The sequence below is a fragment of the Dryobates pubescens genome, chromosome 21 (genome assembly GCF_014839835.1).
Source record: "Dryobates pubescens isolate bDryPub1 chromosome 21, bDryPub1.pri, whole genome shotgun sequence".
Lineage (NCBI taxonomy): Eukaryota > Metazoa > Chordata > Aves > Piciformes > Picidae > Dryobates > Dryobates pubescens.
Window position 1 is genome coordinate 11,393,233 of NC_071632.1, and position 65,955 is coordinate 11,459,187.

General features: G+C 44.4%; 1 protein-coding gene across 4 annotated transcripts; it reads right to left on the reverse strand.

Moving 5' to 3' along the window:
* Positions 1–12,302: 12,302 nt before the first annotated feature.
* MKX (mohawk homeobox) lies at positions 12,303–58,671 on the reverse strand. 4 transcript variants are annotated; one of them, XM_054171413.1, is made up of 7 exons: positions 58,585–58,671; positions 58,057–58,299; positions 56,013–56,172; positions 49,172–49,325; positions 48,060–48,395; positions 14,688–14,721; positions 12,303–14,574 (listed from the first exon to the last, which is right to left on the reverse strand). In XM_054171413.1, exons 2-7 carry the CDS (start codon positions 58,236–58,238, stop codon positions 14,388–14,390), a joined length of 1,053 nt encoding a protein of 350 aa, XP_054027388.1. In that variant the 5' UTR covers positions 58,239–58,299; positions 58,585–58,671; the 3' UTR covers positions 12,303–14,387. The 4 variants fall into 4 exon arrangements, with proteins under 4 accessions (XP_054027388.1, XP_054027389.1, XP_009896873.2 ...); XM_054171414.1 differs by having other exon boundaries at positions 58,057–58,304; positions 58,585–58,597; XM_009898571.2 differs by lacking the exon at positions 58,585–58,671 and having other exon boundaries at positions 58,057–58,344.
* Between the last annotated feature and the right edge of the window lie 7,284 nt (positions 58,672–65,955).

Consider the following 65,955-nt stretch of genomic DNA (forward strand, 5'->3'; position numbering starts at 1 on the left):
AATATTTATGTACCAGCATGTGATTCAATTGTTTTATTGCAGAATAAAAGTGACACAGGAGAGAGAGGAGGAGGACAGAAACTCTGCAAGTCTGGTGGAAAAATACAGAGCATTCGAATGTTAGTGTTAAAGAATTTTAAGGCCTTTAATTAAACTACCTCAAAACTCACATGCTCATGAAAACTGAAAGAGAAAGAGAGCAATTGCTCTCCTGGGGCTTCCAGGGCTTTACTTCTACACATATTTTTCTAATTCTACATAGTGGAACAAAGAATGTGCTTTTCCCACCTGAGAAGTTGTTTGGTGATTCATGAAGCTTTCTCCCTTGTCTGAAGCTGAGATTTCTCAGCTACGTACCCCAGGGCTGCACCGTTGCAGAGCGGAAGAGAGCCGGCTGGGAGGGGGATTGCTGGTGGGGAGAGTGTGAGGCCTAGGGAGCATTTTGGATCAGCAGGATATTACTTAGTGTTGTGTGTGTATGTATTTATATGTTGGGAGTAAATGAATTGTTGCACTCAATGGCATGGAAGAGTAAATAAAAAGCCTCTCTTGGCTGGATCATGAATGCCGGTTGTGGGTTTGGCTTCATGTTTCAAGGCTCTATTCACTGCCGGTTCTTATACCTTCAGACTCTCTCTGCAGCTCCAGTGTCATCTTTTTGTCTACACAAATAGTCAGTAGCACTTCAATACAAATCATCTTAGCCATGTATTTATAGTCTTTTGCCTTTGAAGTCCCATCCCCACTGATCTCCATCATAAAAGATGGATTTCCCTCAGTGGTAATGTATGGCATGGCCAGTGCCTTGGTAAATCAAGGTCATTCTGTGCTTAAAACCTACGAGATTATTCTTATTTAGTACCTTATTCTTCTTTAGCAGTAAATGTCACAAAGAAGGCATCATTTAGTCCCGTGCCCTATTGAGACAGGCTCTGTAAAAGTCAACCTATCCTTGGAAAAGCTTCATCTACAAGGTGGCAAAAATTGGGAAATGTGAGGTGGGAGGCAGACAAGTCATAGATAAATGCAGTGTGATGTTTTAGAGCTTGACCTTTGCCTTGGTATAAAGGGCATAGTTAATTCCAGCCTGTAATTAACTGAGGAATGAAGACTGCACATTAAATCAGTAGCTCAAAGAACATAATTAAATAATAAGTGATAACAATAATTTTCAGGAACTGCTATGCTGCTTTTGTTGGTAATTTGAAAAGCAGGTGACCCAGCAGTTCTAAGAAATAAAGAAAACTCTTGTCATTGCATTATGCCCAGACTGTCATTTCTTAGAAGACCAGTTACATCCAGAAACCAGAAACATGATGTTTCATCCTGGTTTGTTCTGACTGTGGAAATAATACTATATTTTCCAGGCAGACCTTTCAAAAGCTACTTGATAAAATGTTGGTGCCAAGAGACAGACAACAGCATCAGTGTTACATCTTGCTCCTGTGTGGATCTCATGAGACCTTCCTGTCACTTCTACAAGTCAGTGTGTGCTCACACAGGGAGAGCAGAACCTCAGTGCCAGAGAATGAATATTGGCCAAAATAAAGCACTAGACTTGTAGTGTCACTGAAATATTGGCAGGTCACAATCAGGAACTTTATCATCCCTAGCACCAGGCGGAGGCAGAGAGAGGAATCCATGCTCTGATATTAATGTGTAGTGTCCCATGTTGATCAGATCTTTCAGATCTAGGCCATGTAACTGCTTACCATCCTCCAGTGATCAGTAGTTTAGTTTAATAACCATCTCCTATTAGCAGTATCTGTGATATTTGCCTTTCTAACCTTGAGAGTCAAAGCCTATTTCTATCATGCTGCACTTGGGTCTGTTTCAGTTTTCATCATCCTCCTGAAAATTTCTGACCTCTTGTGCAACTCTCTTGCATCAAGGCTAGCTCGTTCGGCACACACCAACAGCTGAGCTGTCAGTCCTTGCAGTGAACACCTTGTGAATCACGCAGCTGGCAGAGAAAGGGGACTGAATCTGCTATAGTCACTGGATCTGATACAACCCTAATAAAATCCTTGTCTTTTGTGTAGCAGAAGTGATTCTGTATCTCCTTGGCTGATGGAATTGCCAATGCTTGCAAAAACAATTATCGCAATGAATGTATGCAAGACCTCTAAATTCTGATTTACTTTCCCCCTTTTGACTTCTGGCTCAGTCTCCATCTTTGTGTGTAGCTGGACTTTGCTTGCTTCTGCTCTTGCCTCCCCATTTCCCCATCCTCTACTTTTTCTCAAGTGAGCTGCCTATACCTACAAGAAAATACCAAGTGTCCCTCTGAGTCAACGTAGCAAGTCTTTCCACTCCCAGCAGATTCTTCCTTCTGAATGATCCATCTTGTCACAGAAGGAACATTCCTGATGCTTTTTTACACATCCTTTCTGCCTGCTCCCTCTCCAAGAGCAGCTCTGGGGATTCTCCAGCAGCAGCTTTTCCTTGGCTTTGTGGTGAATCCCCACTTGGGCTACAGGCAGTTGTTTTCCTGTCAGTTAGCAGCATCGACCACAAACCAGCCTGTCAAAAAGGTGTTGGTTAACATGTTCAGCAACCGTTCTGAAGCTTGAGGCAGACTGGGAGATTATTTCCTCCCCAGTTGGTACCTTTTGTGAACCTAGAATTTCTCAGCATTCACCAGAGGCTCTGGAGCAAGTGTTACCTGAAGCAGCTTATAGGATCTGTTCCCATGATTTCCTTGTGGTCGGTCTGCCGGTGACAGGATCCAGGACATAGTGAAAATGTTCATTCTCCCATGACATTGAGTAGAGGGAATATAGGCTAACCCTGCCTTCAGAAAGATCAGAGCAGGAACTCCAGATTCTGTTCAAAACAAACATACCTTCTAGAGGGCTTCAGCAAAAGTATTTTCTATGGAGGCCAAAAGTATTTACAGATCCTTCAGGAGTTGTTCCATTGCACCTCACTGGAAATTTCTTTGCTTTCCCTTCTGGTAATTTTAACTTTCATGTTAAATGTAAGTCCCTCTCTGTCAGCTGCCATGTTTTTCAAGTCTGTTCTCTTCCATCTGGGAGCCACCTTTGCCCATTATGTTCGGTTCTGAAAGTCTGGGAAAGTTAAACAGCCTCCAGTGGATGGCTGCCCAGTCTCCTCCACTGGCTGGCTGGTGGGATCAGAACTCACTGTCCTTCCCCTCCACTCTTATGCCTGGAATGTAAACACACCTCCCAAAACCAGAGGAATAAACCAGCTGCTATTCGCTCTTTTAACCATCTATTGAGCAACAGACCTCCATGCCATGTTTATAAGGCAGACTGCTGAAATGGAAAATAAGGGTGGGGAGGTGACCTCGAGAGGCCATCCCGCCCCAAAGCAGTATCAATTACACCTATTTAATTCCTGATTAATACGTCTCTCACTTGTTCTTTAGAAAATCACCAGTGACGGAAAGTCTACCACCCACAGAGGCGATGAATTCCTTTTGCAGATAGGTGGCAGATAATTTGGAGAAGCAGTGGGCACTCTTGTACTGTCCAAACAACCAGATACAAGGCTGCTTGTCCTGCCCTACAGGATCAACAGCAGTTATGTCTCTTACTGCCCTGCTATTGCAAAGGTGTGGGCAGGATCTGTGTGCAGGTGAGCTTCAAGTATTTGTTCTGGTGGATTCCCGATTGCTTTGCAGGGACTGGGGAAGTGGGTGAAACATGGATGAAGAAAATTGGCTGCACCTGAGAGCACTTTTGCCTGTGATGTTCCCTTCTGTCCGGGTTGGTGCAGCAGAGCCTCAGTCTAGAGTGATGCTCTGTCACCATCACCCAAGGACTTGCTGCTCAGTGTGTCTCTGAGCTACAGCTTCTCTGATGTGTATTTCCTACTTAAGCAATGGGAACCACCAAAACAAGCCACTGAAAGAAAGCCATTGAAGTGCGTTGCCAGGACTCTCAGTAAGAGGTGAAATCGCTGGGATCTTTCATGCTCAAGAGGAAACCAATATCAAAGGTCCACTAATTCTGATGAAAGGAGAATTCATCCCAGGAGCTGTGACATTTAAGACTTCACAGATGAAAAAGTAACGAGTCCTCCTGGTTCTCCATGAGACTGTTTTTCTTTTCATTCTCACACAACAGGTTACAAAAATTACACTTGGCATTTGGTTTCCATGCTGCCATTTTTGTTGCTGTTGAGGGAATGCAGCAAGAAGTAGCTGAGTATTAGTTTACATAATAATGTTTCCACCTGGCTGTATTTAATTTCCAGTTGTAAATCCAGGTTCCACCAAATCCCGCTCTCGTGCTGGTATATGTCCTTGTGAAACAGATGCAGGGAGTACTTCATGGTATAAAGTTGCTATACAGTTCCCACCTCAGCTGCCTGTGAGGAAACTGCAGAAAGATTGCAACCTTCTTGTATGTTTGTTCCTGAAGGGAATCTGTTGGATGCCTCTTTAGAAGATACTTGATGCTGACTGCATTACACAGAGAGGCATATCCAGTTGTTTCCGTAGTAAGCACTTTGACTGCTAGCAGCCTTTGAGATTGTAACAGAAGCGTGTGGGTTTCTAGGAACAAAGATCATAAGGGAAAGTTTGTATTTAAAAGGTGAGAGATGGGTAAATATAACTTGTAACTTTGTAACACTTTACAAACTTCAAAGTGACAAAAGCACCAGACTTTCCAGCTGGATTCTACTCCAATTTGGCTGGGGCATGGCCTGATGGGATTATGCCAAGCCTGGGCAGGCTACTTTCAAGAAAACCTTTCTGCTGCCTACTTACAGACACCCTTCTTAGCAGGCATCAGCTTGAGGAGTGTGTTCAGGGGGGGTAAAGGACTGAAAATGCCTGACATTTTTTTTTGCTCCACATCTTGGAGCATGAAGAGACACTGTTTGCTGTTTGTATTTTGGTCACTTTTTTTGTGTGTCTGGTTTCACTGCCAGTGAAGTATTGCAGCAAATCTTGGACCAGGTGAGTTTGCTGGTTGCCATTATGCTGGTCACTGAGAAATTCATTTATTTATGGCTGTTGCAGTCTCTTTGTAATTAAGGAGGATGCCAGCTTAAGTCTGATGCTGATGCTTTCTTCATTATTTGCATTCAACAGGCATGAACTAACATCACAGAGGTTCTTCCATTACCACAGCAGGTGTCTGCACTCCAGAGATGAGGAGTAGCAGCAGCTGCTGTGCTTGCTGTCTTCATTTTGTGTCTGAATGCAAATTAAAACTCTTTTCATCGTCCCTGACAGCAGTGACAGACTCACAGATCCCCTTAAACCCTTTTTTTTTTAAGAAAAAAAAAAAGAAAAAGAAAAAGAAAAGAGGACACTAATACAAAGGTGACCAAGTTGGGAGCAGGTGCTGATCAGTTAGAGGGTAGAAGGGCTCTCCAGAGGGACCTTGACCGGCTGGACAGATGGGCAGAGTCCAACACGATGACATTTAATAAGTCCAAGTGCCGGGTGCTGCACTTTGGCCACAACAACCCCATGCAGTGCCTACAGGCTGGGGTCAGAGTGGCTGGAGAGCTGCCAAACAGCAAGGGACCTGGGAGTACTAATTGACAGCCAGCTGAACATGAGCCAGCAGTGTGCCCAGGTGGCCAAGAAGGCCAATGGCATCCTGGCCTGCATCAAGAATAGTGTGGCCAGCAGGAGCAGGGAAGTCATTGTGCCACTGTACTCAGCACTGGTTAGGCCACACCTTGAGTACTGTGTCCAGGTCTGGGGCCATCAATTTAAGAAGGATATTGAGACTCTTGAATGTGTCCAGAGAAGGGCAATGAGGCTGGGGAGAGGCCTTGAGCACAAGCTTTATGAGGAGAGGCTGAGGGAGCTGGGATTGTTTAGCCTGGAGAAGAGAAGGCTCAGGGGAGACCTTATTGCTGTCTACAACTACCTGAAGGGAGGTTGTAGCCAGGAGGGGGTTGGTCTCTTCTCCCAGGCAACCAGCACCAGAACAAGAGGACATAGTCTCAAGCTGTGCCAGGGGAAGTTTAGGCTCAAGGTGAGGTGAAAGTTCTTTACTGAGAGAGTTGTTAGCCATTGGAATGTGCTGCCCAGGGAGGTGGTGGAGTCACCATCCCTGGAGGCGTTCAAGAGGGGATTGGACGTGGCACTCGGTGCCATGGTCTAGTGGTCATGAGGTCTTGGGTGACAGGTTGGACTTGATGATCTTTGAGGTCTTTTCCAACCTTATTGATTCTATGATTCTATACAGCAAAAGCAGCACAAAGTCCTGAGATATAGACTTTTCTATCCACAGATCACCAACCAAAAATGCTCTCATTTTCAGAACACTGAGCATCAAAGTTTCTTCCAGGTAACTTTTGGAGATGCATTTTTCCATCCTGTGGAAATTTTTGAAATGTTAAAACTGTCTTGCTTTAAAATGGGTTGGAAAGTGTAAATATCTGAAGTAATATATATACAACTGAATATTAACAGCCAAAAGAATACGTTTCAGAAGTCAGTAAACCTAACTGTGTAACCTCAATATGTTGGTAAGTTTCAATTATTTCTATTTTGGCTTTGATTTCAATCTTTTTAACTATAATGGTCTTACATTTCACTGGGGGGGGGGAAAATAATCTGGAAAACTAGTCTTCTTCATTAAACTAAATAGAATAAAAAATGGAGGGTTTAATCATCTCCAAGCTTTCTTAAAAGAAACCCAAACACAGTTGTCCTGCTTCACACAATGTTTCTGTTTTGCTGACCTGGCATTAAATCTGCACAGATCCAGCTGAAATGCTGCTGACCACTTTTCACAACTGCACTGGCTGCCACTGAGCGCTTGGAACATTTTAAAAGCCAGCCACATATTTCATGGCTATTTCTCAAGATGCTCAAATTCAGAGTCACATTTTCAGCTGCTGCCCAAAGCGTTTAACCACAAATTTCAGTAATAGACCATCCACTCCTCCTTGTGAGTAGGGTGCTGGCCTCTTTCTCTGTATCTGAAGACAGCAAATGTGAATAGGGAATTTACCATTGAAGAGGAACCCATCCGAGCAGTGCAGGGAAGGCACTGACTCCCCTAGCCTGGCGTCTGTGGGTCTGCGGTCCTCTCCCGCCATGCCAGCACAGAGCAAGGTTGTCCTGCATGACTTCTAGATTTCTTCTGAATCTGATCAGTACATGCCACAGCTTTCAGGTCTGGCTGACAATTTCTTAAAAGGATGTGAAAAAAAAAAGAGATTTAAACTCCTTAGAGTGAAGATTCTCATCCTCACCCCAGTCATCATGAGGAAGAACAAACAGCTTTACTGAACGTTTCCCAAGTCTCAGGGATGGAGCTGATTGAAATATCTTATACGTGAACTTCTACATCCACAAATTCCTGGGCTGCAAGAAGCCTTTTTTAAGATTGAAGGACCATATTCCTTTCGTAGGATGAGGTTTTTCAGCTGCTTCAGTGTGCTCCTCAGTTGATATTGCAAATGAAGGTAGGTAATGGTGGCCTGAGCCCATCAGGTCTCTTGGTGTGGGACCTAATAAGAGTGTGTTTTGTCTTCCCTTACTTTATCTGTGTCAGGTTTGGATATCTGGTCTCAGTAGGTTATTGTCCAGCTGCAGTCAGTGAAGAGGTAGAAGAGCTGCAGAAGGTGATGCCTACTCTGGGACACGTGCCTGAGTTGCAGTTTTAAATTATGCTTAAGATCAGATACCTCCAGTTCCTTCAGTGCATCAAAATTAGTGTGTCACTTACTTACAGCACAGCACTGCTCTTTCCTACCTTTAGAGCCTCACAGCAGCAGGGTGAGCAGTGAGGAACCTCATCCCACATTCCCTGGTTCTTAGAGCACCCCCAAGGGAGACAGCCAGTTCCTCTGCATGGATCTGACTTGGAATGAGGCTTGTTGGGACTCTCATAGGAAGCCTGTGTCAGAAAAGGGTCATCATCCCAGTTCTTCACCAACAAACTACCTTTCTTGTGCTCAAGATAATGTGCCTTTACTGTAAAGAAAGAAATGTCCCTAATTTGTGGTTATTTACAGCACTGTAAATCAGGCACATGCCACAAAGTACCAATAAAAATTGTTTAAAATCAGCCTTAAATAGCTAAACTCTCAACAGCAGCTCATAAAATGAGACTTGGCAGTTCTTAGGTAGTTATGGTTAAATTGACAGTCCTTTGGGGAGTTAAGATAGCCAAAAGCAGTAGTAGTTAAGAGTGAAGTGATAGATGGTGGAGCTTGTTGGTTGAAGAGCCTCTGTTGCACACTCCTGAGACTTCATGTTCACTGGCCCTAGCCTGGAAGGTGGGAGATAGCAGACTTTGTTGCTGAACACCAGTTTGTTGAGTCATACATTCTTCATGAATATGGCCCTAGAAACTGCAAAACCAGATCCCATCGCTGTGTGCATGTAACAGGAGACTTTCCAGGCAGGCAGGAAGATAGAAGGAGAATCAAGTCCAAAACTGGCTAAAAGGTAAGTAAGAAAATCTGAAGAAGGAACCAACACCACAAGTGAGAAAAGCCCATCCATAAAGAAACCAGATCTCAGCTCCTTTAAAAAGTCAGGTGTGTGAGTTATATCAGCCTCGAGCCAGGTCTGACTTCCGCTGCCAGTAACCACTTCCACTGCCAATAACCCAAGCTGACATAACAGCAGCATTAAGGAGGTTTGGGATTATTTTTTTCCCCTGTTACTTAGGTATTCATGTCTCTTTTCCACTTCTTCTTTTCTTTCTTTCTTTTTTTTTCTGCACAAAGTACTTGTATTTTAGCCAACCTCCACCCCTCTTGTTAAACAAGAGGAGTTTCAAGATGGGGCCCAAAACTAAACACTCGCTTAGCCACGCAGCATTGTGAAAGCCACGGGTTTGGGTCTCAGTTCTGTTGCTGCTGGATATTGAACACACCCTGATGCTGGCAACTTGGTTCATACAACATGAACTCACATCCAGGCTGGATTCCTGTAGCCTCCTTTGCAGTGTGTCAAAGCGATGTTCTCATCCAGCCCTCTGCATCATGCTCCACCTCTCTTTCCTGCCCTAGCTATCTAGGCCAGGCAGGTATTTCACCCAAGCTGCTCCCAGCTATCAAAATCCTTCTAAACACAACAGCTCAGCTATGCAGAGCAGTAGTATTGTCCTCTTTGAAATGCTGCACCAGAGCACAGAGAAATTTGAGGACACTGCTGCGGGCAAGTGAAGGCATAGAACAAGCAATGGTCCAAAAGCTGCACAGATATAGTCACACCATGCCAAGTTCTGTCCATGCTCTGCTGGGGACTTTGATGTAGCAGCTCAGGCTTGATGCCAAACTTGATTACCCAGTTTCTGAACTAGGCCATATTCTCTCCAGCTGGCTCAGAGCAGGCATGCAACTGTCTGTACTTGACTGTGGAAACATGTCTTGGCCCTTAGACCTTCAGAAACGCTTGAATTTGTTAGGGTAGGAGCCAGAATCCCATTGAGGCTCTGATTCTCCAAGAGTTTCACAGATTGCTCACAGTAACACAGGGATAAAACAGAGGTCTTTCATGCTTGAAGCTGCCACTGTGACCATTGAATTAGTGTCTATTGGACTTGAGAGATGCTTGTGGAGTACTGGAGGGTCTGGTGTTCTCAGTCTGGGCTCCATTGTACTGAAAGTAACAGGCAAGAGTTTAAGAAAGTGTAGTCACACTAAGTACTGTGTGGAAACACAACTGGAGTTGAACTGGAGTTCATAACCAAATGTGAGATTTCACAGCAAGAAACACTGGCATGTGTGAGAAAGTCATCCATGACAGAAGATAGCTTCACCTTTCCCTTTGCCACAGAGCAAGTGGGCATCTGAGCCAGTACCCAGCCTAAACAGCAGAGACAAGCTTTGCTGTTGCAGCTGCTTTTTCTCCTGGCAGTACTGGGATCCCAGCTCTGCCAGGGCTGCCCTGAGGTCCTTAGTGCTGTTTTGAAAGCAGAAATTATTAGTAAGATTTGTACAGCCCTGGTGGAGCACAGTTTATTTACTTTGTTGCAGCTTTGGGAGGTTGGATGACTGGTCAGACTTACTCTCATCTTCCACTCCACATGGGATGTACCAGCAGACACACCCATCTCCGCCAGCTCTGGAAGCCATGCACAGGAAAAGGGCCCAAGGCTTTCTCAAGACCAAAAGAAACAGAAGCATCACCGAGTCTGAAAAACCTCTGAAGGATTCCTGAAGGAGGGTCTGAGCTTAGTGGCTGCAGTCTCTCTGCTTGGCAATGCTTTGGCAGGTAAGCTGTGGTGTGCCCTACTGGCAATGCTACTTGATAGCCCTGGCTGGCTCTGAGTGACTATTCACACCAGTATTAAGTCACTGTGGCAAAGCTGGGAAAGAGGGCAGAACACCCCCAGGGCAGCCATAATCCCCCTTCCTGTTGGAGCTCTCCTTTTGACTAATGCAGAATGGTTCCCATACTCTCCCACTGCTGGGCATGTGGCAGGAGGCACAAAGGACTTTCTGGGCATTAAGAGCACGAGTTCTGGAAGCTCATGCTTATTAGAGATCCCACTCATTTTACAATCAGTGCTGCTTCCTGCATCTCACATTTGGTGTTGTGTGCCTCCACTTGATGGATAGTTTAGGTGGATCAAAACATCACTTACCAAAGCCAGGGCACATAGTGAAGAACTTACTGAGTAAAGTGATAAATGAAGAAACATCTTTAAGGCCCCTACAGCTCTTCCCCTCGCCTCCCTTGCACAGTACAGAGGTACCATCAACCTGCCTTCCTCTTCTAACCCACAGGGCAGTGGTTACTTCATGCACTTGCATGTGGGCATCCAAGTCTAGCTGCTATCCTTTGCTAAACTCCAAGTTAAAACATAAGCCATCAAACTATTAAATGTGCTCAAAATGGCCCAAGTGTTATGCTGGGACTTGCTCTCAGTCCCCTGGTGGAACAGCTTCACCTGCCATACATATTTATACATTAGGTTGCCTGCTGAGAACATGAGGCCACAAACTGAGAAGTGGTGGTAGCTCAGTGGTTGTAGCTGTTCTATGATGGGAGACTGCAGTTCTGATCCCAGTGCAAACTGAACTATTGATCAACCTGGCAAAATAGGAGCTCCCCTTACTCTCAAGAGTTTATAAGAGTTTGGGAGTGTTTGGCTCTTTCCAATGATGTGACAGAAAATGTGTGAGCAGAACAAGTTAGTTTCTTCATGTCAGGCTTGGGTACAAAGTAGATGCCAAGTTCATCACCCTTAGGGTGTAGGTGTTTCTACACATTCCCAACAGCAAAGGTCAGGCTGTACATACTCCCTCAGAAATCTGCATATTGACTGAATAACCTAATCTCCACTGATATGTTGGATGGCCACAGGTGTTACAGTGGTATATACACATCACAGAGAAGCAGCACAAAAGCCCAAACCTGTGAGCTGCTCACTAAAACATGTGTTAGCTCCTCCCATGCAGCTGGAGGAACTTTGCTAAGGTGTAAGTTGTACTGGGCTCTGATTACTATGAGCCCTAAACTTCCAGATGGGCTGACTACATCTCCTCCTCCACAGCCAGAGAGTATCCACACATGCTTCTGTAGACAAGTGCATCCTGTACTGGTAAAAACCCATAAACAATTCAAGTCTTTCCCAGCTCATGGACCTTCTTCAGTGACTCAGCAGAAGGATGAGCTATGGCTTCCCTCTGCACTCTCCATTGTGGAGGATTTATAAGCATCATGCCATGTTGTCATTAGCAGTCCTTAGCCTAAACTTGCTGAACAGCCATTTTCATCAGGGATGTGCTAAACTGCTTCAGATAGCTGTTCACCACAAGGTGCATTAATCCACAGGCTGGCATTCCTGTCTTGTCTTTGCCCTATCACATGGCTGTATCCCAGTACTGGCTGTAACAGGAAGCCAGAAATGCAGATTACTAAGGACAGGCAAATGAATATTTAATTCAAACCAGCAAGGTGTTGTTTGCAGTTATTTATTTTACTAAAATGGTTACATATGTTGAAACAAAGAAGAGCAATAGTAATAGTGTTTTGTTTTTTTTCCCAATATCATAAATAATTATTGAGTCTTCATTAGCTGTTGGCTCAGCACTGATCATGTTTTTTGTTATTAAAAAACCAAAAGCCACACACACAATTCATTAGAATTTGTGTTTTCAGAGAACTCTAAAGCAGCAGTAGAAAAAAAAAAATAAATTAAAGGAAATGGTAACAAGAAATTATGCCAAGGATTGCTTAAATTTAAACCCCACTTGATGTGTTTTCCAGGTTGTTCTTTGTGCTTTGATCATTTGAAAAAGAAAGAACCATGAGCAGGTTGTTTATACAATGCTTGTCTTCTCCAGTCTTACTTCAGAGAAGTCCCCAGAAGTACCTTTCTTTTTGCCTTTTTCTTTTTTTTAAACATGACAAATTTTATTGTCCTTTATACAGACCAAAACACTCTGACTATTTCTAACAGAAAAGTTTGTCCAAACCGTCAATTTATTGTCACAAAATATTTAATACCAGAATAACTTATAATAGTATGAACAAAAGTGAAGTATCAGCTCTCTGCTATTAGTTATAAACTCACATTATTATGTCAAAAATCCAGTAAAGTATCAAAAATTAATGTTGTGGAATCTTGGGACACAGAATGATGCAAGTCAGTAAAAGGTATACTTCAACTGTTCATACAGTCATGACATACATTTCTTGCTTGGCACTTTTAAGTCAATGTAATCAGCAATTTAGAAAACAAAGTAAAAATATATATGTACAAAATATTTTCATATCAAATCATTTTCATTGTACACTAAATAAACTCAACAACATGTTATGTTACATCGAGAAGTTTCCTAAGAAGTCACACCAAGGCTGATACTTGCAATGTGTCTTGATTATTTTAGTGCAACTGGAACAGCCTCTACTTGCAAGTTAGTTTCGTCATTAGCACAGTCCTGCTTCCATTGAAGTGGGAGTTCTGCCATTAAACTTGGCGAGAGCAGGACTGAAGTCTTGTCTTGTTCATTGATGGCTCACCAAAAAGAGAAGCAAGGAAAGGAACAAGTAGGAAAAAACCCGACAGGATACCCACAGGAAAAAAAAAAAATATCCAAATCCTAGCAACAATCAGCTCTATTCCAGTTTTCTGTAACTGATTCTGTGTAAATTGGGTTTGGGTTTGCCACTGTTTATTCAAGCACTGTAAACCTCGTCAGACTATTGTTATATGACTTAAGAATAACTTGTACAACTCCCAATGAAACGTAAAAATAAACCTGGTTTTATGCCATTTGTTACACTCAACAGCAGTCAAGTTTAGAGACATGATATTAAATACATAGTTTACTATCTCCTTGAGGTCCTCCCACCTTCAATACTGAGATTTTTCAATGCTTCATTTCACATTGTGTTTCTAGTTCGGGCTTTGATAGTTAATATCTGAGCTTTTCCTCACTGAACTGTGAACTGTCAACCAACTGTCCTCATTTATGCAGTACCTACCAAACAAAAATGTTTAAACCACGTTACAGTGCCAAGTTCCACCACGGAAACTTTTTGGAGCTCCACTGCATACAATAAACGGTACTACAGATTTAGTTTTTGTACAAGAAGAAATCAATTTTTTGTTTCTATCAGATCTTCACTAAGTCACTAGCAAAGCTTTGAAACTGTGGAAATTCACCTTGAAGTTACAGCTAAAATCTTCTCAACTAGAAATCTTTTAACGAGCAACACAGCTGGGAGCAGAAGTTCAAAATAATCTGAACAATTAATTAACTTACTTCCTAAATTTGTGTGTTCTAGAGTATTGCACTTTTCAAAGGAATGATTTTGGTATTTTAATATACTGCATATACAGGTTAAGAAACATGCATAACAACCCCATTGTCACTTGGACAAAAACATACTGTACAATTTTTATAACACTGTTGATTAAAAAAACAAGGAGAAAGAGAGAGAGAGAGAGAGAGAAAATGATGTGACGATTTCATTACGACTCGTCGATTTGTACAAGTCAAACAAGCACAACTCTCCAGGGCCTCCAGCAGTAATGTGTTCAGCCCTAGGCTGCTTAAGCCCACTTGGAATAATATACAAAGTTTAAGCATTATGGCATTGTCATTTTGAGGCATAATACTGGTGTACCATGCCCACGTTATAGCTTATTTTTTTTGAAAGCAAGGCACTTACTGTAATAGCAATGCAAACATCTTATGCGCACTTTGATTAACATAAAATAAGTTAATGTCTTGATAAAAACAGGGTTTCTTTTATAATTTACATGCCTTTTATAGAAGCAATGGAACATTTCATTTAGTACAATGAAAATGTCTGAGTCAGAAGGAATATTATTACTTTTTTGTTTGTTTTTAAACTGACCGTACTGTAAAAGGGAACCTATTCGCCTCAGAGCTGTGAATCTGATCTTGCTGAAAACCAATCCCGTGAGGAAAATGTCCGTTGGGCAGGAAAAAGAAGTAGGACCCATCTCTTAAAACTGCTGAACTAACGGCACTTTCACAGTCTTTACTTCTGATATATGTGATGATTTCTGAATGATGCAGCTGGTAGTTCCCTGCAGTTTATCTTTCCCCTGGGCAAGGTTCGTTAGGGCCATAGCTGCGTTGATCTCCTTCCAGTACGTTTCATCTTTGCTGGTTCCTTTTCTGTTAGCTGCACTAGATTTAAGCAATAATAAATATTTACACATACAGCTTGCATTAGCTACCTGATGTCAGGAAAACTGTAATAAGAGTAGTAATTTTGGGAAACTGTCAAGTCCCTTACTCACCTTTCACACTTATTTGGTCCATTCTCCAGAGTTTCTGAAAACAGGGAAACAAAAAAAGAAGAAGTCTATTAACTTTCAATAGTTTTTATAACAAGCAAGTTCATGGAATAGGCATATGGAAAAATAACCTGAGATTAATTCCAAAGCTGATACCTGATTTCCAAATCAAATCTTTGTTTCAACACATATAAAGGGGCAGCTCCATGCAAGAGTCTGCCTGGCAAAATCTACTCTGAGCTTGGAGCAGGGCACACGTCAAAAAACCCCCCAACCAACAAACCAAAACAAACAACCAAAAAAAAAAACCCCAAGGAGGAGGTCTCCAAGACATTATCTTACAGAAATAGTCTTTGGTAAGGTAGGACCTCACTGAGCATCACCAGAACTGCACTGGCAAACCTGGTGCTGAATCCTGCCCAGTGCATCCCACAGCAGCCTATGTCCCTAAAAAGGTTATCTTGGTAATGGTGAGAATAAAGCTGGCCTTGAAGGTTCCCCTACATTTTGCAGGGTGATAGAGCTAATTTTTCAAAACATAAATCCCAAGGACATAAGGAATTGCAGAACCTAAAAATAAATATCAGGCTTCAGTGAAAGCCTTCCTGTGTGCACTAAAAATAGGCCCCTTGCCCATGCACGTGTGATGTGTGTGGTTTGAAATGCGCCTGGGGCTCAGGCACAGAAGCAGACTGAGAAGGATACAAGGAACAAGGACACCTGGTTAACAGCCTTCAAAGATGAAATTGCATCACAGACATGTTACACTTTCCCATCCAGAGTCACATTTGTTCATTCATGAAGTCCTCACGTTGCAGAGATGCCAAAAATATTTACCAGGCAGAGATGCTTGAGCTTTAGACATAGAAACATTCTAGGGGAGCAAGAAGCTGATGCCTAACTGCAACAGCTATGGAGAACCAGTCAAACAAAACAAACAGCAACAGCATGAGCACTAACAGCTACGTGATCCAAAAAGCCCCTGAGCACAGCAAAGCTTGTAAAGTAATGCACCTCTTTATGAGGTGCAACTAAAAATCCATCTTACTGCTCCATTTCCATCGAATTATTAATCAGAAGTTGATATTTTCTTTAAACAGACCTTCCAGGGGAATAAGTCTCAAAGCACACTGCAGCCCTTTGGAGCTCTCCACTTACATGGGTCTTTGCCCACCACCTACCAGCAGCTCATTTTCTCATAGCCACCCCACACTGAAAAACTCAGCCCAGTCATGCTTCCTACAACTTGGAGGTGACCATCCCCAAAGAGATGCATGGAGACCAGCTGTGATTTCAGATGTCAGATATTTGCCAAGCTGTTTGATAGACTAGACTAGACTAAAATTAACCAGGTTGGAAAAGACCTTTGAGATCACCGAGTCCAACCTACCATCCAACACTATCTAATCAACTAAATGATGGCACCAAGCGCCCCAACCAGTCTCTTCCTAAACAGTGATGGTGACTCCACCACCTCCCTGGGCAGCACATTCCAATGGCCAATCACTCTTTCTGTGAAGAACTTCTTCCTAACATCCAGCCTAAACCTCCCCTGCTGCAGCTTGAGACTGTGTCCTCTTGTTCTGGTACTGGGTGTCTGGGAGAAGAGACCAACCCCCTCCTGGCTCCAACCTCCCTTCATGTAGTTGTAGACAGGAATAAGGTCTCCCCTGAGCCTCCTCTTCTCCAGGCTAAGCAACCCCAGCTCCCTCAGCCTCTCCTCATAGGGCCTGTGCTCCAAACCCCTACCCAACTTTGCTGCCCTTCTCTGGACATATTCCGGCAAGTCAACATCTTTCCTAAACTGAGAGTCCCAGAACTGGACACAGGACTCAAGGTGTGGTATTCAAGAGGGGGGGAAGTTCAATCTATGTGGAGGAGAGGGAATCAAGGAATAAAGAAACATTTGAGATAGGTCCTGAATGACACCAGAAGTCTCCTTCTTCGTGCTGTATGTACTTGGCTACAAAGCCCTCTACACATTTTTTTTCTCATTTAAATAGAGATTATTTGAAAGAGGAGGTTTAGGACTGAACAGGCCAGTAGGTATAGAAATGGAAATGGCAAGTAACAGCGAATGTTGTTGCCAGGGCAAACCTGGATATAAATACACCTCTCTCAGGCATCTGTCAGTTTCTTTTGCTGTTGGAAAATATTTCCTAAGAACAAAAAAACTGCTTGTACAAACTTCTGAGGAAAGTAGGTGTGAATGGTGACACAAATTCCATTTCCAGCATCTATTTGAAGGAGTATTTGCAAACTGGTGTTTAGCCAGCTCTAAAAGAAAGCAGCTTGCCCATGGTATATAAAAGCAGCAGCAAAGCTAGAAAAAAAAATCCAGGAGCAAAAATGTTACCTATTTTCTAACTCTGCTGAAAACCTGAATGAGAAATCTTTTCTTTTTTAAAATTCCATTCAAATTTTATGTGTTTTCAAACAAATAATTTATGTCACAGAAACTCAACACGGAGTTAGGATAAAACCTATTAGCTCTTGCTAGTAACTGCTGGAAAAGCATGTCAATACAATGAAGTCTGAGAATCCGTCATTTCAAAGCACAGAACCCCTTCCTCTTGCCAAAATTCCTCTCTGCTCTACCAAACCTCTGACAGCCTATCCCAGCTTGCACCACCACAGCATCCAAGCAACTCACATCTGTCTGAACAGCCCTTAGTGAAGGAATGAAGTATTACCATCACCTTTTGGATGGGGATAACCTCATTGAGAGAGAGGTAAAAAACCATTCCTCATGCTCTCCTGGACATCCTGCTGGTCAAAACAACTCGATCCAACTCAAAAGGAAGAGTAGGGTCCACCTCACTTGCCATGATCCTACCATCTATGTCATGTATCCTTATACAGGCCAGTTGTCCGTTGACAAATGTCCATCGAGAAGTGGTTTTAGCCCACCTAGCTAACACTGCAGTCCAACAACTCTGAGTGCTGCTGAAAAATCAGACTACGAAGCCCTCTGTTATGGACATCTCCTCCCACTATTTCCCTTTGGGCAATATTACCATCCATGTAGATACGCTGTGAGCTGGATAATGTCTCCTTCAGACATTAAACTGCTGATGTAACTACAGCCTCACTAGCTTAGCTCAGCCTGGAAGAAACACAGTCTGGACATGTCTGGCTCGTCACTGACAAGAAAGGGAACAGATAACAAAAACTTATTAAATAACCAGAAAAAGAAGAGGTGTTTTTTGTCCATCATTTTACTTTTTCTTCATCTTCTGCAATCTACCTGCTCTACCCAATTACTAATTAAAGCTTTGCTATTTGACAGATCTGCATAACAATTGCAAAGCCTATTTCAACAATGCTAAAAGCAACATTTTGGTGAGACTGTTTAATGAATATAATCAAAGAACAGCGTTCTCAGCATGGCAAGTGCTTGGTTTCTTGATCAGCACACACCACATTCCTAGATTTCTTCTCTGAGGTAATAAGGAAATGGCACTGGGACTGGATAACATCTCTGGAAATGGTGATGGAAGGAATGGAAAAATAATGCAGCATACTGGATCTCACTAAGCAGCCTCAGCTAAGGACAGACCTTGCACTTCACTCGTGAGTCTTCTCTCACTACAGGAGAAGCAGCACTTTAATACAAGTTACTAGATGCACCACAGCTGCCCTCTCCATGTGTTGTGGTGAACTTTAATACACTTTAGGAGGCACCCACCTCTGGTCTCTCCAGAAAAGTGTAATCCTCTCACTACTTGGACCAAGGCAGGCTGCCAAACAGATTGCAACCCTACAGATCGATCAAGCTTATGTCAACATGTCAAGTGACTCCAGAGAAAGCCAATACTGATCCATTATTATATTCCACACTGTTCCCAGTGATAGGGTGCATGCTGAAGTTTACCAACAGCACACTGCTGGTCAGCACAAATAACTTTCCTAAACAAACTACAGCTGTGCTCTAATACCACATTTATTAATTGAAATCCCCCAAAAAGCTGCTGCTGAAGGTGGTTTGTTCTGTCTCAGAAAGCAATGCATTTCTTGTGAAAGGGACTTGAAAGGCTTTCAGCACGTATTGAGATCCTAGAATAAGTTTACTTAATATTAAACAACACACACTTTAAACAGTGGCCATTTACAATTGGAAAGCCTGAAGCACTATGAAAATGGAAACTCTATTTAAAATTAGTCATTGTCACTTATACCTCATTTTCTGGTGCTTCACTCTGCTCCCAGTTGAAAGCATCCAAAGAATCAGCTTTTGCCTGGCCAGGAATGTCTCATTCTGCTCTCACCATCCACCCAAAGAAGCCAGCAAGGCGGGATATTTGTTCCCCCTTGTTTATAATAGGAAGTCACCATAAATCACATTTCAATGGAATCCTGTATACCTTTCCATTAGTAGTTTTCAGTATACAGTTTACCTCAGCACGCAGTGCCAAGAGTGTAGTCATTAGACAATACCAGCTTTGTGATACAGTATGGTATTTTTCAGGACTCACCTAATTATTAATAATATATGTAGCATATATTATTATTATTATTATTATTTCACCAAGAAATTTCTTCATAAATATTCACTGGTTGACCCTGACAGCTCTCTAGCAAGGTAGCTTGCAGTCCCATTTTAGCAGAGATGGAAATGGGTCTCAGAAGTCCAAAGACAACATGCCTAGGCAATACCAATACTTCGACTATTTCACATGCCTATAAGAGCACAGTTTCTCAGGATTTCTCCTATGTTTAAATTGTTTTCCTTTGTTCTTCTAGGAAGGCCCACCCAAAGCAAATAAATCCCAAGGTCCTTGAGGACAAATTACGACTGGACAATAGCATCACTTACCTCCGGTACACTTCCATTACACCTGACTGTTGTCAAAATAATATACAAATAATTCTCAAGAACAACATTTAAGTACATCCATAGTGTCCTTTCACATAATGCATCCAGTATTAGAGAAGAAAGGCAGGGCATAAATTCCATTGCACATTTGCCTGATGCAATTCATAACCTACAAAGACTCTCCGGCTACATGGGGCTTGCAGCACATTCAAGTCTTTCAGAACAATTCAGACCCTTATCGTGCACCCAGTCCAGACTAATAACTTTTATATACTTGGATGAATTCAGGAGTGTGCTAAATAAATGTTAATTACAGTTATACTTTACTCTGTGCATCCAAGAATTCCAACCTAAGAATATCAAGTGTGTGGTGATGAACTGACCTCATCTCAAGGCCCTGCTGGAAAGAGCAAAGGAAAGACTGACCACTTCCATAGGACCAAGAAGCATCCAAGTCACTCCCCCACTTGGTGTTACAGACAGCTCATGCTGAACCACAACAACTGACTTTAAACTCCTGCTCTGTGTTATCAGGTAACACTGACAGAGCAAAGATGGCTTGAAACCAGCAGGGGAAAGAATGTGTGAATGAGGGAGTGAGACAGAGAAAAAAGGGTACAGAACATGATGTAGTGGGGAAAAAATGGACATGGAAGTCAAGACACAGTAGGTCAGTCCCACATCACCATCATGTTTCTTGAAGCTACTTAAACATGTACAGATTCCTGACTAATTATACACCTTCTATTCTCGCTCAAAACACAGGGGAAAAGAGAGCTGCTGGCCCCAGATGGTGAATACTATAAAATATTTGTTGGTTCAATAAAAGGTCCTGTGTAACTTATCTTCATTTTAAAACTGGCAATGCTATTCAGCTGTTTCTCTCACTGCCTCTCCTGAACTTTCTTTTGTTGGTTTTGGAGACTCTGGCTTAACATGTGTTGACCAGCATTTTCAAAACAAGCAAGAAGAGGAAAAGGAGGGAGGAACAGGAAATAAATTGGGGCAGCTGAATGAAAAATGAAGTTTACATGTGTGTGTAAATTAGCGGTGAGATGAAGTATTTCTGTAGGTCACACACACACATCCCTTGACTCTAGCATTTTCCAAACCACAATTTCAGGGCACATATGACTTTCAGATCTCTGTTTTGCCAAGAACAAACTGGGTTAACTGGAGTTAATATTCCTATACTCTTCTCCATTGCCAAGGCTCCTTTCCTCCCAAAGGATCCCAAAGTAAACCATGAATCTCTAGCATTCACCCACACCTGGGGAGGAAAGGTAGCTTAGTTCAGCAGGGCAAGGGAGGGGAAACTGTAGCCCAAAGCAGCAGGCCAGGCTCTTTCCTCTTGTAAGAAATGACATTTAATCTTGGTGCCAAGACTGTAGCATCCTTTGGAAAACCCCAGCACAGCAACCCTCAGCTCCTTCAGCTTGAATTGTAGGAAGCACAGGCTGGCCTTCCCATGCTTACACCTGCAGGGTTCCCATTTTGAGACTGATGTGAACAAGTGGTTTCCATAGGTATACTGCTTAGCCAGAGACTGTGCTACCAAAGGCCTTCTACAGACAGGCAAGACTCATCTAATCCAGCACAGTGACTCTTAAAACCCTTTTCCTTTTGCACCCTCCTCTCAGGTTTCCTCAGGGATATCAGACCTATTAAGGACAGATTATGGGGAAACACAGACAGGAAAGCTCATGCTGGAAGAGACTATAAACCACAGTTTCTCCTACAGAAACGTTCCTCAAACTTGCCCTGGTGGCTAACCTTCTGCAGACCTAGGGCAACTCCATGAGATCTGCTCAGTGTTGTCCTTCATGAAGCCATTCCTGCCCAGAGCAGGTCGTGGATTGGGTGGGTTCATGTGAAACCATTCAGTTGGGGCTGGCAGTACTTGTGCAGCAGAGCATTCTGTGGAGGGACAGAAGTCCCCATTGGAGTTTCAGATGACCTGTAGCTGCAGACATAGTGAGGCAGTGTGACCTGGGAGCATGCATGATAACAATCACAGCTGGTCTGAGCTCATGGGGGTACCGGATTTCTACTGACAGAGATTTATTACTGTGTCCTTTTGCTGGGTGGGAAGAGGAAAGCTGTCAGAAATGTGCACGAACAAGATCCGGGCCCAGGCTCTAGAGAAAAGGTCTTTTCAGCAAACCTTTCATTTATGGCTGCTTCTTCCAAGAGGAGGTTAGGAAGTAGCTTGTAATAAAGTTAGTCCCACAACCCTGTTACCTCAGTCCTTTGGCTTCACAGTGACACCAAGTATAACAACTGTCATCACCTGTTACATCTTTTCAGATGACCAAACTGTATAATGACAACTTAGGTTCACAGTAATGGCTACAGTGAATATTATTCCCTATTCTCCCAGTGTTGTGTTTGTTTTTGGTTGTTTTTTTCCCCCCCAGGAACAGCTTTAGCCTTGGTCTGACCTTTTCTGTTAAGACTCATAGGTTGGATCTTGCCAATACTAGAAATGTTTCTTTGCCATCACATCTCAGATCAAGCCTTTTCAGGGTACTCTTCCTTTGAAATTTGCTTCTTGCACAACAACAACAACAGAAGATATAAGCTGTAACTGTGAGGAACTGGTCCCACTTGAGGTTTATTCCTGAATACCTGGGAACTTTTTTTATCCCAGGAGCCTGCTGAAGGGGGACTATGCACCTAGTTACATTTTAATACATGTAATTTTTATAAAATGAGAGTACATGCCCAGAGAGACTGGGATAGGTGCATTTTATAAACCATAAAAGAGGATTGAGTTTGCAAGTCTGCATTAACATTTGCATTAATGAGTGCACTGAAAGCTCCACATAATAGTAGGCACGGTGCAAACGGTCTTACAGTCCTGGGCTATGCACCTGCATGTAAGAATTTATGAGCTAGCAAATTAGATACAAACCCGGCGTAAATCACCTCATTGTTTGGGCTGTCAGGGCTGGCTCTAAATTTCCCATGACCAGTGACAGTGTGTTCCCTTTGGTGAGATGCAGGGCACCGTGTGAGACTTGTTTTCTTAGCCAGAGTAGAGTTTGTAATGGCAGTCAGGGCTGTGTAGTGTTGGAGGCGAGCTGTTAACGAACTGACAGTTGTATGGTATTATTTTCCTTGCAAGTTTGCTGCAAAGCTGACTGAAATCAAATCTTTCCTCGCTGACTTGGCATGCAATTAGCAGTGTAATGTTGTCAGGTTCCTTGGTGAGAGTCTCCCAATGGATAAACAAATATCTGATCTAGGCTGCTTTTGTTTTTGGTTTTTTGTTGTGGTTGGGTTTTGGGGGTTTTTTTTGGTGTTATTCAGAAAGGGCTTTACTGTACATGCTGACTGGAAGGATGAAGTTGTTAGCCCATTATGGGTTAACAGTGAAAACCAAGCCAGGCAGCAGGGAAGGGGGAGGGTGACAAAGAAAAGAGGAGAAAGGAAGAAAGAAAAAATAAAGGAAAGGGCATGGGAGATGTGAGGGGGAAAAAACAGAAAAGGAAATGAGAAAATGGGAAATGAAGATTCATTAGAAAAAGAAGAGTAAGGAATATGAAGAGAGAAAGCACACCACTGTTCTATTTAATAAAAAATATCTTTTTCCCACCCAGGAATCTCGCTGTTGTGCAGGCAAGGCACGTTCAGGCTTTCACTCTGGGCCTAAAAAGTTTAAATGGGAGCTCTTAAATCCTAAAATAAGGCTTTAAAAGTAAAAAGTTGAAGTCAAATGCAGCCAGGGTAAGCACTATTACACTCAAGCCCAATTGTTTTTCATTAAAAAAGCAGGGTGAAAGGGAGGGTTTCAAAGCCATATTTCAAACCTAGGCTGACACTACAGCAGTAAAAATCTGATTTTGTTCTGGTAGTTGGCTGTGGGTTTGGGTGCAGCCCCTCCCTCTGCGGTGTAAGGTTATGATATGAATGTGTGCACACAGGATATTTTCAGAAGCCTCCTGCAGAATTCGGAGAAAAGTGCCCCCCTAGCTCCTGCGGCCCCGCTTGCAGCAGCCAGCTCCTCTCCAGCCCCTGGGAGCCAACTGGGCTCAGACATGGCATATGCTGAACAAAAGCAATTTAAATTACAAGGTGTTGTATTTTCAGGCAAGCGGAGGAACTTCTAAGTCAATGCCAGAACTGATTTCCAGGATGTGTTTAGCCAGCGGCATGGAGTAAAGAATGAGTAAGTCCATCAAGGAGGGAATATTCAGAGTTTCTTTCACTTGCCTGTAAGATACAGAAGAGACTGAGAAAGAGGGTGTTTTAAACACAGCTACTTCCATCCACTGCATGGAGTCCTGGGATGTGCACAACACCTATGGCCAAATAAACCCCAGGTACCTCTGTGGGATCACAAGCATAAAAACTCAAGCAGCTTGTAAGGGAGTGCAGGAGCACGCACAGGGCTCCAACAATCACAACAGCCATTATAAAGGCTGTGGGCTGCAAAAGAGACTCACAGTAATGCCAGACAATTGCTGCATAACAGATTCTACGAATCAAGGGACTACATGTGAAATTTTAAAATGATTTATAGATGTCTATTCATATCTAGATGTATTTATATCTGCTTTGATGGTACGCAAGCAGAAAACTAGGACTGCCTAAGCAGCCTGCCCTTTCTCTAAGCAGGCTGTGAGATACTGCAGTACAGCCACACATGGTATTTAGTTTGGCCACCACCTCCTTGAAGGCACAGGATGGACCTGCTCCAGCACCAAACACAGAGCAGTGAGATCCTTCCCCACATAACCTCAGCACCACGGCACAGCAGCTCTGAGGCTGTTGCAGTAGGAGGACACAGGAAGATAAGATATAGTCAAATGGATTTAACAATGCCAAGTAAATCATGACTGTGATTGGCAATCTCTCTGCTGTGCTATGGGTTTGTGTGTGGCTCAATAACCTGTTCTAACTGACCTCTTCACACGTGTCCTGGTACACCCCTCAGTCTCTGAACTCTGACTAAAGAGCCTGGGCTCTCAGAGGAGCAAACGAGGCCAACAAGAGCTGTGCTTTGAATGTATAAAGAGCCATGAAATCATGAGCATCCAGGTCTTTTTTGGTGCCTCAGCTCCCCGCTTGTGAAATCCTACAGATGTCTTCTGAAAACAACTGTATTTGAGTTTGCAATGGACCAGATGAAATGGAACAGCTCAGCACAAAATCAGTCGTCCTGTCCTTGGAGGTGCTCAGCTGCTTTCACCTCAGTGCTCTGCCAGTAGAGAAGTGGCACAAAATGAGGATGTGAACTGGTCTTTGAGCCTTCCTTCAAACTGGGCTAGCTGTTGTCACATACCTCCCTGACCATATGGAGAATAACCAGCAGAAAGAAACATTGCTGAGTGACCTGCAGGGTGAATGGTTGCCTGTGGGTTATTCTCACCTCCAGTTTCACAAAAATGGTTTAAGCATTTGATTGCATTACTTTTGAGTCAAGATTTTAGTTCTGTTCCCTCTCCTTTCCCTTGGGAAGCTCCCACAGTCCTCATGCTCCTGCTCACCATAACTCATACTGTTACTATTTCCATTACAGGATTTCTTTCCACACCTAAATATTCCCAGACACCTTCTGAACAGGCCCTCAGAGATTCTAGTAAAGTGGGAGGTATGTCAAGAAGGGCTGTTTTCAGTTTCCCTATTCACTGAGTGAGTCAGAGGCAGCACATCAAACCAGGCAAAAGCAGGGATGCTCCTGGAGCAGAAGAAAGATGAGCCCGGAATGATGCAGGAAGATGCACCTGTTTGCCAAGAGATTTTGAAGGAGCAGAAACACCTCCTTCTACTCCAAACATCATCTCGTATTAAAAATGGTTTGGATCCTATTGCACTGCATTTGCAATGACTCTGCAGGAGAATGACAAGAGCCCACAAACTACCCTATCATGGAAATTAGTGCAGTGTAACAAATTGGCCAGACTGAGCTTGAGCAGCAAAATCCTGACATTGCAGATGCTCACTAACTGACAGGTGTAAGAGCCCTTCACAGCAGAGACTTTGCATAAGACACTTGAGGCTCCTGCACTCCAAAAGAGCACGTGTGGAGGGTCCTGAAACAGTAGTAGGCCAGTACTTAACGTTGCAAAGACCCTGGATGTGAACAGCTTTGTGGAAGAAGATGGAATTGCTCTCTTGGCAAAACATGTGAAATTGCCTGTGATAACAGGAGTGAGAGCAAGGATGACTGAACAAATATTTGCACTGAATGCCTTGTCAGGACAGGGGAAATGCTACTGATATGATCTTTACTTTCAATGTTACTGCTTCTGACAGTCTTACAGACTTTGCAGATGTTTATTGGCCACTAAATCATTCTCCAAGAATGTTGACTCCGTTCCCAAACCTGAAGAGTCTGAATGTGAAGGAGTTTGTTATTCAACACGCACTGCTGCTTTTGGAGACAGTGATTTTCAAGAAACCAGCAGGAAAGGATCACCAACTGATAACAACATGGCTCTGAATTCAGGTTTCCCAGCACCTGAGGCCCCAGACATTGAGGCAGGCCTGAGCAGATGTGTGGGGGGTATCCATGTGGCACCGCACACTGTACGAGCTGGCACAGCAAGGGCTGCACTGCACTGAGGGACTTGTACAGTAGCAGTGCGGCTTGCTAGCTCATCCTGACCTGGATATGCTGCTTGCAGTTCTCACTATAGCACAACTGCAGCCACTTTGGGACCTCTGTAAAATTTGTTCCATGGTGCTGCAGGGGTTGTTGCTGTGCCATGTAGCTCCTCTAGCTGTAGGACACATTGCATAGCAATGAGGTGCATTCAGACCCTCTGCCATTCATCCCAGGAAGAGCGGTTTGCAAAGATGCAATTGCTGAGCTGTAGAGGACCCTAAGCCACAATATTTCAAGCCAAACAGATTTGCTTTCAAATGGAGAGTATCTGAACCTCGGGCAAGATGCCCAGGCTGTTTCTCTTAGTGAGGATGCCAATTCTCTGAGATCACTGCAAACAGCTCTTACCTGAAAAAGCTATACTGGCCACTGGAAATGACACCTAAATAGCAACTACACCAAAACACTAGTAACAGTAACTCTGATGGTGATGACACATACCTTTTAAATAATAAATGATAGAAACTAAACCATGTCTTTGCACTAATAAAGTGACAAATTATCAAAGCACAATGTATTACTACCACAGGACTAAAATGTATTAGCCAGAACTATTAAATATATTGGGAGAATCCTAAAAAGGCATTGATTGCCTCAACTGCTGCATCCCAAGATCAAGAAGGGTATGGAATTGCTGAGAGCAGGAGCAAGCATCACACATACATTGTGTACTTGCATAATGGCCTTGCAGCCTCACCTCCCTTTTAAAGAGTTAAGATCCTGAATATCCACCTCTATAGAGCAAATCAATGAGACAGGAAGCCATGGTTCCAGACATAACTCACTTCCATAGTTTTTAGGGAATAACTGGTGAAAAAACCCTTAGATCCTTTGATCTCTCCAACACAGCCCAGCTCTAGGCTTTGAGGCTTTGGACAGAGGATGAGAGGACTCTGAGCAGCCAGGGAAGCCAGGCAGTTACAATACAAAGGCTAAAACTCTGTGAACTGAAATGTTGCATGTTCTCTAATTAACTCATTGCTATTACTAGTGGTACTTCTGTTTCAACTTTTAAACCAATAAAGGGCTTTTCTTTCATTTTGAAAGACTTCTGAGTTTTTACTTTTACCTGTGAGCCAAAACTTTCCCACAGAGCCCCAGCCTACACATCACAGTTTGCCAAGTTTGCACCTCCAACCACAACTAAGCAGGTATTTTTCAATACTCTCCTGATAGCACTTTCTGGGCAACTACCATTCCAGTTGGCAATATTTTGAGGGCTGCTTAGAATAGAATAGAATAGAATAGAATAGAATAGACCAGACAGGTTGGAAGAGACCTTCAAGATCATTGTGTCCAACCTACCATCCAACACCATCTAATCAACTAAACCATGGCACCAAGCACCCCATCAAGCCTCCTCCTGAACACCTCCAATGATGGTGACTCCACCACCTCCCTGGGCAGCACATTCCAATGGGCAATCACTCTCTCTGTGAAGAATTTCCTCCTAACAAGAATTTCCGCCTAAACCTCCCCTGGTACAGCCTGAGACTGTGTCCTCTTGTTCTGGTGCTGGTTGCCTGGGAGAAGAGATCAGCCCCCCCTGTCTACAACCTCCCTTCCGGTAGTTGCAGGGAGCAATAAGGTCTCCCCTGAGCCTCCTCTTCTCCAGGCTAAGCAACCCCAGCTCCCTCAGCCTCTCTTCACAGGGCTTGTGTTCCAAACTGAATGCTGCTGATCATCCTCAGCCCTGTAGAGAGCAAAAGGAGGCTCTCCCTTTCCTCTAGCATCTCAAACACAGATGGCTGCCACAACTCAAGCCAAGTTCTGCTTGATGGTTCTCAGATTTGCAATTAGTACCTGCCTTGCACTCTTCCAAACGATGGCACCTGGCACATTCTGGGTTTGTGTTTTATTTTTGACCACCTCATTAGTCTTTGTGGCAAAGGAGAAATCCAAGAATAAGAACCAGGATGCTGACACTATGCCTCTACCCTTAGGAGGAGAAGCCACACTGTTCAACCAGGCCTGGGAGGATCATCTCCTGCTTTGTTTCTGAAATCTGCATCTTGGTTAAAAAGAACAAAGTAAAGGAACACACAGGAATGTATAGGCATATCCACAGCTTGCAACTCTCAATTAAAATAGCTCCTCAGTCATGCAGTCTTCCATCACCTTCTTCTTCCACCTCCTCCTTATGCACAATTGAAGCATCATTTTTCTTTTGATATTATGGTGGCAGAAGAGAAAAATGAAGCAAGATGCTTCTGCAGTGGTTCTCTCGAAAACCATCCAAGCCTACCTGCTGAGATGATACTTAGCTTGCAAAGTTGAAGCCATACTGTAGCAACCTATCAAATACCAGGTACTGTGCATGCTTGGCTGCTGGTGTTGAAGTGCTGCTGCTGCTAAGAATTTGTTAGAAACCTGAAAATGGTAATTGCTGCCCCCAAAAAAGGCAGATTGGGAAATATGACTCACGGACACAAGGAATTTAGGAGTTCCCCCTGCCCACAGTGCTCTGCACATGTGTCCTACTCCCAAATACGGTGCAGAAGCTGGTTTGAGTAGAGCACTTGAAATTAAAAAAGTATCCCTTCAAAAGAAGTGCCTTGAAACAGAGACATTGGCAATGGATGACACTCACTTGCTGTAATTCCTGAAAGAGACATTTCTGAGCAAGACTCCTATTTGACTTCTGTCCAAAGCCTCCTCATGACTTCAAATACTGTGGCCTTTAAAATTAAGGGAGCAAAATGGTTTGTGTTTAAATGACTGGTAATGTAAAAGCAGAAAATTCACAAATGAAAGCTAAGGTTTAAATTGTCCTCCTGCTTGTCAATAAAACCAGACCTTTTTTTGAGTCCTGGAGAAAACCAGATCTGTAGAAAATGTTAAGAGATTAAGCTGTAGAGAAACAAGAGAAATTTATAAATAGAAGTGCTACTTTTTCAAGGGTGATGAAACAGCATCTTGATATGTGGTGGTACAAATTCTACTCTCTAAATGCTAAATTTACTTGCAGTACATTTTAATAAAACTGCAACATTCATATTTCAAGGAAACAGCAGAAAAATTTCTCTGGTTATATAAAGAAGTGTCAGATGAGCTTACAGCTCTTTCTCTAACTGTTGTTCTCACAGGCATTCATAGATTCATAGAATGGTTTGGGTTGGAAGAGACCTTGAAGATCACCCACTTCTAACCCATCTGCCACGGGAAGGGTCACCTTCCACTAGCCCAGGTTGCTCAAGGCCTCATCCAACCTCACCTCAAAAACCTCCAGGGAGGGGGCATCCACAACCTCCCTTGGCAACCTGTTCCAGTGCCTCACCACCCTCACTGCAAAGAATTTCTTCCTAATATCCAGTCTAAATCTGCCCTGCTCAAGCTTAAAGCCATTCCCTCTCATCCTATCAAGCGGTACGTGTAAGAAATGTTCCTTTACAAAACATTCCTACTTTCTAAGCAGCAGAAAGGATGCTGTTCTTGGGGCACAGGCACACTTTTCATTTCTTTGGACAAAAAAACCCACCACCAACAAAAAAACCAAAGAGAAAAAATTTCCCAACACCACTTGTTAATTTGAAATACTAAAAATTCCCCCCATATTGAAAGCAGATTGCTCTGAAGAAACACTCATTTTCAAGGTCATAACAGCGCTGGCAAAATTCAGGAAAGTTGTAGTCCAACTTGCTTGTGTTCAGCTGTGTTTACTTAGTCTCAATTTGACAAAAGTCTGCCTCTGATTATACATAGCAGTCATCTGCCCACAGATAAATAGATATTACACAAACGTTTGGAGAGAATGACATTTGGCTACCATTATTTTTGGAATAATTTACTCTGCATCCTGAACTTAAATCACCAAAATGATTCATAATGTTTTTTTGACCCAAGTATTTCCATTAAATAAATAAATTTACCTCTATGACCTCTGGGGACTTTGTATTGCACATGTTAGTGGATTACCAAAAAAAAAGTCATTTTTTTTTCATGTTAATTATTCTTGGGAAAGGTGGAGTCCCACAGAATTCAGAGCAAAGACAGTGGCACAACGGCTGCACTCGCTGCAGCAGGTCAGAGCCCAGCAGCTGAACTAAAAGACCTCACAGTGCTGCTGGAGAGGGGGCTCTAACTCAGCTCCACAAAACTTGCCACCCCATCACAAGCTTCAAGCCCAAGTACACTGCTCCGTTTGCGTGCACCTGCGCTTAAAGGCCACACGAGCAGAAAACCTAACAGCAGTGCCTGAGATACAAATGCGTTTTCTATTTCAAAGGTATTTGTTTCAGATGTAAACTTAATAGTTTTCTGCCTATTATTTGTAGGAGGGAAGATGAATACTCGTTGGATGTCAAAGTGAATTTTCATTTTAGCCTAGGCAGATAGTTGTTTCATGACATTTATAAAATAGCTTGTATTTTAAGGGAGACCTGCAGTATTTCTCTGATGTGGATAGAAGCTCTGTCCAGTTAAAGATATTATTTATCCATAGAACATTTGTGTTACAAATTATCCAGGACTAAACAAGAACTTATGAACAAATTACAGTCCCTACTCCCATTCCTTCTCTGATGCCTCTTCCTAACTCTCTCCCCTGTAAGTCCTTGTCAGTTCCCCAGCATGAACTATGCGGAATCGTGATTCCATGTCAAGCACTGGAAGTACTGAGGGCAATTCAATGTCCATGAGGAGTATTATTATCACTGTAATTTGAAGTGGAAAACGTTTCCAGAGTTCAGTGATAGATAGAATACAATCTAGACCTGACATAGAGTCAGCTAGATTAGTTTCTGTGAAGTTAGCATGCTTTCAAAAATGTCTTTTCAATTAGAATTCCAAAATTAAGAAAGCCTCTGATGCAATAGGAACCATATGTGTTTGACATAGCCAGCTTCTCTATCTTTGACATCAAAATATTCAGTTTAAAGCAAATTAAGGCATTTGTTTACAAAGAACTAGTTTATGTGTTTACAAGGCTAAGCTGGATGTTTTTAGATGGAATGATTATATACTAGTCATTTCCCCTCATTTCCCCTTGTTTCAGGAAGGAATATTACTGTGAAGAAGGAATGTGTTTTCGATGTGGACAGCTGGAGGTACACAAAACAGATTTCTGTCACGTGGAACAAATGCAGCAAATTCCTTCTTTGCAGGCTGTTTCCCTACAGAGATTAAGTATTAGGAGCTCATTACACTGTGATGCAAAGCCCCACTCATTCACGAGTGTGCTAATGATCTGGACCAAAAGAAGAGTTAATTCAGATGGAATCCAGGAAAATGAGGCAGCACAGAAACCTCATCAGAAGTCCAATCACATGACAAAATTCGAGGCATCTCCAACGCCACTGCCTGCCAAAAAAAGAAAGGCTGCTGCAAGAAAAATACTTTCACAGCTTGATATCTGGGTCTTGTGACTGCTATCCAAACAAGGAGTAAAAGTGGTACTATATAATGTGGCAGGGTAAACAGAACCACCCACTCGTCATCGCCAACCGTGGCTTTAATTCTGAAAAATTCTGTTTCTTTAAACAATGATTGGGGGGGCAAAAGAAACAAAACCTTTTGTTGAACTTGAAAATTATATAGATATATACATATACATATATATATATATAAAATCTGATCTGTCATGACATATTTTGGGTTCATATATATCATGAACTATACAGGAAGGTATAATTTGCAATGCTGGATGAAACTATCAGTCCATGCCGGGTGGTGTCCTTTCAAAGTTACTGACTGATGCCCATCTCAGTGAGGAGCACAAAGACATTGCCCTCAACCAACTAGGCAGTAAGCTAAGAAGATCTTCAGCCTGCAACTTACAGATGATGACTCAAAAACTTCTCCAAGAGAATATTTTATCTGAGAAATTTACAGAAAGGATCAGATCTGAGAAAATTTCAAGCTTTTAGGAATGCTGGGTCAAAAGCCTCCATACTTGGCCAAACTGTCTTACAGTAACCTGAAGACTAGTTAAGAGTGTTCAGAACAGATCTTGGTAGGATTCTCCAAAGTCTAGGTTGTGTATGATTAAGCCAAAGTACGAGAAGTTTTCCATTCTTTTGTGTCCAGCTTAGTCAGGGATTGCGGATGCGCCAAGAAACTCGGAAATTAATAACCACACACCCCACACAAACCAACACCACTACCACCACTGTCACCAGAATGAGAACACTTGCCAGTTTCAGACTAAGTTCCTGTTTTTTTCCTATAAGCAACAATTCAGAATAATCTGATTGTAGTCTAACCAAGGTAATACCCTTTCCTGGAGGTGTATTTGTTCATAGCCTGTTTAATATGGAAGAAATTGTCAAGACATAGTAATTAGGTTCAAAGGTGCCTTCCAAAAAGTGGCAATTATCTTGAATGCTCACCTACCCTCATTTCTCAAACACTTTTGTAAAAGAAAATGCCACACTTCTCATTTGAGATTGTGAAAAATGCCAGTACCTCCTATACTTCTCTAATTTATTCTAAACCCCTTCCCCATTACACACCAGATTCCTACTAGTGCTTCCACCATATCTGCTTCCCCAGCATTTTCTCTTCTTACCTTTATCCCTTTGGTCTCTTCCTTCTTCCTTCCCCTCCATTGCTCTCCCCTTTCCTCTTCCTTTTTGCTCTTGTCCTCAATTCTGCATTCCCCTTTCCTTGTCCTCTCCCAGCACTTTCCTCTCTTTACACGTCTTCCAAAAGTTTCTGTCCTTTATTTTCCACCTGTCTTTATTTCCTGGCTGTGAGTTCTCCTTTTTCCCTTCACTCTCCATCCGTTCTTCTATCTTTTGCCTCCTAGAGTTAAAATGATACTCCAGTCATAATCTACCTGAAAAGCGAGGTACATCTTTTAAGTCCATTGTCAGTATTAAAAGGATGGAAAGTGTCTCAAAAAGAGCCAAATGACTATTCCAGCCACTCTTCTGGACAAACAAGTGTAGCTCCCACTGACAGCTGGAGAAGTTCAGTGCCTGAGTCAAGTTATTCCCCATTTACCTCCAGTCCATGTTTGGTGTTAGAGTCCTGCTATAGTAATCCGTCCCCACATCAGGGCACAGAAAGACAGACAGAATTTCGTGCAGTGGCCACAGGGTGTTGGTGATGAGAAAAACAACTCAGGTAATGTAAGTCTTCTCTTCACTCTTAACTGAGAACAGCACCTACCATAAGCTAAAACTTTACTGAAAATTGAAACAACTAAGGAAGAAGTCTGCATAAATATGGGGATGGTTATGCACCACTTCACCATCTGCGTTCTGCTGGATCTCTAAGGAAATACCAAAACATCACAAGACAAATTTGTTGTGTGACATGTACCATGCAATCGGTATCACAAGTAATGAAAATCTCTGTCTTGGCTTCAAGTGAAGTGGTTTAATATCCTGTGAAAGGACAGAATTAGACCACACAAGTAATTGGGTCAAGAGGATAAAAAGACTAAGAACTATCGACTCCCTGAGCTTCTTGAGATCTGCCCATCAAAACAGTAAACGTCTGCTGTCTAAGGCAAATCATGTTAACAGAAATATACACCAGAAATCATCTTTATGGCCACCACTCCAGAGAAAGTACCAAGGAACACTTGTTTTTTGTCTGTCTTTTTTCCATGGTGAATGTGTTGCCTCTGTAACAGCCTCCAGTCAAAAGCCCAGCTCCCCTCTCCAGCTGGTGCTATCTTGGCAAGCTAGAGCAGTCTATGCACAGCCTAATCCAACTTGCACACCCCATCTTTCAAAATTCTATTTTCCTTGTCTCACTCTCTTTATATTGCTTCTGGAGATTTTTTGGTGTATGTCTTTGCTGCTGCTCCCTTCCCACCCTTACTGCTCTCCAACTGCTTGCTGGGCAGGCACAGCAATTCCATGTAAGGAATGCAGGGAAGAGAAGCATTCCTTGATTCTTCTGTGCACAGTAAGTTGCACGACATTTGATCATAGACAGAGATTAAGTCATTCATGAATAGGGCCCAAAGGGAGGAACAACTCCAGAAAAACAACCCTCCTCGCTGGTAGCAAAGCATCCAGGACTCCACAGTCATTACCGCCGCACTTGCAGCTCCTAGCTGATCTGGCAAAGGGAGGAATCCAACTGCTGGCCTCCGTGGTTTCAATAAAATGTATCTACAGCAGCTTGGATCAATGTTTCAAAATGTTCCACGTTATTTTAGTCCAAGGACAGGCTTTTAAAATTGAAAGAAAACTTTGGCTTTAATTACAGATTAAAAGTGAAAGTTGTTTAAAAAGAATGCATCTTCTAAGAAGAACAGTAATAGAGATGATTTAAAATGTAACTCCTTCTGCTGTCTCCCAGCATGTGACAAGTCTCCTTGTAAAAATGTAAAACAAAAGTTTGAAAGTGATTCATTTGTGGACAATATTTAGGGTGCTTCTGCCTTGCTGTCATGGGTCTTTGGCATAGCTCAGGTTTTTTCCTACATTTATACTTTTAAGCTAAAATAAGTGTCAGATTTTGACGCACAACGCAACAGCCAAAAAAGAACCACAACTGTAACTTCTGCTTCCTTTTACCCTAAATTTTGTTACTACATATGTGTGATGCAGCAAATGTCACCACCCTCTATATAAATGCAAAGGGTTTATTCCAGATCAGCTAAGAGCAACATGATCCCAAAGTGGTTAGGTGCTACAATGGAGAAGCTGCTGCACTTGGGATGATTCTCAGCAACAATTGCCCATCTGAAAATCGTTAGTGCATAGCAGTGGATTTTCCACATGTTCATATGCTGGACGAGCAGGTTGCCCTTGAAGTATGGTTCCCTGGGGGAAGAAGGAAAACCCAGAGAAAAGTATTCTATTGTCAGATCACGGTTTTGCTAGAGCCAGACAAAAATATGGTCAAGCATTCACTTGGCTGCTCTGCTGGCAAAACGATAGGGTACCGAAATGGAGACAGCTAATGAGGAAGGCAAAGAATGAAGCTCAGGAAGAAGATGATCCTTTAAGAAGTGCAGATATTATTTTCCTTTAAAAAATCAGAAAGGGGGTTAAGCATGAAAATGTCATGATTTTCAGATTAGTGGCCTTTACTTTTATAAGGCCAAAATGTTAAGAAGGTGCAGTATTGCCCCAGTAAATTATCTCATCTTGTAATTCAGCTGTGTTTGAAGCACCAATGACCAACTATTGAAGGAGCCTAAATATAAAAAGGGTATGACTATAACTAGGCAGTATTTGATATTTAATGCCCCATTAATTGATAATTTGGCTTGAAGGAGGAAAAAAAAAATTGGCAAAAGGGAATGGAATTCTTTAGCTCCTTGTTTTACTTAAGAAAAATTCCCAAAGGGTTTCACTTAAACAAAGAACTTTAGTTTTCCACTGGAAAGACAAAAAGAAAATCTTAGTCTAGCATATCCTGCCACATGCTTTAACTACACAGTAAAAGAGTATGTACTTGGATCCCAGGCACATTTCAAAAGGGTAGTATTTATTAGCTGCTCTCTTGCCAAGTTCCACTATTATAATTTTACTATAACTAAGGTATATTTTTACTAACTAAATTATATTTAGGTCTTTAGTTTAAGCATTTAAAGGTCTCGGAGTGTCACGTATGGATGATATATAGGAATCTGTTGATTTGCTCCTTCCTCCTCTCCTCTCCAAACAGTTATCTGTGATCTCATGGCATTTGGCCTTCCTAAACCCATAATCCAGCTGTAAACATATGCAGGGGGCAAGCGAGCAACATCTTCAGGTGGCACAGAGCTTGCCAAGGATGCAGAGAAGCCCTGTTCTAGATCACCCACAACACACCCATGCTTTGTACCCCAAGGGGCAGGTACAAGCCCCCTTCTCCCCACTATCCACTTCAGACACCAACTTTGCAGCTCCAACTCTCTGCTGCCCTTCACTCAGCTCATCCAGACCTGGCATTTTGCTGAGATCTCCTGTTCCCAGCTGGGGCTGCAGACTGGCTTTTTGTATGCAGCAGGTGTTGTGTGGTGGGTCACAGGCTCTCTACAGGCCAGAGTGGGAAGCAGCCAGTGACTCATGCCAAGTTTGCCCCAGCCCCTATCTTACACTCTCTGCAGAGAGCATGAAGCTGCTGCCTGAAGGCTGTTAGGATAGGATGGAAAGAGGATGCAGACACGAGGCAGAAGAGGGTTTTGCTATGCTCATATTGGGCTGGATGTCGCCACTGGTCTGGACAGGGAAGGGTGGCTCTGAGCAGCCAAGATGCCTGTAGAGAAATGACAGAGGTTCCAAAACCTCAGCAAGTGCAGCAATATTGTGGTGCTGAACATATCCTTTATTTTTCCTATTTTGTACAAGGAATGAAGGAAGAGCAGTGTCCAAATATGAGCAATTACATTCTCTGGGTGTCACAATCTTTGATCTGTGAGCAAAGATCCCACTGAAAGCAGCTGGAGTTCACCAAATGAAGTTTGGAAAGCTTTGCAAACATATGAACACTCTGTCAAATCATTCAGTGTGCTTTGAAGCCAAAATGCTCAAAAACTAGACCAGATCTTATCACATTGGATTTTTTTGCCTTGTCCATCATAAAGCCTTCCAAAGGCTTAATTTTAAAATGTAACTGAGTTCCATCAGTTATCAGGTAAGGCTAAGGATGCTTTCTAGTCAAACACCAGGTGAAATTATTGGCTCCTTTTGAATAAAAAGGCAGAGAATCAGGGATGTGAACCCGTGAGTTGAATGAAGAACAGAGGACTGAGAAGTATTAATGATCCTTTCTCTATACTGATCTACATACCGCAAATGTAACAAACAAACTAATACCTGCAGCCAGGAAAAATTATTAGTGCTCATTGTCTCATTAGATGAGGAGTAAAGATGGCATCAGAAATGCTGGGAGACTGCTGGGAGGTTTTCCTGCCATTTTTATTAATGTTAAACAAGCACTGGGGTTTTGTTTGTTTGGGTTTTTTTTTTTTTTTTGCTTTAATTTAGCCAGCAAAAAGAAGGCCTTTGCATAAAACAAAGGAGCACTGGGATCAAGGCCTGCAGGTCAGCTTCATCTTGTCTGCTGATTTCTGTGACTAGGATTTTGTGCTTTTCTGGGCAAGCTGAAGTAAGCACCTGAGTGAAGTATAGAATTTGGAAGGGAGATACCTCTTAATTTATGGATAATATGGTAGGGAGCCTCTTTTATCTTTGCAAAGTTCACTGCCATGCTGAACTACTGCACAGGTCTGAGTTGAAGGAGGAAGCACAGCAAATGGCAAAGCAGAAGGCTTGAATTCCATAGACACCATCATCACTGAGGAAATACATGTGAGCATGTATGTATATGAAAGTTTGTATGGGTTACAAGCATTATTAGTGCCTCTGCACCTGGCCGGAGCACGACAGCTTTTCTGGGTTCTCCTCACTTCAAAAAGTGTCTCTGAACATCCAGGACTACTGGGACGCAATAATTAGGAAGCCCATAACAATTGCAATTCTGATACTACTGACAGGGAAGAGATAAAGGAACAAAGGCCACTGCCTTCTGGAAGAAGCTCCTATTTGAAGATGATCCAGGGGACAGGAATTAGCGAGGCAATACCCAACAGTTACAGCAGTTAAACAACATGAGAGGGAGAAAAGCAGGACAACGAATTTAGTGTCTGTGTAATGGGCAATGCACCACCCCTCCTGTGCAAAGCTGCCATAAATAGTCCCAAGGAGACTGTTTAATTTGCACACCAGCTCCAGGACCTGCTGCCCAAGCAGCCATCAGTCCAGACTCCCCATGGCTTAGTCCACAACAGGGCAAAGCCAGACCGTGTTCCTTGGGGTGGGAAGAGCAATTAGAAGAGCAGGGACCTGGGATCAAAGTCTCCCTGCAGTCAACGACTGAGACAAATTCTTCAGCACACCAAGATCTCATTAAAACTGCCCACAGTGTCTAGCCCACAAAGTACATCTAGTGCAAGGAGAGCAATCCTGCTGCTGTTTTGCAATGCATTACAAAATACCTTGGCTAGCAGAAAGAATTTTAGTCAATTCGCTCCTGAAGCGCCAGGTCGTGAAGAGCCTTCATTTTTCCAGCAAACTGGATTTAAGCTGACAAATAGTAACTGAGAGGAGAAAAAAAAAAAAAGGCAGAGAAAAAAAAAAAAAGGCAAGGCTGACAAAGTAAAGGGGAGATGGAGAAACCAACAACATTTAACTTGGTCTTCGACGGTGTAAATCTGTCAATACCCACAAATGACCACAAGGCCACATGCCAGTTTTCACTCTGAGATACCGTAACTAAGACATTTGGCTGGTACCTCACCTTGGAAAGAAAGTTTTTACATTTAGAAATGTAAAACACTGTAACATTTAAGGAATTTTGGCTACAGCCCACTAGCCAGCCTCCCTCCAGCTTCAGCTGAGGGATTATTTTGAATGTTGCTCTGCTTTTCACGCATCTGTTGCCTAAATCAATGTGGAGGCATGAGGGAGGGACTGAAAATTGGCCCTAGACGTAGTGGTATATTTTAGTGTCATAACTGAGAGTCTTGGCAACCCCTTTTAACTTGAAATGTCAGTGCCATACCAAATGATCTGGTCATCATAACCTCAGCTTCTGGCCATCAGTGAAAGAACAGAGATAGAGTCTCCAACATCAGGTTTCAAGGCCACTGTGAAGAATTAAGGAAAACACATTTCATGGCTCGTTGGAATTCCGCTTTACCTATTTTTGTGTTTTTCTTTTCAGCTGTTCCAGCTCTAGCTGTTTATCTGATCTTTCTGTTTGAACTGTTTTTACTTTTTCCAGATTTTCTACAATGCAGTTTACGTCTCCAACTTACTTTCCTGCTTTAAATTGCTGTTCCTTTTGGGGATTTTTTTTGTAGCTCACATAAAACTCCTGTTACACAAGCTTTCTGCATGCTTTGACTGCTTAGGACATACTTCTAACAGATCTGAAGTGGCTGATGACAATTTAATGCCATAAAGCATAAAAGACCTCAGTCTTTAGCAATCACTGATAACTTCCACACCTACACCTTATATCTCATATCCAAATTTTTTAATTTGGAGCGGATTAAACTGAACCCAATTCTGCTTTTTTTGGTTCTGGATAATTGGAAGTTGAATTTTAAACATGGAGATGAAGGATGGCTTTCCTGGAACAGGTGTCTTCGGAACATTCCCCTTCCTTCATGGAGATGGCAAAAAATCTCACACACAGACCATACCCACAGGTTCCCCACACTTTCTGAATGCCAGGTAAAAAGTCATCCACAACCAGCACTAGTCCACGTAGAGATCCCTTCAATGCACTCCTCAAATTGAGCCAAAATGCTCCTGAAAGCCTCTCTGTGAATACACATGGAAGAGCACCACAACTGCTTTCATCATTATGTTTCTGGTATTCACATTATGGACAAATGACCTAAAAAAATTCAGTTAAACACATAAAGGAGTTCTTTTAAGTTGCAGAATGACTTTCAAAAACCACAAACCTGCAAGAGGAAATAGGATTTGCTGGATCAGATAAGATTACTAGTTTATCTGGTCAGGTACTGTTAGTGTGTAGCTTTTTAGAGGAAAAAAATAAATTAAAAACTGAGGAAGTGGTGGTGAATAAAACTAATTTTGCATTTCAAGACTGAATCATTTTTTAAGAGATTTTAAAAAGAATGCAAACAAAAATCCCACTCAAAAGAAAACAATCTGGTCTTTTGCTTTCCTTATTTTTTTTTCCCCCCTCTATAATGATCAGCAGATAAATTCTGCTGTTTGCAGCAGTGTGAATTCAATTTTTTGTTCTACCTAGAAGCGATCAAAGCCTACTCTGCAGCAGGACCCTGCAGGGATCTAAGCATTCGCCAGCCACATCAGAGTATTGCCAGGGTAAGGAAAATGATTGTGCATGTAAGCAAATGCAGAATAAAGCAAGACACTCTTTTTATTTACAGCTGTCTGGCTGAATACAAACAAGTTGCTTTTCACTAGTCTGACCACGGGCAGGAAATATTTCAAACTTCAGGTCTACAGAGAGAAGCTCACAGTTTTATTCAGCAGTCATCACGCTCCAAATTTACAAGCCTAACTCGGATGGTTATTACTGGGATGTACCTGCTTAAATCCTTTCCACAGATGGAAGAACGAACACTGCCCATGCCAAGTTGCAGTCTGGATTGAATTTTTACAGCTGGGTCATAAATTTGCAGATTAAAAAGGTTCTAATGGAAACACAGGTATAGCTCTAACTACAGCAACATGACCAGCAGCACTGCAAAACTGTGCAGGGGACAATCCCTGCTAGAAGCAGAATTTACCAGAACATTACCCAAAGTTGTGTTATTTCTCCCCAGCAGCGGAAGGAGGCTGGGACATGCAGGAACCCCATGCCAGGTATGAAGTTTCAATTGAGATGTTTTTCCAGAAAGAAGTTAAAATTTTATGGGTTTGCCTTTCTTTTAAATTTACTGCTCCAGAATGTGGAAAGTCCAGCCCTTGTTCCCCACCTGCTACTACCCTGTCCTGCCTGTGCCTGACTTTCCTGCACCTTGTCCCCTCCTGGTCACACTTTGCTTTGTGTGTTAATACGTGTCACTGAAGACAGTAGTTACTCGTGAAGGAGATGACAGATTTTGTATGTACAAGTAATTCACCAGGTAAAAAGAAAAGTTTTTGCCCCTGTAATTTCTCTTTCTTTGCCTTGCAGCTACTGAAGGCAAATAAAGGGCACAGGCAGCTGCAGAGCCACATGGGCTCTGAGGAGCAGACTGGGCACATTTCAGTGTCTTGCTTGCAATCCAGCACTGGGGAGATCTGCCTCCAGCCACAGCTTTGCATTCTAAGTGATATATACAAGTGTGTGATTTCAAAGCCACTCCTGACAGGGTGACAACACACATTTCTGCTTTGCAAACACTCCTGTGTTTTGTTATTTTTCTCTCTTTCACATTTAAAATTGTGCTGTATTTTTCATGTTTATTGGCCAACATTCCCTCCTTGGCACAAACAGCTGATAATTACACTTTGCTGCTAGGTTTCCCAGGTAGGGGAGAGAGCAGACATACCTTCCTTTGTGCCTATAGGAGTGTATCAGGGGAAAGCCATAGTGTCTGTAGTGGCAGAGTCCCTATGTACAGCAAGGCAGAACAGGGCAGCCAGGCTACAGCAACGACCTACCGGATGCAAACTGGTGCTCTGCTCAATGTTGAACCACTTCTGGCTGTTGCACCAGAGCTTTCTGCTGCTCCCCCAGCTGCTTCATTTCCCCATTAGCTTGTCCTCTGATCTCCCTCTGCCCTCCTCATTCAGGTAGTGCTTTCTTTTGCACTCACAGTGGCAGTGGCTGTAGCTGGCCAGTGTTTGCAGGGCTGAAGATGCCCTGGGTTAGTGTAGAAACCAGGCCAGCTGACATGCTGGAAGGCAGCGCAGAACCCTGACGTTTCTGCTTTAAGAGAAATGCACAGAAATTTGGCTACTGGAGAAAATCCTGCTCAGGCAGTGGAAGGAGAGAAGGAATCACAGCTATGCCACTAAATCAGTTTTCCCAAGCTGTAGTTTCACACACTCTTTACATACTCCTTAAATTAACTGCTAATTTTCTTACTAATTTCCCTATTATATTCATTACTAGCCACGCACTCTACAGCTAAAACTGGAAAAGAGTCTGATTTATGATCATGTGCTTTTCCATGCACATAATTTCCTGAAACATTCACATTTGGGTTGGCCCCAGGTTTTAAGACCAAGCATAATTCTAAAGACATTTAGAACAATGGGGATAAATATTTCTTTCTCTGAGCAAACACCTTCGCTGAATGAATGAGGCCTGAGGCTTGCCAGGGAACAGCCTTTGCTTAGGCCTGGAGCATTAGCAAACTCTAAAGAAGAGCATTAAAATATATAGTTGTTAGGAAGCAGTGACAGCACCATACATTTTTCCTGCTGTGTCTGAGAGAGGTCTTGAGCAAGCACAGGGGTCTACTGCTTTTTTGGCTATTGCTGCAAATATTTGCATTAGGGAAATGTTAATGATCTCAGAGAAACAGAGGTGAACTGCTGTAGCGGCCCAGGCAGCAGCAACCTGAGGCCATGGAAATGTGGCTGATCCTCTGATTTATTTATTTTTTGTCAAATGCAGTCATCTTTTCCATTTCTAATTATTCATACAAGAACATCACATTCCCAATGATGATAAAGCTGTCAGGAGTCCCGAGATGTGCTGCCCTGAAGCAAGCTGAGTTGAAGAAAAAACTCAGCAGCCAAACAACTGGCTCGAGTGAGCTTTTACTGAAATATGTGGAAAATCTGTTGTGACATCAACAGAAGCAAAATCAGCAGAGGTGCACACCCACCTCCCCTCCTCAATGGGGTCTCCACAATAATTACAGCCAAATTATATCCACAAACTTGTTGCTATAAGAATTCTGACCTGACAGAGCCCTACTTCCAGAATCTGTAATATTTTGGATTTGAAAAGAAAAAAAAAACACAAAACACAAACAACCCCCCCACAAAATAAACCAGCCTAGAGAATTCACAGCAATTGACATCCAAAACCAAACATGCATAGTGGTTGAATCCAGCACACAAGAGAAAAACAATATTCTCTTTTCCCACAAACCTGACCACTAAAAACAGGGAGTTGAGAGAAATGGCTCAGAGAAAGGCTAATGCCAACAGGAGTGATGCTTCAGCCCCTGGCTGGGCTGGCTCCAGACAAAGCTAACTCCTGACCATTGGCAGTCCCTGGGTGCCTAGGCTTTTGTCAGAATGCTCTGCCCTCAGCACCATCAATGCTCCCAGCCCACCCAGCACTCTCCCTCCATTTCTCCACCTGAGAGAGGTTGAAACTGATACCTTTCCACAGAAAAGATTCAGTTCTGATAGAGCACTGCTTTCAGGGTCATGTGGAAATAATCCCCTCGCAGCTCCCATAGTGAGAAACTGACAAACTACAGGGAATTTAAAGGCAGCTTATTCGATTTGTGCTGTTCAAACTGAAAGAAATGCAAAAAGTGAACAACTGACTTAACGAGCAGGGAGCGGGCAGGAGCTTTAAAATTCTCAAGTTTGGGCTATCACATCTGGTGTATTAAACCTGACAGTGTCCCTGTAGAACAGCCTGCTTCTTTTTAATCTTTCTTTAGAAAACCCAACAGAACAGCCAGTTAAACACAATCCTCCCCTCCATTTTCAACTCCATGCTATTCCAGTGTTGACGAATCGGGTCGTGTAATAATAAAATTCCTGCAAGAAATATGATCTTAACTGGGTAACCTTGACATTGCAGTTATGCTGCTGTGTGCCTTTAATACTGTACTTGACATTCCCTTTTTCCATTTCACTTCTGGACAACATTAGGATCTGCAACAAGGACCTCCTTCAGCACTCCCAGGTTCCCATTTATTTTAAAGCATCCCCAAGGTCTCCAGCACCATTTAGACCAAACTTTGCGAAAGTCCCTGGTACTAGCGGTTTTTTTGCAGGTCCCTCGAGTTGTTTCTGAAAACAGGTTCCATTGTGTTCATATTATGCTTTTAAATTTTATAGCTCATTTTTAAATTACATGTTAATTTCTAAAAATGTTAAATTGCGAGAAAAGTTGGCAAGGACCACACAAAAGCACAGCGCTGTTCTGCAGCTCCCATGTGTCTCTCCACAGTACTTATGAGCATAGCTGCAGCCTTATATTTAAGGGCTCTGTACGACTGTGGGCCTGATCCTGCAGCGTGCTGAGGGTCTCAGAGTGTGCTGCAATATGCACACGAGGATCATTCTCCATAAATCACAGACTTTGCAGGATCTAAATGAAAGTAAGGAAGGTGAGGAGAAAGAAAAAGGGAGTAGTGTGAGAACATCAAAACCAGAGCACAGTCCTGAGTATAAATGTCTAAAAATAGAGATCAAACATCTTCAAAAATCAATCAGTCATTCAAGAGGGTTTTTTTTAAAGCCACCCTCCTTTCCAGGCCTGCAAGTCTCTAGTTTCATCACTATTTTTACTTGTTCTGGCTTTTCTACTGTGCTAAGTAACATATAAGGTGAAATCAATGAAAACCTGCCTAACAGAAAGAAGTTAGAAAACTCCCTGTCCTGCCATTTCACCTCTCCTTCTCTCATTTTCGTTTTTGCTTGCGTTCACCAAATGCAGCTCACCAGCCAGCGATATCCCAGAAAGTTGGGATTTTTCATTTCCTTCTGCTGTAACGATGCAGAACGTTTTGTTCCCACAGGTGACTGACAAAAGGGTACTCACAGAGCTCTGCAGCGTGATTACAGAAAACCTCAGCATTTTAGTGATCTGTAAACCAAAGACTGCCGCTGCCGCTTTAGATTTACGTCTAGCCTCACTATAAACATTATTAGATCTTTTCCTTATAGATTTCTGGAGTGCTTGCTGCAGTTGGACTGTTGTTCCTGCGTGAGTTTGTACAACAAACAGATAGGCAAGTCTGGTTTGAGTTATTCCTGTCACACAGCGCACCTCCTGTGAATGACAGCATGCCAAGGAGTTAATGAAAACTTGTTCTCCAACACTGACTTTTAACTAAACAAAAACATTGAAGCGAGCCTTCCAGTGGTCAGCTGAAGACACATATTTGACCAATTATATACATTTATACACTACGCTTGCCCTAGAATTGATCGGAGCTGAAATTTCTGCCCTAACTGAGCACACAGGCCTGTGTCAAGCTGTATACACGAGCAGATCAGCTTACGACACAAACGCTTCCATACGTGGCTGCACACTGCCCCAGCCGCTCCCTTCTGCCTGCTCCGGCCGGCCGCCCGCGGCAGCTCCCGGGCACACGCCGCCGGAGTGGGACAAGCGGCCAGGAAGGCAGCAGTGTGGGCACCGTGGCTGTGAGGGACCTGGGTGGCGCCGTGCTGCTCCCACTCCGGCACTGGAGCCGCTTCCCAGGGGCTGCACCACGCGTGCAGGGTGCACAGCGCAGCCGCTCTCCGGCCCCTGAGGTATAACGCCTGTCCTTGATCTCTGCATGCGATTTCCCAGTCGCATGAGGCTGCAGCAGCAGCGTATGGGCCTGTGTTTATAAGCACGTTAATTACTGAAACGGGAATCTCTACAACCCCTTTTCCTTATAAACTTTAAACTGCAACTTCTTGTCTTTGTCACTGGACACTGCACTCGTACCCCGTTAATTTGGCACGGGCCACCCTGACCCCAGGCACTGGACAAGTCACTCTGAGCACACTGATGTACCTGAGATAAGGGTTTGGCCCGTAACATGAACCAGATGCGGTGAGTAAGCTTTCTACTCACAATCTGCTATGAAAAGCTGCTTGTCCAGGGAGGCACAATGAAGAATTAGCTTCAACACCAGTGACTGCCTGCTCTGAGTAGCACAGCAACCCGGCCAAATGTGTCTCAAAACCAAAACGTCAATGCTGCACAAAATGCTTTCCTAAGTTAAAACACCTAGGGACTTCACCATTCTGTTTCAGTCTCTCTGTGTTAGAAATTAGATGCTTCACTTAAAAAAAAAAAACCAACCTGCAGTGGGGAGCCCCTTACAAGTGTTGCTATCACACCTGAAAATACACTTGTTGCTTTCAGGAAGGTCTGAGGGGTACAGCCAGCCACGTCCTGTGACTTTGCTTAACCACACACATTGCAGTTATTCTTGAGAACGCAGATGCAGTACTGCTGTACAACTGCACTGAGAGCTGCCACCCCAGATATTCAAATTACAAAGAAAAGACACACACACACAAAATCCCTATTTACCTCTTCCTAGCTAACAACCATTTTAGTACGTTCATCTATTTGTAAGCAGATTTCATGATTGTATGGTAACTAGAAAATATCTTTGTTCATGAAGGGCTCCATTCCTGTACATTAGAACATCACCAGAAAACCATTAATGAGACTCTAACCTTGTAGCCGAAAAAAGCCTGTTTGTACCTATTATTTCCTGAATGTGTGCACATGTAGGAAGGATACAAATTTTTTTTGTATATGTGTGTACCATATAATACAGGGTGTGCACATAGTCTCTTTTTTATCATCAGGCTACTGCTTGTCTGCTTTGGAAGTGTGAAAAGAATAAAACTGTATCCTGAGAGCTGCTGGGGTGTTCTCATCAAAGACCACAGCCCTTCAAAATGTTAACAAAGCTATTTAAGAACTGATTTAAAAACGACCTCAAGAGGAGTTCCAGGAATGTCATTTATGAACTTTAAAGACAAATGTACTAGTTTTCAGTCTTTCCAGCCCAGCTTGTGAATTCAGTTACAGCATGCCTGTTTCAACCTTCTCATTAAAGACCATATTTTTGGTGCAGCTTGAAAACTTGGCAAGAACAACTTAATCCAGTAGCAAATTTATGACAATTTTTAAAAAGTCATTGTGTCCATTTTTAAGCTATGATATAAAAGTACAGAAAAACAGAAGTTTACATAGCTGAGCTGCTGCATCTGTTCTTGAGTAGCTTTTCACTTAAAAATAAAACTTGGCAGACAGAAGACCCATAATGTGGACCAAATGCATTTGGTATGTTGAAAACCAAACACCTCCCTACTTGCCCCACTCCTCCCCCCCCAAAAGCTAAATTAACAGAGTTAATTATGAAACTTATTCATCATGCATGTACTATTCTTGCTCCCTTTGAGATCCTGTTTCTCAACAGGGGCCCCACTTCCCAGCTGCTCATCTATGACAACCTACATGTACCAGTGTCCTCCTGCCCCCACCAGCATCTTGAAATCCTTGCAGTCCCTCCACCAGGACAACAAAACCAAGCCAAACCAAACCAAACAAATCAAAACCACAAACAAACAAACAAAATCCCGTGAAATAGATCAGGAAAGAGAGTGCAAAAGCTGCAAACCCGAGAGGCTACAAAAGCAAGGGACACATGAAGCTCCCTGCCAGAGAAGCCAAAGGGAACCCAGTACAAGATCTAAATTTGTATTAACTGTAGTGCAAAGTCCTCCAGTACTTTCAGCAATATTCATCCATCTCAAAAGTGATGTTGCCTGCAGGGTGGTCCTTGGCAGAATAAACTTCCAAGAAAGGCTCTAACACAACATGAAGGGCTGCTGCAATGGGTGGAAACCTTGAGACACTGGTGAAGACTCCAGAGCCTGGGATGCGAAACTTCATTTTTTTCCAGAGATAAGCCTTTGCCTTATGTCTCCAAAGAAATATAGAAGCAGCTTCACAAGAGGAGCCTTCCAGCAGTCCTTGTCCCACAGAGACCTGAGTAAGTCCTGATCTTTCCCTGATTTACAGAAATTTATTGGCATGAATCAGGCAGTCCCATGTGCCTACCTCTGGTAAACCAGCAGATGGTATAAATCATGCTTTTATGTTTTTATTGATAAGATTAAAATAATAAGTTACATGCAATCTTTTTAAAAAACCCATTAAGACAAGATATTTAAAGGTCAAGTCTGAGGCCCTTTAACTCAGTGCACTGTCTGAAGAGCAGTGCAGAAACTGATGTAAACTAACCCATGTATTCCTAAGAGAAGCATGAGCACCAAGGGGCCACCCACCAGAGAAGGCACTCTGAGACAGAAAAGATGCTGTGCAGCAGGGGAAAGTGTTCACAGGCACTCACGGGAAGGCATGTAGCTCATTAAAGTGCCCCAAACAGCTACCTAGAAATTTTAAAGCCCTTTTCTTTCTCTCAGCAGGGGTCATGCAATACTTCAGTCCACCTCTGGTCCCTGACCATAATGCTGAAGATTTTTCTCCTTCTTTAGGCTTGTTTAGTGCTGATAATCTGTGTCATTTCATAAATTGGCCCCATAGCTCCATTCAAAAAGCAAACCAATTTCATTAGCCATCAGCAACTGCATTTAACTGCAACACTACAGGTAGAACTCCTCCCATGACTGAAAGGCTGGAGAAAGGCTGTCCATAAGAAAGCATGGACAGGAGTGATTTACCCTCATGCAAAAGGATGGATAGGGAGTTACGGACTCTCCATATGAGAGCAGGGACAAGGGTTCGTCACTCTCATGAGTGAAGGCACGATCACAAGACATTTCAGGTGACACCATCCACCAAAGCTGGCTGTTTTAGGAATGATGCAGAAAGGATCCCTTACCTGTCCGGTAGACAAAATTGCCTTCTGTCTCTGATGATGATGGGGACACCAGCTCTTCCTCAAATTCATTGGAACTAAATGAACCAGAGTGATTCCTTTGCCTTGTTTTTTCCATCATAGCTGCATTAGTAGCCATGACATGTCTCAATGAGTCATTCAGGTAACGATTCAATAAGCTGCTTTTGTATTTGGGGGGTGACACGTAATCCTCATTGGCACTTGTTTCTGGTCTCACTCCTGTTTTTATTACTGAATTTTCAGTTTTAATCACAGTGTGATGAACTGGTTTGTTATATCCCCCTTCATTCATATGGTTTCTTGGAGGATTTTCTCCATCTGGAAACAAAAGAACAAAGACACAGTAATACATTAAACACCTAATGTTTAACAAGAGACTTTCTCTACAGGTCCTAAATTGCTACAAATGTAACTAAACCGAGAAAATAACTTTAGATTTCAGCATTAGGCAGTGATTTTTCATTTGCTTCTGTTCAAACATTGGTTGTAGTTGTTCCCAGGATTCTCAGATGTTCCAGCTATTCCAAATTAACTAACTGTAGGAAACAGTCTCTGAGTCTAATTTCTTCATGAGCAACACAAGGCAGGTAGAAAAATACCCTGTTAACTGTCCCAAATCAATGATAAGCATTTAAAAAGCTGTCTGAACAAGCTGAATTCTTACTATCATAACTTGAAATTTGGCTCTCCCCAATAGTACAAAACATTTAAGTCTACTTGCTGCAGCCCAGGAAATGAAGAGTCAAGAGATTTCTCATTTCCTTAAGTCAACAAATATAATTTTTTTAGCTTTCAGACAGACTAAAGGAACAGGCTTGTAGAACCCAATGAACTACCAATTACACTTCCAGTAACAATATTACATGAAACAGGCAAATAGCACGCAACCAGCCTGCGATTCCAATTAACCTACACAATCCCACTTCGCAAGGCTGAGTAATAGCTGGGAGCTAAAAAAAGGTCACCTAATTCACAAAAAGCAAAGGAGGATCCACTGAGGGCGTTTAGTGAGAAATCAGAGCTCATAGGGTATCTGATGCTTCCTAAATATATTTGTAAGTGGTTTGAAACTGATAAAAAGAGCACGAACAAACCTTCAGAGCATGAGTCATCGCTGCTCACGCTGAGTCGTTCAGCATTTCCTTGAACATACTTGTTGTACAGTTTTATTCGTAAAGCCCAGCTAAGATCTGGTTGCCTGACAGTGTTCTTCAGCCGACGTCTTGCATTGGCAAACCAGTTTGATACCTGCATACAAATTAACGCATTAGCTTCCCTTCAAAGTGATGCGGAGAAACAAATCTAACCCACAGAGTTTTGGTGACTTTTATGTATGCCCCAAGAAAGTGACAAACAATGGAAATGGGAACAGGAGTCCGTGAAACTATCACTGAGCCGAGCAAGAACCTCAGACAAGAAGGCAGGTTCAGGCTTTCCACCCTTCACAAGTATTAGCAAACTTCTTATCAACAAGGTTTTATTTAAAGTGTCCCAAAATACTCATTTTATAGTAGTTTGGGGTGGGGTTTTTTGTTTGTTTGTTTTAATTGTTCTATTTTAAAGGTAGTGCCCTGAACTTGCAATATGAACCTTTGGGGTGTCACTAACCTTCTAAATTAAAACAGCTTAATATTCAGTAATTTGCCTTTGACATTTATGTAGGCTGCAGTTAGGCTGTTGAGTGAGAAAAAGCCATTCTGAATTTGGTTATATAAAAGCTCAAATTGTCCCTCGTGCTTTTTCAGTACTCTGACAAGCAGTGGGTATCAGGAAAGTCCTACACAGATACATCTTGGAGTCATTGCAAAACTCAACCATTTGCTTTGCAGAGCAGTAGCTTATATGAACTCACTCTGTTTTGGAAATGAAAAAAAATTAATAATCCAAACCAGTGAAAATGTTTAGTAGTCACCTTGTGTGGAATCTGTTTTCTTTCTCAGCTGCGGAGCACTTTTCAGACTTTGACATTTGCATGCATCCTTCTAACATACAGGGTCACCCGAAAGTCAGGCTCAAACAGAAGGATTTCACAGTGCCTTAGACACCAAAGGAGCAAAAGGGCATGGTATAGTCTTCTGTGCCAGCAGTGCTAATCAAATCACCAATGGGACACGCGTACTTGCAGTGGCTTTGTGTGAAAACACACCTGAGAAAATGCTGCCCGTGGTTTAACTTAAAAATATATATAACATAGGAAATACTGATACTGACAGAGCGACCTTACCATAACCTCACTATGAGCAAGAGTAGAGGAAAGCTACCTACACTGTAACAATATTTGTTTAATGATAAATCAGGTCTTAAAAATGCTATCTGCTCCTTGCAGGAGTAATTATATTTTGACAGGCCCGGTGCAAGAAGGAGGCAGAGCAGCAATACTTGCACAAGAGAATGTAAAGAATGTTGGGAGTCTGTAGCCCTAGTCACATCTTAGGGTTGTGAAAGTGCACACAGAGGAAGCCAGAGACTACTGCAGTCATATTCTGACCTGGGAAGTATCATGCCAGTTCATTTATGTCAATCTAAGAAGCAAGTTAACACATGTTTTATCAATACATGCTACCCCACCTACCAAAGAGCCAAACTGTAGGCTTCAGTGTTGGATTTTGGCCCTAGTTTTGCCATTTGTCTTTTGTAGCTAAGGTTGCATAAAGCACTAATTACTCTGAATCAACAATCAATCTAGGGTGATTAGGAGAAAAAACAAACCACAACTATCTGCATAAAGGAAAAACAAAACTGCAGTTCAGAGTCCCATCTAGAACTCAGCAGCAGCACCTTAAGCCTGTCACTTTGATTTTACTTAAAACCATGTTTACATAAAACAGGGTTCCACCAAAAATACACTGAGCCCTGGATCAGCACTCAGATGCCAAACACGTAACTTCACAAACCATGTAGTTTACTCTGACAGGTTAGAAGACCAAAACTGTATCTGGCAGAGAGGAGTAAGTAATTTTCATTCTCTTCCAGGGCTACCTACTTATATTCATCATATTGTCACAGCAATCATTACAGTAAACCAGAAAGGGTGGGCTGGAATCCATCCACTTTCTAACACTGTTAACAAACTGTCTCCAGACTGCTCAGCTGAAGCAGCAGTCACCTGCCTGCTGCATGATTTACTAGAACTCTGAAATCAAGTACATAGTGATAGAGATGGATCAATCCAGGGTTCCACTGACTATCACAGCAGTTATTGCAACATCTTACAAAACTGACAGCTTTCTAACCTCTTACGAGAAAGATTTCATTATGCTCCATTTCATTACATATTGAAATATTTCATCAGTGAAGTGCCATGTACATAAAAGAAAGACAGGGTAGTATTAGTGTGACTCATACATAAAAGCAATTAAATATAGCAGGAGTGATTTTTTGCATGATACTCTTGGTTTATTTTTGGCTCATTCTTCCCATGCCAACGCTTTGCTTCCTATCAATATGAAAAGATGAGTCATATTTTAAGTCTTCTGCTATGAGAGGGGGAAATAGTAGTATTTGATCATTATGAAAGAATCTGAAGTCAGCATTTACAAGAGAAGCTTTCTGCTAAAGCACCAAGCAGCAAACTCACTCCAGAGACTCTTATCCCAAATGCAATTACAACAAGGCCCATTAAAGCTGAAGGGAAGTTAGGCAAATCCACTTAAGAGATTTTTAGGTATCTCTGGGTGGTCTTCTGCTCTTGAGCACTGATGTATGTTACTAGAAAAATCCTGAATCTAAGACGTGAAGGGATTTTACATCTCTCCCACTCTTCAGTCTTGGACAACCTCAAGATGTATGGACTGTGGAAACTGCATGGCTACAGGCTGTACAAGACAGCTCACCCTGACCTCCAGCCACCACCTGGGTTATTACAGGTTATTATGGCTTCTTTAAGGCCAAGGACAGTTTTGTCACTCATTTCAGCCAGCCCCAAATATTACCTGGTGCACCTATATGGTCTTTAAAAAGTCACATGCCTACTGCTGTAGGTCCCACTCATTACAAGTGCCTGTTTGCAACACACTTACTTAGGCTGCTACGAAAAGAAACAAATAGAACTGCCAAAAGCCATCCATCCTTTGCCCTGGTCCCAAGTTACACTACTGTGACATCCAAAAATAATGAAAAAAAGAACAAAATAATGATTTACATACAAGCCAATGGGGAAATCGTAGTCTCAGATAGCTCCCAAAGAACTAAGTATCTTGAAAAAATGCATGGTGAAACTCACTAGTCTTATAAAGTAACAATCATGTCATTCTGCATGAAATAAAAAGAGGAGAGTAGTAATAGTTGTGCCTTCCAGCACTCATATTTTACAGCAGTTCAGCCATTCTCAAAGAGCATCAGGTACTTGTATCAGCATCATGAAATATTGACCCTCTGACGTTACTTCTGCAGAGACTCTTCAATTTTACTGTAATTTGCTCTGTCTCACTGCTTAAAAGTGGCCAAAGTTTCAGAAAGGAAACAGAAATCAAGTGCTGCTTCTCCTCCAGTAATGCAGATACGTCTTTATGAATCTGAATACTATTCAACCTGTGGCAGCACATGAGCAATATATTAATTTAAGTATTGCAAAAAAGTCTCCCAAACCATACAGCCATTCAGATTTCTTTCTGGATGGAATATGCAGCCATTTTTCTTCCTCATTTCACATGAACATCTAAACTAAAATTTAAAATAAAATAAATCAAGCACTGTGGTAATAATATAACTGAAAATGTAGCATATGAATAGGACAAGTGATTGGATTCTGAATTACTCTAATTGGAGTAAAACATAAAAAGACTTTTCAAACTACTTTACTTTTTTGGTTTCCTGCTTTGGCAGCTGGGGAAGTAGAAAAGTTTGGGCTGTTGGACTGAAAGCTGCACTCACATTTGTCTTGAGGACTCCTGAAGACCTCATTGGTTTGCCCAGGAATAGTTCCACGCAGAATCTGCCCCAGGTTTTGCTATTACTTATTAAGAAATAAGATGATTTACAATTCCTGCAAAGTTCTACCTCCTTGAAAGAGTCTGACTTTCCTTCTGCAGTGCTGTTGGACATGCAGCTGGAATAGGCCCACTGCTGTCCCATCAGTGTGCTCAGGAACATGGGGTTAGGCCGAAGTACTAGTGAAGCAGAATAAATTAATTTACAATCAGGCAACTGGGTGATAGAAAAACTAATGAAAACAAAATTGTGGAAGAGCTGAAATATAGATATTGGCCTAGTAACAGTAGAAAACTGTTGGATGGGCTGGATGTTCACCTCCTTGCCTCACTGAAGGATTGGGTTTAGCTATGCCTCAGTCCTGCAAAAGCTCCTTTGGACAGATGGTTCACACTGGAATAAGATTCATGAGATGAAAGAAAAGCACATGGAAAAGAGCTACAGCTACATTATCAATATTGCTGCGACCAACATCACCTTTCAGACACCTGCTGAAGCTGATGACCTTTTCCACGGTTAGCCGTGAGGTGGAAACCAAAAAACCCCAACCATTCATTCCCTAACTGGCATTCTGGCAGAAACTCAAAGGGCTTCCAAGAACAAGATGTCAGCACACAAGTGATACTGGGAAGAGGGAACATCAGCAAACAGCCTCCACAGGAGAGGAATGCTGTAGGAGCAAGTGTACATTCCCATCAAGAGCAAACACCATGAGACAGCACCAAGAAATGGAAGAAGAGTAGGAAATAGGAGACAGGTCAGCAAACGTGAAGGCATTGAACCCAGAGAAAACATCATACACCAACTGTCTAATAATGTCTGGATTAGAAAAGCAATCACAGGAGACCCTGGTTGATGATTCTGCAAACAAAGTGCCCCTCCTGGGACAGAAGTAAAGATTTCCAAGAGATACCAAAGTCTAGTCCCAAGCCTGTTCTTGGTTATACCACTCAGATGAAAGAGCACAACCTTTGAAGAAACTGTTTCAGAGGTACCCAGTGTGACTGACTTCACAGCCTGGCACTTTCTCTCCCAGTCTCAGAGAACAAGAATTTTGATCTGGATTACAGTCTTTTTTATTTTTTTTTTTTCTGGGCATCCAGAAAGTAGATGTGAGGTGTGTGCTGTTTTGTTCTTTCAGGCTCAGGAATTATTGCTGTTGCCAGACATATGTATTTACCTCTCATACAGATGCTATCACATTCCTGGATTAAAAGAGCACTGCACCCAAATGATGGAAGAAACATCTGGGGTTTCTTTCTGATGGTGTACTTCTAAATGAAGATAGATGTGCTGGTTTTGCACAGCTCTTTCAAATCTTACTACACAGAACTAAGGCTGCTCAAAGTCAGCTTCAGCATAAATGCCCTCGAATCAGTGTGGTCTAACAGAGATAAATGTATTCCTCCATGATTCTTTTAAATTTTATTCTACACCTTAGGCAGATTGTAAAACTCCATGAAGCAGCAACCATGGCTCACTTGACACTTTTACAGAGACTAACAGCATTTCCCCATCGAGCTTTATCAAAGCTGCCACGAGAGAAATACTACCGAAAAAACCCGCCCAATTTCCCCCTTGTCTATTTGCTCCAAGGCATTTACAAAAGAACTCCCTAAGATGTCGTTAATGTGAAAGTCTCCCAACATAGGTTCTGGGTGCATGTTTTAAATCTCATGTAAAAATACAAGCATATTCTAAAAGCTGTAATCCAATGAACTACTCCTATTGCATTGTGGCACTGAATGGACAGTGTTTGTGTGATCCTATTTTTAAAAGTCTGAGCAAAGCTTTCATGAGCATTTTTTAAAGGCAAGAGAAGTTGTTTTAACTGTCTCTTCCAGTTATAACTGGCATTTTCTGAGACATGAATATTATTTTTGTCAAAGCTATAATGTTTTTTCTAGTGCAATAGTTTCACAGTGAGGTACTAGAGTGTAAAAGTTTCCCATTTCCCCATTACTAGCACTGAAGTTCAAAGCACAGGCTTTTCTGAAAGAGCACTCAAAACACTAATGCTCTATTACCACCTTCTTTTCCTCATAATTCATGTTATTTTGAAATCTTCATGTCCTTCGCAAAATGACACATGCTGTGCTAGGCAGAGCTCTGCAGACCCAATCCTACAAACACCTGTGCTTCATTTTCTGCACCTAGCAGTAGCTCGCAGTAAGGAAATTAGATTATTCACAATACATAAATCTCTGCAGCATCCAGACCTGAGATAGCATCACTCAGCAACCAACGGCATTTAACCACACACTGCGACAGAGTGCCAGATGGCAAAGAGAACAAAGAACTAAGATTTATAAACACCTGCAGCCAGTTTTATATCTCATACTGCAACAAAGCAGCCAGTCATTTCAGGGGAGTTTTACCTGCAAGCAGAACAATTACTCCCCATGCTTAATTAAGCTATAATGATGATTCCTGCAAGACTCTGAGTCAGTCTCTACGTGCTGAGCCTCTGCAGGCAATGCGTATGGTAATGCTAAGGGCTGTTCAACAGGTGATGATTATTGCCAGAACAATAGAACTGTTCTCCTTCCAGCCCATTATCAAAAGGGGAAAGAACAGCTGCTTACAACGTCCTCAACAATTCCTATTCTATGCTGAAATCTCACATTACTGTTTTTTTTCCCTTTCTTTTACCTAACGGATTTTCAAAGACTAAGCAAAAACATTTCCACTGTATTTATGAATGAGATGAAAGGATGAAGGCGTTTTCTCCTAGACAAGGGAAAGTGCACATCTTTTGCCGGTTGCCTTGAGCACTTTCCCAATCAAGATAGACAGATGTGAGAATTTCTGTTTGGGGGGCTGGAGGAGGAGACCTGGGGAGAGTGGAGGGCAAGATGTGTATCGGACCCTTGACCTTGCTGACTGCACTGGCACCCAGCGCTGACTCTTGCTCAGCTCAGAGGGGTTGTGGCTTATGTCCCTGTCCCCCCGTTCATGAAACGTCCCAAAGCAGCTGCCGGAGGTGAGGGTAGGGGGTTCTCTTACCTGCACCAGGGTCATCTGGGAACCGAGGGCCAGCAGAATCTTCTCGGTCTTGGTAGGGTAGGGGTTGTCGCGGTGCTTGTAGAGCCACTGCTTGAGCGGCCGCGCCATGTCCTGCAGCGCCTGCCGCTTGTGCCGCACCTTCCCGCCGCTCTGCCGCGCCCTGCCGCGGAGAAGGGACGCTAAGAGTCGCGGCCGGGACGGCGGGCAGCGGCCCGGGTCCCTCCACCCCGGCCCGGGCACGGCGCCGAGCTCCCCTGTGCAGGGATGCACGCCCTGCCTGAAGGGGAACCCGGCTCCATGGGCTACCCGGCTGCCCGCTTCTGACCCAGCGCGGGGGACCACTCGGGGATCTTCCATGGCCGCAACCATGGTCCCGGGCCCGCAGCTGCCCCGGACTCGCGGTGGAGCAACCGAGAGGAGGGCTCAGGGCCGATGGACGCGATGATGCTGCGGGCCCGAGCGTTTCCACCGCGGGGATTTCAGCGGAGTTAGAGCTCCGTCGGTGTGAGCTTTGAGTGTCCCGATGCCTTCGTCGCTTGGGCACCTACCAGGTGTGCGGTCGGTCGTACAGAGGGGCTTTGTGGAGAGGCCAGGGCCTGCCTTGCACGGCCCCAGCCGCCCCGCGCAGATAGCCAGGAGAAAGCGGCCAACCGAGCCTGACCCCCAGCTTATTTGCCAGTTATATTCGAGCTTGGCATCGACCACCTCCCGGGTCATTTCTCTGTGCGAAACTGGCCCCGAAAACCCAGGCCTCCCAGGGAAAAACAAGGTGAAACCGTGAATAATTAAACTCAGATCCCAATGAAAAATAATAAAAAGGAAAAAGTGTTTCTTTGGAAAACACGTTCGAAAACAAAAAGCGCGAGAGAAAAACACGGGGGATGGGAAGCCAACTCCAGAGGCGGTCCGAGGCCGGCGGCGCGGAGGCTGCAGGCGGCGATGGCTCCCGCCGCCGGCAGCAGGGGGCGCCAAGGGGCCGTGCGACTCAGGCTGACCAGTGCGGTGCAGAGCCGAGCCGAGCCGGGCCGAGCGGCTGCGGGCGCTGCCTCGTACAGGGCTACCTCCGCAGCCCAGCTCCGCCGCGACCGCTGCTAATGACATTCGAATGAAACATGACCTTCTTCCAACCAACCAAAACCGCCGCTACAAGTACGAGCTGATGCAATCACTAAGGTGGAAATTCGGCAGTAAAACCAGCTCCCCGCGATTTCTCAGCGTCGGTGCCTCCTGACGGTGTTTTTTAGTGTTTGTCAAGCTGACCCGAAATGTCTGGGTTGTGCTCGCCACTTCATCCGTCTGAACTGCGGCTGAGAACGCGCCGGAGCTAACACATTCTCTCATCACCTATTTCACCTCTTCCAGCACAAAAGAAACCCCAAGAACCCAGTCGCAGACGGCACAATCTCAGCTGCCTTTTTATCAAAATCGGTCTTAACATCTCCTTGCCCAGCCCTTGACTGGCATCGCGCTCTTTCGTTTTAAATCGCATCCTAGGGAAGGCACTGACAAGGCAGCACTTTCCCATCCGCTCGCTCAGCGGGCTGCAAAACACAGGGGACGGCGGAACAAGTACTGGGTTCGCGCAGTGCCCGGACGCCTTCAGCCCCGGCTGCGCAAGCACAGCCGCGGGGGCTGCTCCGCGGCCGCTCCATCCCTCAAGTTTCACTCGTCCCACCTTTCGCTTTGGTTTTGGGACCTTTAATTACATGAAGCGCTCCACCATATAAACCGCGCGAACCCCGGGCTGCCCGGTTTGGTTTTGCCTGGTAGAGAGGGGGAGGTCAAACACCGCCGGACAGGAGCGCTCTGTCCGGCACATTCCAGCTCACTCCGATACCTCTGCATCACCTATTACCAGAATTTCTCACCGTAGCTGTGGAATGAAAATTCCAGAGTATGGACCCGGGGGCGTGGGGCAGGACCCATCTCGAAACCCATCTCGCAACCCGAAACCGGCTCCGCGGCTGCCGGGAGCGCCGGCAAAGGCACGCAGGGGCCGGCACGCGAAGCCGGTGCGCGGCGCGGAGACGAGCGCACGGCATACCCCGTTCGCCGGTTGCGCAGGCTGAGGCTCTCCTTGATGGACGGACTGTCGGGGAGAAGCACCTCGGCGTGGTGCGGCCCCTCCACCACCCCCACGTAGGGCCGGCCGCTCCGCTCCCTCTCCTTGGCGTCCTCCTCGAAAAGCACCTGGCCGCTGAGCTTGCTGAAGACGATGGTGTTCATGGTGGGGGAGCTGGAGGCCACCGTCGGGCTGGCCGCCGGCTCCGAGGTGCGGGGGCTCGGTCTGCGCTGCGGGGAGGCGGTAGCGGTCACCGGGCAGCCGCGCCGAGCCGCCGACACCCGCCCGGCGAGACCGGCGCGGGGGTGGGGGGGGGGCAGCGCGGAGGCACGGGGCGCCGCCTGCCCACCAGCGGGGGGGGGGGGGAACCGCGCGCCCCTCCCACGGTCCTGCCCTCCTCTCCCCCCCCCCCCCCCCCTCCCCACCCTGGGGTCCGCTTCGGCGGCCCGGCCTGCTTCCACGACCCCTCGTCCCGGTCTGCTCCCACGGCCCGACCCGCTCCCCTCGCACCTCGCCGCCAGCCTCCGCCGCGCTCCTCGCTCCGTGTCGCAATAGTTAGGAGCGCGGGGTTTCCGTTGGATTTGGTGTTTCTCTCGCGCGTTCTCTCCTTTCCCCCCCCACTCCCCCGGAATGATTTTCCCTTTCCCCCTCCCCAAACGGGGAGGGAAACAAATTGTTTTTAACGACCACCAAATGCGCGGATCTGGCGCCCGGAGGCACAGCCGCGGCTCAGTCACTCACACTGTCGGGACCGCCGCTCCCCCTCCCCTGGTGGGGCGGAGGGGTGGGGGGGAGGAGGGCACCGCCGGCGAGGGGACCCCAGCAAGGGCATGGGCCCCGCCCGGGCAGCGCGGCGTCGGGAGGCGGTACGTGGAGGGGCGGTAGGAGCCCAGCGAGGGGCAGCCGAGGGGCGGGCAGCGCACGGCTGGGCAGCCACCGGTGTTCAGGGGGCGGGAAGGGTCCCGGGAAACGCTGCGGAGAACACTGGCTGTGATCACGATGTCCACGGGAGCAACCCTCGTCGGGGACAAGGGGCAGACCCGACCAGCAGTGGCCGTGCTGACAACTGCATCCCTGCGCCGCTCATTAGCGCCGACCTTTATTAAAGCTGAGCCAGAAAGCATCTTCGTTTCCAGTGTATCTTCCCCCTTCTGTAAGGGGGGGCCTTGCCAGAATTTTAAACTAAACCGCAGCCCAAGCCCGGAGACATCCTCTCCGTTCAGCATCCTCGGTACGCTCAGGAGGAGATACGATGCTCAGTCGCCAGCGAGGTCTGCGGGAGCCCCCGAGCCCCCCGGCCTCGACGCTTCACACGTCCCACACCTCCCCGTTGCCTTGTGCCGCAGCGTACCGGCACCGGCTCTGCCGGGCTTAACCTTTCGGTTGCTGTGCGCACAGACGAAGAAGATGGCCACAGTCAATATTTACAAGGATGTCATTCAGACGTTATTGGGCCGCCGCGGCTGAGCGGGCAGCAGCCGTCTGCGCCCGCGGGCCCGGCGGGACGTTTCCCGCCGCGGACTCTGCTATGCGCGCTCTCGCCGCGCCCACACCCTGTCCGTGGCACCTCGTTTCCCCGTGGGCTCCCTGTTCCCGTACTTGTCTCCGCTAGCATCGCCCCGCAAAGACCCGAGTCTGCATAGCCACTATCAGCTTTGTCCCTTCCTCTCTCCATCACCCCGGCTTCTTCCTCTCCCGTATTCCGAGGCCAGAACGGCCACCGAGGAGCGGGTATGCGGTTGTCCGTGGCGGGGGCTGGGGGGCTGCCGCCTTCCCGACACGGCAGCCGCGGCGGCAGGTACCTGCTGCGGGCGCAGCCGCTCCGGTCCGCAGCAGGGCACGGCGGAGGCTCCTGCCGCCGGACGCCCCTGCCGCCGGACACCCCCGCCCACCTGTCGCATCCCCCTCTCGGGCTCTGCGGCACCGTCTATGCCCCGCCGTGGGGTGAAAACCGCGACCTGCTGGTCTCTCCACAACCCTGCGTCACGGCCCAGTGACGTCACGGGCACTCTGCGACGTCACACAGTCACACGCCTTGGGGAAAGACGGGCTCTGGAAGAGGGAGTGGGGGATTACCAACTCGACTGCGTTTTCTCCAGTTGCTGTAGAGAAGGGCAATGCACTGAAGGCTTCCCTTCCCCGGGGTGGGAAACCCCCCAGAAAAAAACCCCAGCTTGCTGTCAGTCCCCGGCCCAGAAAACAAAGGATGTGACCAGCTGGGAGGGGACAAGACACACGCACACACATACGGGGACACCATGGGACAAACGCTTCCTGTTAGGCTGTGCTAATGCGCTTCTTAGAGACCTGCTGCAAAACACAGCTCCAGGCATTGTCATGCCCAGCTGAACTGCTCACGAGCTGAGAGGTGCTGTTGTTAATAACTACTACAGTGAAAGAAGACTGGGAAAGTGAAATGTGAAATCGCAAGTGTTTATCTCAACTGGTTTTAGCCTTATACAAGTATCTGCCCTCTTGTTATCCATGCCCCTCTCCCAGCCTCTCTTTACAACAGAGGTGATACCCTGCCTCGGGGCAGGTGTAGGCTCACAGTCCCAGCTGCTCAGGGAACGGGGTGGGTCATAGCCAGTTTCTGTGGGCCATGTAGGCTCAAACAGTCTCAGGAGCAGGGTCAGCCCATGCACTAGAAGACTACAGAGCAGGTGCCCTTGTGACTCCCCTCTGGCCTGCTAGCTGTGGTGGGATGGATGCTCAGTCCCTGCATGATGGCTCAGAAGGAAATGGGAAGGCAAGGATAATCCTCCCTCATGCGTTTGATGGAGGTGCCACTTAGGCATGGGCTCATGGGATCACTATCTGCACTTGAAGGGTAATGTGGTTGTCCTCAAGGACATCTGTAGCCCCCAGGAGTAGTGGGAGTGTGTTCTGCTTGCCCAGAGCTGGGCAGGGCATGGGCAGACAGGGCAGCAGGTTGCTGAAGGCCTGGCAGACCCCACACCCATACCCAGAATAAATGACAGCAACAAGAGCTGAAGGCAGAAATCAGCATTTGGAAAGCGGCTCTGGAAAAAAACAAAAGTCTGTGCAGGGCAGGCGCTGCCAAGTGTGGCGATGCAGCGGCAGGAGCAGTTGGCACTGCGGCGCCTTACAAGCCTCTAAAGCAGTGAGATCTCCCAAATCATCACATGTAAATCTCACACACGCCCGCCCCCTCCATATTTTATTACTTAGATCACAGTTGAAAAGCTTAAATGAAAACAGGGTTTCTATTTCCAGAGCTTGTTTAACATCGCAAATGTGATACAAACCCTGGGATTCGTGTTTTTAATTAAGGCTACGTTGCCGGCCGTGCACGGAAAAATAAGTCCATAGCTGCTGGCCACATACCATGGCCCACAGCTGGCTCCCCTGAGGATGGTGCAGCGTTGATTGATGGGAGCACCATGGCTTCCATGCATCCCATAGCAGGATGGGGGCCTGGGGTCCAAAGGGATTTTGGGCACCTGCTGGGCTGAAGCTGAAGGAAGCTCCTTGCCAGTCTTTGCAGCACCCCTCTTGCAAACCATGCCCGTGTACCTAGCCTCAGACAGCCAGTAGGCCAGGCTGGCATGCCAGAAAGTGGCAGCAAGGCACCTTTCCAATGGATATCGTGCAGAAAGAGCCTAAATCTGGTGCTCTGGGGCCTCATCTGTCTCACTGGAGAAGCCAGGAAAAAATCAGACTGTCAGACTGAGAGGAGAACTTGCTCCTAAGGCTGCAAGTGACAGAGTTCCTCAGTGCCAGCTCTGCTGCAGCCCCAGTCTGGCTGCCTGCAGTGAGTGGCTGCCCCACAGAGCCCATCTGTTACTGCTGGGGCAGGCTGAAGCATTGCTTTGCCCACTCTTCCTTCCCCAGTGAGGAGCAGGGCTCCAAAACCAGTAGTCCCATCAATGCTCTTAAATATAGTCCTCCTTTCTGGTTTGCACTCTCAGAAAAATTGTTGCTTTTGTCCCTTGCTTTGTGTTCTGTTTGTTTTTTAAATGCTTTCAGCAAATATTTTCTTGGTGTTGCATTCTCAGATCTCCCCCTTCAGCTGCAGATTCCTTCACAGTAAACATGTATGTTTGAAATCCAAAGAATGTCCTCACGCCCCTGGTATACTCTGCACTGTAACATGCTGGGTGGCAAAATAACCATGGCCACGTGTATCTTGAAAGGCCTGAGAAGCTGGGTAGGTGGGAAATTGCTTGGGAGTATGCAGAATGAGGTGTTCTCTATAACGCTACAAAATAGCCACACTAGCACGGAGACCAGCTGCAGAGACCCATTGCCACTCATGGCAGCAGCTAGATCAGTATTGAGTGAGATCCCCAGGCACTTGCAGACAGGGACGAACCTGCTTAACCAAGTTGGCTGAAATGGTGCCTTCAAGAGGTTTACTCCTCTGTGGATAGCCAGAGCTGTCAGACCTGCAGCATTAGCAAGTTTTTGTGCTTCATCTGGCAGCCCCCAAAGCACTGGGTTGAAATAAAGTAGGGATGAAGTTAAATCTTGTAACATGGGGTTTTGATGAATAAAGTCCTGAGGAATCAAGGAGAACTGTCCCCTGAACATTTTGCAGGACCAGTGTCTAGGATAGCCCCTGGCTTACAGCAAGGGAGGCTCAGTACTCCATCCTTGGGAGCAGCAGATTCATCATGCTGGACATATGACATCTAATGGGTGAAATAATTACGCTGATAGGCTCTAAAGGTTGCCACCTAATTAGAAGTCTTTTTTGAATGCAAAGAGCTGTGGAGAAATGAGCTATGAAAGGTTTCTCAACAGCAGTGAAGGAGCACTTAAAATGTGTGCTTGTTTCTCATCCTTTTCAATTTTTTTTTTCTGGTCTTTCCTTTGGAGGAATTGATAAGAGGATGTGCTGAAATCAAACAAACCATGTGTACAAGAAGTACACAAAAAACATCATGTTTGACCATCCCAAAACCAGCTTTGCAGGCGGTGCTGCTGGTCCCGTGACATGTACTACTGTCAAACCGTGGGGCCAAGGACTGTGGGGAGCAAACAGGCATGGGGAGCTGAGCTCATTCTGGAGGCAGGGAGCTAGGCTACAAAACTTGGGGAGAGGGCAGGGGGAGCTACAGCAGGCAGTGTTGTCCCATTTCTGCTGAGAAGCAGATGGTCCTGTGGGGTGGTGTGCCTGATGATACTCTCAGACTCTGGAAAAAGCACTGGCGTGAGTGGAAGGCAGCAAAAGCCCTGAGCCACAGACACACAGAAAAGGACCCCAAACAATCCACAGCTGTTCCTTCATCTAGGAGGGTGGAGGACCCAGTTCTGTTGTGCATCTTCTTGATGTGTTTTGTCCTAAGAATTGATAAACAAAACCATCAGAAGATCTCATAACATAACAAGGACTAGATCTCAGTTCTTTTACTTCCATGTGAAACCTCTCAAAGAGTCAGGAAAACAAGCTCCTGACTGGTGCTGAGGGGCTTTGTTTTCTCTTGCTGCTGTAATTCACCTCTGATTTTTATTGTATTTCTGAAATTTCCATCCCTTGGGACATGTAAAGCAAAGTGCCTTCTACAGGGCCCCTGCTGTGCTTCAGCTGCTGTATGCAGTGGACACAGGAGGAGGAAGGAGGTGTTTGTAGGAGTTTGTTTCCCTAGTGCCTGTTAAGCTCTGTGGGGACTGTTAGAAGCCACGAGGGCAAAAAGGCTCTAGATGTTACACCTCATGTCTTGCACCCTGCAGATGCCATTTATTCTATAGACAAGAAGGAAAGCACAGAGTATGAGTCTGTTGCCTTTCCTTGGATAGCATCTCCAGGGGCCATATGCTTTTCCTGGGAATGACAACAGTGTGTAATGCAGTGTTCATTAGGGGAAGATGTGGTTAGCAGGAGAAGCTCTGCAGTTTGGCCTTGGATAGAGTCAATGGCTCAAGATCAGGCCTCTTGGCTACTAAGCTTCATTTGCATGTGAGCTGCTCTCCATTTCATGCTCTTAGGACTCAGGTGGGATCTGTGTGCCTCACAGGAGACCCCACTCCTGGCTCTTATGACCCACTTGGTTTCTCCATCTCTCTGCCCTCTGCAGACTGCACCATCCATGGCTGCATGTCACATGGCAGAAATCACTGCCTCAAAAAGTCTAGGATAAATGTTAAACAGTTGATAACAACAATAATTCTAATTCCACTTTCTCTTCATCTACTTGTGCAAAACCAAACACTGCACGCTGTGTTACGGAATTCCCTACCATTTATTCTTGTCTTCCCATCTAGCTCCACTGGAATGCATAAAGTAAGGTATTTTTACCACCAATATTCTCCAGTATTACAGATAGAGATGACAGCCTATAATTTTAAATAATTACCTGCAGAATGGTTCAAACCATGAAGAATTTTTGCTCAACTCTGTCTTTCTGGGCAGGCAGAGAAGAGGATGTGTGTGTGTGCCTCTGTGTGTAACCCAAGGTGGTGCAGTAATGTGCAGGGACAATGCAATTCATGTGGTATTTGCCTGGGACCTCCCTCCACCCTTTCCCCCCAGGACTTTTGATCATCTCCAAATACCTGAAAATACGAACCTGGCAGGGAGATGTGCACGGACTGAGGGGGTGGAAGGGACATCTGTGAGGAGCTGCCTCCATTCCTCCCTTGCCGTGCATGGTTTTGTGTGACCTTGAGCATTTCACAATCCCCGTGCCTCTCCTCTGCAGCTGTAACATGGGAATAATAACACTTCCTCCCCTTTCTCTGCTTCCTACTCTGCTTTTGGCACAGGGCTAATACAAGAGGGCTTGATCTCAGTTGGAATCTATCAGTGCTACTGACATGTTAATAATACCAGCAGAAACGTTTCCTCTTTCCTTTGCACTGACAAAGCTCTGCACGGGGCAGCAGCTCCCAACACGTCAGCCTAGAGCATATTCACTTTCAACCCCAAATCTGAGACGTTTTCCGGAGACAAGACAGAAAGGATACAAGATTCAGGCTGACTTTTAGGATTTAAAACAGGGTGAAGTAGTCATAACATGCTTTGGTTTGATGGCCCTCCAGTTATTGTATTAAAAAAAACCCTCTAAAATATCCCCAGCCTCTTGGCTGCATGCACAGCATAAAACCTTGTGCGGTTGAGTCAGGGTTTCAGTGATTTTCTGTCTTGAAGCTCTTCAGTAGATGTTGGGTCCTGGAGAGGACAGGCAGAGTTGGAGCACGTTACCTCGGCAACATGGATGTAATTGAGGGGATTTTGTGTCTTGAAGGAAAACCCCAAAGTTAGTGTCAGTTTCTATAAAAACTGTATGCAGTTGGGCACCCAGAACCACTGAGGGAGAGCTCCCTTTGGGACGTGGGATCCTCCTCTCTCCAGCTCTGCTCAGGAGTCACCCAGCAGTGGGTTGGTTTCCTGCAGAGGAAGCCTGAGAAAATCTGAGGATAAAATAAGGTTGTGGAAAGATTTTTCTAAAGATGACTTGCGATTAATATGTTTGGCCTGAGTCTGAAAATCTCCTTCCTTATTGCTTGCAGTCATATAAAAACATCTCCCTAGCTGCTCTAACTCTTGCATAACTGATAATTTATCTCTCTCTAATGATTTAGAAGTTTTCTTAAAGTTTTCCAATAACAATAAATATGTTTATTCAAGCAGATGCATAAGTCAGGCTGATCATGTTAATCTGTTTAAGTGGTGCTGATGGCTGTATTATCTAGTTTCTAGTAGAACTGAAGTTAAATCTACATAAATAGTTTTAAGATACCCAAATGGTATTTTAGCAAAGGCTAAAGCCAAAGACTTCCAAAATACAGTGGCTTTGATAGCTGTTGCCAGCCTCAAACATTGATACCCAAGGAAAGGCAACAAGCTCATACTCTGTGCTTTCCTGCGTGTGTACAGAATAGTTCTGCAGGGTGCAAAACATGAGGTGTAGCAGC

Bases quoted from the DNA above. Each gene is read 5' to 3' on its own strand.
- MKX (XM_054171413.1), bottom strand. From the start codon at position 58,238: ATGAACACCATCGTCTTCAGCAAGCTCAGCGGCCAGGTGCTTTTCGAG. The intron at 56,173-58,056 runs GTATGCCGTGCG...TCTCCGCGGCAG, and splicing joins CTGCGCAACCGGCGAACGGG to GGCGCGGCAGAGCGGCGGGA. The intron at 14,575-14,687 runs GTGAGTAAGGGA...GCTTAAATCTAG, and splicing joins GGACCAAATAAGTGTGAAAG to TGCAGCTAACAGAAAAGGAA.